At 41.1% G+C, this 69,186-nt stretch overlaps 7 protein-coding genes across 13 annotated transcripts in view; 3 read left to right on the forward strand and 4 right to left on the reverse strand.

Annotated features, from left to right (window-relative positions):
- rcc2 (regulator of chromosome condensation 2) overlaps positions 1–2,299 on the forward strand; it is a 9,903-nt gene extending 7,604 nt beyond the window's left edge. Inside the window, exons 11-13 of the mRNA XM_029507334.1 lie at positions 82–154; positions 369–446; positions 1,148–2,299. Of these exons, the coding sequence (XP_029363194.1) occupies positions 82–154; positions 369–446; positions 1,148–1,252 (256 nt within the window). The 3' untranslated portion in view covers positions 1,253–2,299. The remainder of the gene's footprint in view (positions 1–81; positions 155–368; positions 447–1,147) is intronic.
- A 3,149-nt stretch (positions 2,300–5,448) lies between these two features.
- Positions 5,449–8,975, reverse strand: LOC115046086 (60S ribosomal protein L22). 2 transcript variants are annotated; one of them, XM_029506210.1, is made up of 4 exons: positions 8,933–8,975; positions 8,224–8,331; positions 7,991–8,115; positions 5,449–5,649 (listed from the first exon to the last, which is right to left on the reverse strand). In XM_029506210.1, the coding sequence occupies exons 1-4, from the start codon at positions 8,942–8,944 to the stop codon at positions 5,505–5,507; spliced, it is 390 nt and encodes a 129-aa protein (XP_029362070.1). In that variant the 5' UTR covers positions 8,945–8,975; the 3' UTR covers positions 5,449–5,504. The 2 variants fall into 2 exon arrangements, with proteins under 2 accessions (XP_029362070.1, XP_029362072.1); XM_029506212.1 differs by having other exon boundaries at positions 8,224–8,328; positions 8,933–8,944.
- Positions 8,976–10,841: 1,866 nt separating this feature from the next.
- Positions 10,842–33,295, forward strand: plod1a (procollagen-lysine, 2-oxoglutarate 5-dioxygenase 1a). Of its 2 annotated transcripts, none has more exons than XM_029506687.1 (20): positions 10,842–11,030; positions 11,110–11,236; positions 13,850–13,941; positions 14,280–14,413; positions 15,432–15,595; positions 17,378–17,490; positions 17,983–18,046; positions 19,003–19,100; positions 21,902–22,003; positions 23,471–23,602; positions 25,131–25,252; positions 26,629–26,733; positions 26,920–27,045; positions 27,919–28,060; positions 28,213–28,326; positions 28,514–28,579; positions 28,812–28,916; positions 29,118–29,264; positions 30,341–30,466; positions 31,791–33,295. In XM_029506687.1, exons 2-20 carry the CDS (start codon positions 11,146–11,148, stop codon positions 31,944–31,946), a joined length of 2,199 nt encoding a protein of 732 aa, XP_029362547.1. In that variant the 5' UTR covers positions 10,842–11,030; positions 11,110–11,145; the 3' UTR covers positions 31,947–33,295. The 2 variants fall into 2 exon arrangements, with proteins under 2 accessions (XP_029362547.1, XP_029362546.1); XM_029506686.1 differs by lacking the exon at positions 30,341–30,466 and adding an exon at positions 29,969–30,094 and having other exon boundaries at positions 10,912–11,030.
- Positions 33,296–33,701: 406 nt separating this feature from the next.
- On the reverse strand, positions 33,702–40,491 carry tpx2 (TPX2 microtubule nucleation factor). 4 transcript variants are annotated; one of them, XM_029506596.1, is made up of 17 exons: positions 40,032–40,491; positions 39,417–39,549; positions 39,056–39,184; positions 38,759–38,882; positions 38,561–38,629; positions 38,313–38,420; positions 37,779–37,888; positions 37,565–37,689; positions 37,292–37,463; positions 37,041–37,179; positions 36,469–36,697; positions 36,265–36,360; positions 35,906–36,079; positions 35,683–35,829; positions 35,491–35,602; positions 34,676–34,842; positions 33,702–33,996 (listed from the first exon to the last, which is right to left on the reverse strand). In XM_029506596.1, the coding sequence occupies exons 2-17, from the start codon at positions 39,514–39,516 to the stop codon at positions 33,886–33,888; spliced, it is 2,112 nt and encodes a 703-aa protein (XP_029362456.1). In that variant the 5' UTR covers positions 39,517–39,549; positions 40,032–40,491; the 3' UTR covers positions 33,702–33,885. The 4 variants fall into 4 exon arrangements, with proteins under 4 accessions (XP_029362456.1, XP_029362455.1, XP_029362453.1 ...); XM_029506595.1 differs by having other exon boundaries at positions 34,676–34,860; positions 40,032–40,490; XM_029506593.1 differs by having other exon boundaries at positions 34,676–34,863; positions 40,032–40,490.
- Positions 40,492–42,168: 1,677 nt separating this feature from the next.
- Positions 42,169–47,676, reverse strand: tpk2 (thiamin pyrophosphokinase 2). The gene is made up of 8 exons (XM_029506819.1): positions 47,429–47,676; positions 47,110–47,351; positions 46,196–46,259; positions 45,998–46,128; positions 45,777–45,895; positions 44,691–44,823; positions 43,548–43,644; positions 42,169–43,469 (listed from the first exon to the last, which is right to left on the reverse strand). The coding sequence occupies exons 1-8, from the start codon at positions 47,496–47,498 to the stop codon at positions 43,420–43,422; spliced, it is 906 nt and encodes a 301-aa protein (XP_029362679.1). The 5' UTR covers positions 47,499–47,676; the 3' UTR covers positions 42,169–43,419.
- A 533-nt stretch (positions 47,677–48,209) lies between these two features.
- On the forward strand, positions 48,210–57,524 carry gmeb2 (glucocorticoid modulatory element binding protein 2). Of its 2 annotated transcripts, none has more exons than XM_029507199.1 (10): positions 48,210–48,821; positions 50,464–50,689; positions 50,782–50,867; positions 51,654–51,778; positions 51,867–51,970; positions 54,758–54,915; positions 55,448–55,516; positions 55,634–55,771; positions 56,335–56,457; positions 56,574–57,524. In XM_029507199.1, exons 2-10 carry the CDS (start codon positions 50,547–50,549, stop codon positions 57,209–57,211), a joined length of 1,584 nt encoding a protein of 527 aa, XP_029363059.1. In that variant the 5' UTR covers positions 48,210–48,821; positions 50,464–50,546; the 3' UTR covers positions 57,212–57,524. The 2 variants fall into 2 exon arrangements, with proteins under 2 accessions (XP_029363059.1, XP_029363058.1); XM_029507198.1 differs by having other exon boundaries at positions 50,516–50,689.
- Positions 57,525–58,453: 929 nt separating this feature from the next.
- pdyn (prodynorphin) lies at positions 58,454–60,205 on the reverse strand. Its single transcript, XM_029507003.1, has 3 exons — positions 60,143–60,205; positions 59,602–59,725; positions 58,454–59,183 (listed from the first exon to the last, which is right to left on the reverse strand). Exons 1-3 carry the CDS (start codon positions 60,199–60,201, stop codon positions 58,623–58,625), a joined length of 744 nt encoding a protein of 247 aa, XP_029362863.1. The 5' UTR covers positions 60,202–60,205; the 3' UTR covers positions 58,454–58,622.
- Between the last annotated feature and the right edge of the window lie 8,981 nt (positions 60,206–69,186).

Below are 69,186 nucleotides of genomic sequence, written 5' to 3' on the forward strand. Positions count from 1 at the left end.
GATTAGTACACATCCCCAGCTCTTTGCTCGTGTGCAGGAGTTTTTCTGGGTGTCTTTTGACTGTGTGCTTGTGTTTAACAGGAAGAGCAGCATCATCATTGCTGCAGATGAGAGCACAATCAGTTGGGGTCCTTCTCCCACATTTGGAGAGCTGGTAAGACCTGAGGCTTCACCTGTGCTGGGGTCATTGTTTTCATTCATTTTCATCGTCACATCTCGACAGTACGGTGGAAACACACATTTGTGTTGTTAATGTGAAACTAACTTCACAATAAAATGACGCTGCTCAAAGGTGCTTTGGAAAAAGACGAAATATTGAAAGTATTGACATGAGTGTGACATGGCTATCTTGTATTTCGCTGACTCAGGGGTATGGAGATAACAAACCTAAATCCTCCACCACTGCCCAGGAGGTCAAGACCTTGGATGGCATCTACATTGAACAGGTAAATGGAAATATTGACTAACCCCTCTCAGCGCCTAATGGGGAAAACTATTGATATGTTAGCCTCGATTTAAAAGACAAAACACAACCTATAGAATTTCTAATCATAGGTTTACCTATAGATAATGACCTCTCTAATAACATTATATTATAGGGAATTGGATTATAACTAAAATTATTGGGCCTTTGGAATTCCACATTAAATTTAATTTTGAAAATTGCATATTTGTTCCCATTAAAAATATCAGGAAACTGAGATTATGATTGTAGAACTGATTTTACGTTAAGTTGAATATATTCATTCAAGGTGGAGAAAACTTTGTAAACATGAGGACAGTTCTCCACAAATGGAGGACTTACTCTGCCGACTGTAACTAAACAAATTAACATGGGAAATACAGGAAAAGGAGTATTGGAACATGTATGTAACTGCAAATATGACCACAAGAGATGTTTGGAAGGCAGTCCATGCATTAAAAGGACAGTTATGGACTGGAAGTCACACAACCCAAAGGACGTTCAACAGGCTCATGTGAAATCACAAGAAATGGACATTTTAAAACAACTATGAATTACAACTTATTTACAATTTGGCATGAAAAGGTCTAACTGAGTATAACCAGATAAGTACAGTGAAAAACTGTCACCTTTGTGCCTTTGCTGAGGTTTGAGATGGTGCTAAGGAGTGTCTTGTTCTTGCAGGTGGTGATGGGCTACTCTCACTCCCTGATTATTGCCAGACAGGACACTCAACAGGAACAGGAGAAACTGAAGAAGCTGCCCGAGTACAACCCCAGAACAATTTGATTAGGTGGGCAACAGCAACACCTCAACCTTTTTCACTAGAACAGGGACTGGCGATGCTCAGCAGGAACACCTGACCTGTTAGTCAATGCTGGTCTCACAAGTGTGCTAGTGGGATGGTTGAGTTCAGGGGAAGACACTCAAAAGTCTGACAGCTATCCACCCATCTCAACTACCCACAAAGTGGTTCTGAACCAATTTGGACAAATAAGAGAAAATATGACTGGAGACAAATCCTCTGGATGGTTCCTCTCACATTCACTGGTCAAAGATACTTTCACTTCACACTTAAAGTGAACCTGCAAGTTTCTCCACGCACTTCACACCTGGCAGAGTTGTGCTTCCCAAAACTCTTTTCCATTTTGTAATACAGCCAAATGTTGATGTCTTCATGTCTCTTGTTCGGTTGTTGTTTTTTTGTTGCAGTATTTGAAATTATAATGTTGTTTGTCACATTTACGGGTGCTACAGCAGAACCCTCAGTCTTTTCCTACTAAGGGGTTTTCAAAGACTAATACTCCATACCTGTGCCTTTTTCTACATGTGTGTTCAGGTTATGGAAGTCTTGTTTATTTAGTTTAGAAGATCAGCTGATCAGTCCAATTTAATGTTTATGGCAGTGTGAGTTGGTGTGTGTGCAGCTGCCACAGGTTACAATCAGGATTTGGAACATGATGTTCTGAGTTAGTGCACTCCACTCGATGTTACATTCCTTTTGTCTTCTTCAGTCTTCTGTGTTTGCATCAAGGATGCACACCTCAGTCCTTTAAAGACCACTGTGTCTGCTAGTTCTTGTCTTTGCTAATTTGATTAATATTAACTATTCCAGTGCTTGAAGCGGTTTTAAAAGCAAATCTGAAAGTTCAGAACCAATAATGCACTGTCTAGATATGGTTCAATATGTCAAGGTGTCCTGGAAAAAACGGTTTGTTTTAAAAACAGCAGAGGTTCTGCAATCTGTACCGTATTCTTTTTTAATAGTGAAATTTTCTCTGGACTATATTGTTTTTCAATTAAATGGTAAAATAAAGATGAAAAGATACCATTGAGTTTTCTTCACCTAATCCAGTTTTTTTTCTCCTAGTTTTAATAGTCTCAAGTTTTGATGGTGCTGAACATCCACAAAAAAAGGATGAAGCCATTGGTACAAATGTGTAAAACATGGTGGCATAAAAGCATCAAAGAAGCAGGTACTCATTGTTCCAGGGTTCCACATTTTTAGTAAGGCCCATGAACAATGTGTACAAAAAAATTTTAAAAATACTGGCAGCAACAAAGGAGCTACTCAGTTTCAGCTGATTGCAGCAGAGCTCAACCTTTTCCTTCAGGCTCACACCTCACTGAGATCTCACCTTTTCTACTCAGTCTCCACCTCTTATTAATCTTTTCAATCACACCTAGCCCCTCCCCTCCCAGTAGCTTTAACATTTTTACATCTTCCATAATGACTGTTGACTCACAGGCTAAAAGAAATAAGCAATAAACTCAATAAATACTAAAACCAAACCTTCCCCCTCTAATCTCTGACTCAGCTTGACAAAGTGATTGACAGCTGCCAAAGTCCTGTGGTTGCATGTGTGCACTCCATGAAATAACCTTACCCACAGAAGTTAGCAGGGTTCCCAACATAAGGCCAAAACAAAAATGCATTTCCTGTATTAGTTTATGTTGTCAAAACAAATACACATTTTATTCCTTTTCAGTTTTTTTAACTTAAAGTGTGGCGATAAGAATGGAAAGCCATCCATATGGCTCACTGAGTTTCTATGGTTTTTGACTTCAAATCATAAATTTAAAAATTAGAAATACAAGACATTTTAAAAACTTCAAAATAAAGCCTCTAGGGGCATTTATCAAGGTAAAACCAGCTTTTGGAATCAAAATTACTAACCTCTATTAGTATTTGGCTTGAGACCAGAGGGACTTGGGTATACCTACTGATTGTACTTCTGGGCAACTATGTAGTTCACTGGCCTTCACATAAGTTACATCACATTTTTTTCCAGCTTGTGATTCTTGTGTATATGTGTGTATATGGTATACAACATTCTTGTATGTGCTGTGCAGCAACATGAGGAGGTAAGGTAAGGTGTGCCTGTGCAAAAGGTTTTCCAAAAGTAAAAATCTTGATTTATGAGTCAGTAAAATAAACCAACACAGGTTTAAAAATTCATAATTTCAAAATGGATTTGCAGATTGAAGTCCTTTTTGTCAGCCTTGTGTGTAGATAACCAGACTTGGTGAGAATCATATGAATATCCTTGGAATAGTTTGTTTTGGGTTTAAGTTCGATGTTTTTTCAAAATGCATGCAAAATTAAACATGTAAGCACAAGTCCAACACACTGACGTGCAACCACTCACACTCCTTGAATATACAAAAGGAGCATTCATCTTAAATTACATACAAACTATTTTTACAACATGGCGGTTTTGTCACTTGGACAAGCAAGGTAACCAATTCCAAAACACCTAGTTTCAACCAAATGATACATCAGGTGCAGTATTCCTTACAGATGCAAATGATATGTCCTGTACTCAAGCATTATTCAGTGTTGACCCCCACCCAAGAGAAAATAAATTTGTCCCCTCCACTCTCTCAAAATAGATGCGTGGGCAACTGGACTTGTATTTGTCTATTAAGATGTTTCGCCTCTTATGCAAGGGGCTTCATCAGTTCATGCCTGTTGGTTTACTAGTCTGCACTAGTCTGACCAAGACAGTGGAAAAAGACCCAGGTATTTAACCTCTGTGGGTGTGTTCACCAAAAAGTACCTGTGAAAGTACTGCTTTCATTTGACCATTGTTGTGAGTTGTCTATTTGAATTGAACAGGAAGATGTTCTTGCCTGCTAGGCTGTTGGCCTGCTGCACCTCCATTGGTGCCCATTATGCTAGCGGTCATCAGCCGGGGACCACCTTTCACCGATGTTTTGCCCCTTAACCTGGAATATCTCCTGGTGGACAGGGACATCTCCCAGTCACACCCGCAGCTAGCCTTTCTCAGGAGCTGCTCACTCCCCATGCCTCGTCCCGCCTCTTCAGCCAGAGTCAGTAGCTTGCTTTATCTGCCTCCTCTGCCAGCTCCTTGGTGGCTTTGTGCAGCTCCTTGCCCCTCAGCCCTTGCTCTTTCAGCAGGCAAGTTGTTTAGCCTCCCACAAACCCTCTGGTGCCCACCTCCAGTGGGAATAATCGTTTGCTCAAGCCATTCTCCCGGCATTCTGCGACCAGGTCAGTGTACTTCGCCCTCTTCCTCTCATAGGCTCCATCCATCCCCTCCTCCCATGGCACAGTCAGCTCCACAAGCAGCGCAGAACTCGCCACCCTGGTCCAAAGCACGATATCCGGCCATAGTGTGGTGCTGCAGATCTCTCCTGGGAAATGGAGCTGCCTACCCAGGTCGCAGACCTGCTCAGTGCCCAACCACTGTTGAAGGTTTTGGGGGGAGGGCAGAGTGTCATAGGTTGCCCTGAGGAGGAAGCTGAGTCGAGCCTGCGGCAGTTTCCAGAGGTCTGCACTCCCTCCCACGTCGTCCAGCGCCACTGCCTTGACCCTGTACTCTTCCTCAGCCGTCTTTGTCACTTCGGAGATTACAAGATCCTTTCTCTCCTTCCCTCACCGTCTCATCTGCAGAGTCCCTCAGCTCCATCACCAGCCTTGCCTTTTCCTGCCTGTACCCTAGGCTGATTGATTTCAGGGGAAGCTGGAGTATGTTGCTTCCATAAAGGCTGTTAATTCTCCTGGGTACAGATGAAAGGGCGACATTGTAAATGGGAGATAGGTGATGTCGCAGACCCCCTCCCCTGTTAAGGGATGGTTTTTCCATCACAAAAATGGCTTATTTTACTCCTCTTTCCAACCATCTGTCCTCTCTGTCCAAAATCTTGACATTGCTGTCTTCAAAGGAGTGTGCCTTTTCCTTTAGATGGGAATAGACAGCTGAGACTGGACCTGAGGAGTTTTCCCTTCTGTGTTGGGCCATGCATTTGTTTAAGGGTTGTTTAGTCTCCCCTCATCCCCTCCAGTCTCAAGAACCCTAGAACACACATGCTTGATGATTTAGCACAAGTAGAAAGTTTACAACTAAGCTGTGTCACTGTTATGAACATTATGCTGACATGTTGTGTTCTCTGTAACATCTACAGTTGATCTCAAACTTGGTGCATTTTTCCACTAAAAGAACAAAAGAAACAGAAAAATATGTCTGTATGGAAAACAGCATTTATTTAAATGTACAAAATCATATGAGTTTTTGATTTAATCTTCATCCTCCTCCTCCTCTTCATCCTGGTTGATCTGGAAGTAACGGAGCTCATAGCTTTCCTTAGTGTTGGCCACCACACGCAGCCAGTCACGGAGATTATTCTTCTTCAGGTACTTCTTGGTCAGATACTTCAAGTATCTGCAAAACACAAAAGTGTTTGTTTTAGAACAAAATTACTCTCCCATCAACCCTAACCATCTGACAATTGACAAAACCTCACACAACAACAAAGTCCCTAACAGTAGTAATTCTGACTTTGCTGATTGAGAAATTTGAGATTTATATCCACACTAAATGCAATTAAAACACATTCCTAAAAACACTGCAAAAATTCTTAATCATTGTTGTGGAAGAAAAATGCAATATGTTTTTTTGTCATGGCCAGACAGTGTAGTTTCAACTCAAACTCAGGAAGTAAGTTCAAGAAAGTAAACAAAGCAACCAGGGAAAATGCATGGGCATAGAAGGATGAATAATACCCAAACATTTAGTATACCTGAGACCTCTGGCACCAGCACTCCAACAGCAGTCCCCAAAGGCTGAAAGTCTTAAACATGCACAAATGCATTTTGATCGAAAGATCACAGATTTCCAAGCAAGCAGATCAAATGGTGAAAAGAATTGTCATAAGTATATGATCAAGACAATGCAGAAGTTCCTAGCTGTACAAGGGTTCTGGCAACCTCCAGTTCAAGAGAACTAGTTTCCATTTTCTCAAAATGGTCCCCTTTCCTTATACATACCTCCTCAGCTCAAAACTCCCCCTATCTGAACCTATATTCAAGAACACGTTGAGAAGCATGCTTTTAAATTTTGAGGCACAGGATTTTTTAGGTTAAGAGGGGTCATCTCACTTAGAGTTCTATTTACTGTAACACTTTCAGGTTTTTTGTTTTTTTTTAATGTTTAGCTTTCACCACTCTTTCATGTATCAGCATTCACCACTTACTTCCCCTTCACAGCCACCCAGCTCTATTTTAAACAGCCATTGGGATCATGTTACTCACATAATTTGGAACCCTGTAATTTGCTAAGGAATCAGTAGAGCAAAGTTTTCAAGACTGTGTCCAAATGAAGATTGGATGAAAACTTTATACAGGAAACAGTTTTCTTTAATTTGCTTACAACAGAATTCATTCATTCATCTTCTACCACTTATGCATTTCTGGGCCAGACGGGCTGCTGGAGCCAATCCCAGCTCGCACTGGGTGAGGGCGGGGTCACCCTGGACACATAGACACACAGAGACCAACAACCAACAACACTCAGACCTACAGACACGTTAGAGCAGTGCTTCTCAATTATTTTCTATTGCGCCCCCCCCGCCTAGAAAGAAGAAAATACCCCCTCCCCCGACTCTCTACCACGACTATAAATGGTTTAACTTGTCTATAAAATTGTTGTAAGTACACCTCTTTATAACATTGTTTTCTTATCATCATTAAAGAAAACAAGAAAATAAAGGAATATAGATAATACTTTATTCTTGTACAACATTTTTTTTTCCACCAGCTTTTGGAGGAATGAAACAGTGAGCCTTATAAATATTTACATTAAAAAAATATTTGCTCGCCTGAAAAACAGGACTAAGGAATAGCAGTCCATACAGCAACCATTTACAACTTATACTGGCAAAAATGGATTCTACCAACATTACAATTTTGTAAAAGTAACCTTATATTATAGTTTTTTTCCCCTATTTGGGCTGTTCCTGATTTTGGATCACAACAGCAAGTTAGCTCTCTGGCTTGCACGATTGATTTGGCAAAATTTTTTTTGCTAGATGCCCTTCCTGCTGAAACTCTCACCAATTCTCCATGCTTGGAACCAGCACAAGCCTACCAGTGGCTTGCGCTGTGGCTGGGGTTTGAACCCAGGGCTTTATTCTGTATAGTTCATAGCTTAACTTGTCAATCTATAACTAGGCATGGATGATATGGCCAAAATTCAAATCACGATATATTCCTACAAGATCCCCTACAACAGATGTCTGTACCTACAAACTTCAAAAGAATTAGTTCCTGGAGTCTATAAAACCTTCTCCTCCACAACTATATAATACTTTAGATATAAAAATGGTACGAGTAAATCAATGTTCACCTTTTATTTGTATTCAGGAATCACACACAATCGAAAAACAAGATCGCATTGTCAAACAGACAAAAAGCTCAACTTTGTCAATATGAATATATTTAAGGCAACTATAAAATAGGCAGATTATCTCATTCTTGTGTAACTAGACTAAATAAAATAAAAAAAATACAAAGGGGCTCTGAGTTATTACAGAATAAAGAAAAAAAGAGTGAACTACATTAAATGTGTGACAGTGGTGATTTTGTTTTTGAGAGGTGCCTAATTTTCAGGTCAATATGGATTCTGCTCCTCGCCTAATTTTAGCAGCATATTACACAGTCTCTGGTCTGAGGCTTATCAGTCTGCGTGAGTGATTTATAGCAGATACACTTGAACTGTTTCTTACCTTTTGGAGAAGGGCACCTCAGAGGACACAGTAATCTTGCTCTTGCTCCTCTCGATGGAAACCACACCACCACCCAGATTTCCAGCTTTCCCATTCACCTTTATGCGCTCCTGAAGAAACTGCTCCTAGAAACACCACATTTCCAGGAACATTTCATCCTTCTGATGTTCATTTCTCAGGCTAAAGTCTGCACCTTTCATGGTACAAGCATAGGTTGTTGTTAGTGGACTTACAAAGTTGGCAGCATCCATTATACCATCTTCAACAGGATGAGTGCAGTCCAGAGTGAACTTCAGGACCTGCTTCTTCTTCTTACCACCTTTACCGGTGTTCTGCTTCTTCTGCAAACACAAAACCGAACTCTCAGTTCAGAAACACCATTGGACATACACATTTAAAGATGGTGTTTGTAACACCCTCAAAACAGCGGCTGCTGAGAAAAAAAAATCATTCAGCATGGCTATAACCGTAGCTGATCTGGGCCAGTGACGATCAAAACTTTGGGAAAACATATTTTAGAATAAGACGATTTTACCCTCCAACATGAGACCGCTTTATCAGATGAAGTTAACACACATGGAAGAGCCGGACACAGCCGAGCCAACACAAACCTGTTTCAGTCAACAGTGAGGGTTTACATGTGATAAAACCGATAAAACAAAGCACTGTCACACAACCATCTGCTGGTGAGGACTGGCTGGGTTAACAACGTGGTGAGCTTCGGACCGACGCTACCAAGCTAGCAGCAGCGAGAAGGATCCACAGGCCTCCGAAAAAACCGCTACCAACGACTTTAGAGACGCTTCAAAGCAGAGCCCCAACCCGCCTCTGTCACCAAGGCTGTCACAACAAAACTGCTGTTTCACTACACCCGCTTTCTGCGTGTCTCAGAGCGGAGAACGTGTCATTTTGGTGGATTTATTAACACGCGATTTTACTTACAATAGGCGCCATGGCGGAGAAGCAAACAGAGAGGAGGAGCGGCTCGTGCGCATGCGCTAAAATGAACAACTCAAAAGCCGAATAATCGATCGAATCGGATCGAGAGAGAGCGTGTGAAAATGTGACACTACCAATATATGCGTATAATTTACTTTGCTGGTAGAGAAAAACTCACTGACTTTTCAAAAAAATGGCTTATATAGGCTTACCAAACACCCAAAGATGCTCTTGTATTTATTTATTTAAAAGGATCCCCATTAGCTGTCACCAAAGTGGGACAAGCTAATCTTCCTGGGGTCCGCAACCAACAAATCACTTAACAATGATAATATAAAAGCAGTAAAACATCGTAGACATCATTTTAAACATCATCATCAGAATGAGTTATGACAATCGTAACTATTACATTCATACAGTAAATACAGTATGTCCACTCCCTGCTCAGAATTCAAATAGTGCACTCTCAGATGGTACTTGAAAGATACTATTTAGTTAACATATATTCAGGAGACAGTTATTCCAATGATCGATAGCACCATAAATAACTGTTTTCTTTAAAGCATTTGATTTTTTTAACATGGTAACATCATCTGGCCATCATCAACTGACCTAATCACATGAGAATGAACCTGATCACATCCGACAATTTGGTTATCCAAGAAACCAGGTTGAGATGAAAAGACAGTGTTTGTGAAAAATGTAGTTGTATTGAAATCCAACCTGCTCTCTACTGTTAACCATGAGAGTTGGCGGTGCATACTGACAGTATTTGTTCTTATGGAACGATGTAATACTAACCTGGCTGCACTGTTCTGGGCAGTTTGTAATTTCTTTAGTTTACCTTTAGATGCAGAGGACCATACGGGGGCACAATGTTTGTATCAAATTTCTTATTGTGTCATAGAGAGAACACATCCTAAAAAGGCTGTAAATAGCCACATATTAGTTTAAGGGGGTTAGTGTTATGGTTAGGGGCTTTGTAAGTTTGTAAGTAAGGAATGGAGCGAGCAGTGTATATTTTGTTATCTGTTACAAACTGCCCGTTTTTTAAGCGTGTTGATAAGACGTCTGATAGAAGGAAGCAAATTAACATCAGAGGTGTGAGAATGTCTGAAGGCAAAGTGAAATTCAACTTACAGGTGACTACATAACAGTAGTATTGTTATTATACAGGCACAAATTTCAGGTTTCAAATTCAGCTGTTTTTAGACAGCTTTGAGGCATCAGAGGTCGTCCAACAGAGCCAAAGGGGGTCAGCTGATTCAATATTTACCCCTGGAGGCCAACTGAGCATCCCACTTGGTTCTGTTTGCCACTCAATGAAAGGCACCCTCCTCCTGTGAGAAGCAATTTGTTATCATTTGCTGTGATGCTGTCGCCTCAGCTCGGTGAGTCTAGAGAAGGCAAGCAGGCAGCAAATATAGGAGGTGTGGCATCCAGCAGTCTGTCAGAGTATTTCACCCTTACACTGTTTATTCAGTACTGGGGATGTCAGGCCACAATCACACTGGTCACATCTGTGCCGAATTAGATAGAATGAATTCATGACATTTGTTAGACCCACTTCACATCAGCAAAGTGCACTGTACAAAAAACAAGAAGCAAAATAATACAGAGAAAACATCAAATACATAAAAAGATATCGATAACAGCTGGCAAGGAAGTGATATTTAAATGAATGTTGTAAAAAAAAAAACTATTTTCTGTGGTTTTAGTTGATATGTTTGAGTTGTTTTCACACTGAAAAAAAACAAACAAAAAAAAAAACTGATTTCACATCCACAGTCTGTTTTAGTTGAACGACGTTAAATCAACTCTGTCTGCTCATGCTGGAGTTGGCAGCAATTTGCGACTTTGACGAAAACTTTCTAAAACTGGCGGTGGTTTGTTGGAGGGACTCCAGGCTACGTGCAGGTACTCATGTCCTCACAACAGCTGGCTCAACATCGCCTTTTTTCCAACATTTAGACGTGGGCGTTGTTCAGCGGGGAGATTTCTGCTGCGGCAGGCAAATGTGAAGAATAAAGCCCCAAACACAGCACACGCCGAGCTGACGTTTTCCTGCGCTGACTCCTCCATACCAAACCCAGAGCTTTGGGTAAGTTGGTGCTCGCTTTTATGGGAGGGGAGGAGGGCCGAGCAGAGGAATCACAGCCCTGCAAACTTCTCCTCCTCAGACACACCGCTGTCCGGACAGTTGGAGCTGGCTGAAGATGAGGTTTCAATCCTTGCTGCTGTTCTCAGGACTTTTTCTGTGCGCACTTCCCTCCCTGACAAACTGCGAAGAGCAGCGAATCCCCGAAGGTAAGGCAGGGATACAAACTTTGTCTTCACCACAGACAACACCGCTGCGACACGTTTATTAGCGCGTAGTTTCGAGGCTGTGGTCCGCGAGGACCCAGGCCCCCGGCACAGCCATCCACCTGGGAGAAAAGTCCGTCAAGAAGGGGAGACGAAGCAGCGCGCTTCTGCGTGTTTAGGCACAGCTTCCACGGCGCTGCACACGGCACGGTGCAGCAGACACACAGCCAGCCTTTCAGCATGCACGAGTGATCTGAAGTGATTTCACGGTGTAAAGAGCTGGCTGCGATAACGGAATGCTCTGAACATGAGCTGGGAAAGTGACGGCGCTGTGGAGGACCTCCATGCCGCTGACGTGGACAGGCTGTCGGCGCAGGAACACTGTACGCCATCGTTAACCAAACGCTAGGTGGCCACAGTGAAATGGTGTTAATGAAGCCTCTGGGCATGTTGAAAAACAAAAACGAGGCTACTGATTTGCGCACATGATGAGACTTATCCAAAACGCTTCACGAAGATAAAGCTGACATGTCTGCGAAGGTTCTCTCTCATTCAGGTCGTAGTCATCCAAAGAAAATTGAGTCCAATCGCACTCAACTCCATTTTCTTAAAGTTAAGATGCTTTTTTCCCTGTGAAATAATATGTACCATAAACCAAATCCTGTTCCCTGTTTGGTCAAACACACCCAAAGACTGGACCTTTGAAATGTTGTCCCTCCCTTAACAGAATCATCAGGACGATCTATGGAAAAATCAATGAAAAAAAAATATGAAACTCATCTAAAACCACATCAGAACCAACGTGTCCAGTCCTAGTAACATTTTCATTAGAAGTAAAAAGAAATAATTTTTCTATATACTGAAACAACACATTTTACACATAGCATCACTCAGCCTTAACAAACACTTTGCCCGTGATAGCTTGATTTCTTTTAAAGTCTTGGGAAATATGAAAAGTCTAGGTTTTTACCTCCGTCTTTTGATGCTTCTGATTTGATTTAGAGTTGCAGCTTGCAGTGGGGGAAAAGTGTTGAACACTCAACATTTTCATGTATATTAAAATAAAAGGAAGACTTTTGAATTAACTTCAAAAATCCACATACATAAATAAACTAACAAGACTATAATTAAAGTTGCGTGCTTATTTAATTTTTCTTCTTTCCACTTGATAACAAACAGAAACGTATTTACTTAGTGGTGAATAAGCCTCCTGCAGTGACAGCTTTAAGGCAGTCATTGTAGAGGGACACAACTGAATGCAGTGCTCTGCTGAAACCATTGTCTTTAAATCTTGAACATACTTTGAGGCCCTCTTTTCAAACCCTGATCTTCAGTTCCTTCTGCCAACGCTGAATTGTACTGAGGTCAGTGCTGTGTCCTCCAGACCAGGAGGGGTAGTCTATCGTTATCTGTTAGTCCCTGCACAGATGTGATGTATGTTGTTGAGAACGAACGTGCAGTAAAAGCAGTATAAAAAATTAGTCTGCCTAACTTCCACCCAGAACAGTCCGGTGATCATAGTTGATTCTGTCGCCTTGATTTTCTCTCTCTGAAATCCAATTGAGATTTTCCTTGGGTTTACGTTTTGGGTTATTATGCTGTTGGAAGGTCCATCTATGTGTCGTCCACGTTGGACGGACGGGTTAAACAATGATTCATCAATGTACTGTCAAATGAGCTGACCCAATTCAGTACTGAATCAGAAAATCCCTAAATCAACCATTTCTGCTGTAATAAAACCCCCCACCTGTGGGGCCCTTGTGGCTGCCGCTGTTGTGCGTGTTGTGTGATTTATGGTGTGTCAGGGCCACACAATAGATATGACAGAAACGGGTAGTGGTACTAGGTCATTATAATCAGCGCCAACAACTTTGAAAGCCGTCATTTGGATACATTTTAGAGTCAGGTGTCAAAGTGGCAGAGGAGGAAGTTGACCAAACTTATATCTTATGGCTTTGCAAGTCTCTATTAAAATACTGCAACAATACAATGAAACTGCGCAGCCATTTTAACAGTCACCATGCAGGTGTTATGCAACCTCTGGACAAAGCTAACACTTTTAATCATAAACAGATATGATGTAATTATAGCATTGTTGTGTTCTGCAAATATATTTGAGGCACTTTACTGTTAATGTTAAATTCTCTGCTAATATATAGTGATATTACAATATAATGAAATGGTAAAGTGCATTTAGGGGTCAGAATGTTAATACTAGACGATAAATCACCAATTACTTTTTTAGAAATGTTAGAAGTTATTCCAAGGAATTATTTGGGTATTGTTACTGAATCAATATTGAAACATAATGGATCAATGTTGAATTGATATCAATTTGAAATGAATTGTGAGGTCCATCTTTCTATCCGTAGAAAACTGTAAATGAGCTTCATCATGCCTTTTATAATGGAGTTTTCTGACAATTTTACCTGCTGCCTCCAAGTTTTTCTGGAGCAAGGAGCTCCTATGTGCGACTGGGTGATGCTGACGACTTCCACTGTAGACTAGCAAGCCATATTTGTTGATGGTGCTTGTGCTGTTGCCTTTTGTTGAAGACCAAAGAAAAAGGAATGCTTAACATTTTTCTGAATTCCTCTCCAATGTTGTTTCTCTCAGATAAACTTCTAGTTGTGACAGTTGCAACCAAAGAGACAGATGGCTTCAGGCGTTTCTTGAGGTCGGCTAAACACTTTAATTACAGTGTCAAGGTAAGAACCCCTATGTCAAGATTTGGATTAACATTCCTTTCATGATGTCTACCAATAATATTGTTGCTATCCATTCGTTAAAAGAAAACAAATTCCTGCCTCCACATATTTTTTCCTCAAAGTTAGTTTTTTTTTTTGTTTGTTTGTTTGTTTGTTTTACTTAATTCAATTTAAATGCAATTACAGCTTGTGTTAGGTGACCAGGTCAAGGCATTTTATTTTAGAACCAGAGGTATTTTCTTAGGCTTTCCATGCCATTAATGAGAGCAGCAGGAAACAGAGAAAGACGTGCAGCATAAATTCAGAATTGTACGAAATATATGCGTCTGTATTTTAAGGTTCTTGGTCGGAATCAGAAATGGAGAGGTGGGGACCACACGACAGCTCCAGGAGGAGGCCAGAATGTTCGACTCCTCAAAGAGGCTCTGGAGGAGATGAAGGACAGTGAAAAAATCATCCTTTTTATTGACAGGTAGCATTTCATATTTGACTCTCCATGTCACATACGATGAGCAGAGGGGCGCCCTGTTTTGTAAAGGTGCTACAGAAAGGTTTTCTCTGATCATGTGCTAAGAACTTAAGCCATTAGTGTGTTTACCAGACAGGAAGTTGTGCTTGCACATCCTCTCACAGGATGAATATGATAATGCAGTGTCATGAGACAGGTTAGTATGTAAACATCATGGATGCAGGATTCTTCCCTGTGGATGAGTAACCAGTCGTTTAATTTTATCAGAATCGTTAAACATACACTTAAAACATAACTATATACTTAAAACTGGATTTTAACGCCAAAGCTGTTGATGTGAAACTATAATGCTTTTGTACAACACTGTTTAGGATTTCCTGTCTTTCAGGCATTCTTGAACATGTCAATCTTAAGGTTGTGTGGTTAAACACTTAAATATAAGGGTGGGTTTTTTTGCATTCCCACGCAAGATAGTGAGTATCAAGAATCAGTGAAAGACAACACCACTGATGTATATTTAGTTACAAATTGAAAACTTCCAGCGTTCCTCTGTACATGCTTAACTTGGTGCAGCTGTTAGCTGATTTCTACTGAATGGTTTCCTTTTGATGTTTGATGACGTTTTCACAGTTCACTCTGGAAAACTGTATTTTTTATGCACCTTGGAGATGGAATTTCTTTTTCACTAAGCATAAAATGTTGCTATCAATCAATACTTTTGACCTTTTTTTCACAAAGCATGACCTTTTGAATGCTCCTTCATCCACATATTAGTCTTTTCATTTCAGGTCTGAGTTCAGTCTGCTGCAGGCCTGTATATGGCCACTTTTTAAGTGTAACATTTCAGCAGCCACCTGTCATTCAATAGTTTGGCTTATGATTGTTATTACTTTGTTTTGGTGTTTCAGTGAATAGAAAAGCGTGCTGTACATTTCAGCTTTACTGGCATCAGTGCTCTAAGTCACAACAGGGAGGCAGAGGGAAACAGTAAACCTTTCTACTCTCACTCTGTTTGACGCAGCTATGATGTGGTTTTCGCTTCGGGCCCCAAAGAACTGCTCAAGAAGTTCCAGCAGGCCAGACACAAGGTGGTCTTCTCCTCCGAGAGCCTGATCTGGCCTGAAAGACACCTCGAGGACAAACACCCCCATGTCAGGGAGGGCAACCGCTTCTTGGGTTCAGGAGGTAAGCCCACTGGTCCTGTCTGTCACACAGCTGGGTCTGGCCATATATCAGTGACGGTGTGGTTACATTTATTTTTTTGAGAATGTGACTTTTTTTTTTCCCTCAACTATCAATCTGTGTAGTTCTTGTGAAAAAGCCTACAGATCAAATGGCATGTGAGGTTTCTGGTCAGAGATGACCAGTGGTTAAATTGGGATTTGTTATGTGAGGGGAGTCTGCAGTCCTGGGATTGCCATGGGTGAACGTATTTATAGATAGCCAACCCTATGCTCTAACAATGAGGTGCTTATTGTGGTGTAATTTGAGTTGATGTCTCACTAATTTTAGCTTAACTCTGCCTCAAGCTTACTTAATGTCTAGCTATGTCAACAGCAAAAATCGCAACATCGTTTTAACCAAAATACTTGACCAGTTTGCATTCTGTTATTAATCCTGTCTGCTTCTGACCTACTTTTCTCTTACTTTGACATTCATGCTGTGACTGGCCGACAAACTGACAAGTGACTGAAGTTTGGTCTTGTTTGGTTTTGTTTTTTTGTTGGCGGCAATGAGCAGCAAAGAGTATTGTTGCTTCTTCTTCTTCTTCTTCCTCCTCTTGTTTCACTTCCCCCTGCTCCTCATTAACATTTATGGCAGCGGTGGCTTACATGTTATATTGGTTTCAAGGAGATCAGGGAAAAAGTAGAACCAGGTTGCGATTATGTGCTGTGGCTCAGCCCTGGCCTAATTTAACCCCCGGAGATAACTCACCCAACCCTAACCCGAACATTCTTGATGGGTCTTAATTCATCATTTATTAGATTTTTACAGCATAACCTTTGACATTTTTAGCGTTTTATTACTTAAAAGTTTGTATAGTCTGAAGGTAGATGCTGGGAGCTAAGACTTAAGTCTATATTAATACTGTGAAAATGTCAAGGTGTTCAGCTCAGAGCATAGCACGCAGCCTGTATTCAGAAAGCACTGATGTCATGAAAAAACAGGGATTGCGCTCCGTATTGCCTCAAGTCCAATCCACCTAAACCTACCATCAAACCTTGCAGGATTAGGTTTTCCCCAGTGCTCTACTATGTTGTGATATTTTGTAAGTCTTATGGCTACTGAAAAAAAAAAAAAAATACAGGGATTTTGTAGAGCATGGGCCTTATATACTATAATACCCACAAGCCATTGGCATGGCTTTGACTTTTTTGTAGGAAGGGATTTGTGACGAGGAGCAAGGTCTGGACCCAGAAGCAGACACAGGAAGCTCAGGCAATGAAGTAAAAATTTATTTAAAAGAAACAGAACAAAAACAAGAAACAAAACTAAACAAAGTAAGAAAAGAACACCAGGGCTGGACACAGCTGTGGTGACTGAGCTCTATGACACTAGCAAAGCTGGAACAATAGAAAACAAAAACTCAATTAACAAAAGGCGCTGCAAACTCCAGGTAGGTATGAGAACAAAGTACAAACAAAAGATCGTTAGCAGTGCTCAGAGGACGGAGCAAAGTATTAAACTCAAAATGGCTCAACGTGACGAAGGGACAAAGTAATGAACAGAAAATCTCTCGTAAAACCAGGACCAGGATGTACCGGGAAGGCAGTAGTGTAGTGTGTGCTGAGGCAATAAAAATTGAGCTTGGCTGTAGTCGTTAGCCCTCTCAACCTTTGACAGCATCATTTACTCTATCTATTACAATGTGGACATATACACGGAAATGAGAATCAATTTCAGAAACAGGCCAACCCTTGTACTATATTTTTTTACCTTCTGACTCATCCCTCTGGCTTTCCTCAGGTTTTATAGGCTACCTTCCTAACATCAAAGAAATGGTTTCTGATTGGCTGGGTGAAGATGCTGACAGTGACCAGCTCTACTTCACCAAGATTTACATCGATCCAGCGAAAAAAGTGAGATCTGTACTATTACATATTTTGTTTTCTTATTGATGCCATTCATGCCAACACCATATAAATACTAGTAACTAGCAGCTAGTTCTTAAGTAGTTCCAGAGAAAACCAGATGTTTGTTATATGATTCATCATATTTTGTCGATGCTGTCTGGCATGCTCTTTTTATTGTCATTATTTCCTGTCACTGCTGTGCTTTCAGTTTAGTGAGCTGCTGTTTAAATCTCTGAGACTCAACATTTGGTTCAGACTTGTTTCTCTTTCACTTGCTCAGTCAGCATAATCTCCTTTATTCCTGGTGGGCTAATAATTTGTAATGTCTCAGAGACGTGCAATGGTGTTTATTAAGGTCAGGTTAACAACAATATTAGGGTAAAGTGTTTTTGGTGAGTGATTGGAGTGAATGAATGTACCATTTGATCTAAATGCAGTTAAACAAACCCTGTAAATAATAATAATAATAATACAAAAAAACATAATTCCGTGTTTCAGAAATCCATAAATATCACACTGGACAGCAAATGCAGATTGTTCCAGAACCTCCATGGAGCCCTTGGTGAGTCCTACCTGTGAAGTTTGTGAAGTAGACATGAAGCATCCTGTAGCACAGTGGCCGGTGTACTGGAATCAGAGGTCTCTGATGCACTGCTAAAAAACTTCTATCAAAATCTGTCTATATGCAGGAGAAAATGTGAGGACTTCTAGGTCCCTAACCACCTTCCTCCTGCTGATTAACACTGTTAGTGCGCACAGCTGGCATGTACTGTACACACACATTGTCATTTGCAGTAGCTAAAATAGGCTTTTTGTAATGAGGGTTTACTGATTGTCAGCTTTCCCTTCATTTATTAGCAGATCAAAAACACAGTGTTTTACTGTAAGAGACAACATTGACTTTTTTTCCTCACACTGACTGGAGGGAAGAACAAGATATATTGTGTTTTTGTTCTTAGCATGAAACACTCATTGTCTGTCAGTCTGCTACAGTGACATATAACTACTGGAGCATGTATTATGATACTGATACTGCTCCTAGTATTACTATTACTATAGTCAAACAATAGTACATTGGGTGGAACAAAGACACCGGTTACAACTCTTTCAGGAAATGTGCTTGTGATCAGAGGCTAGTCTGTCTGATCAGTTATCTGGTTAATCTATAGCTGAGGGTTAGGGTTAGAGATGGAGGCTCCTACGGTATAGTGTTTCTGGGTGATGGGTTCCTGAATGTAGAAGTTAGCAAGCTGCCTGATTGTTAAAGACTGTGAGATGAAAAAAAAAAAAAATTCCTTAGTTGCTGAACAGTTTGTGCTTTACAGTTTGCTGAGCTCATGATTTGAGTTTTGAAGATCAACAGAGAAGTGACAGTTATTTTTTTGTTGAATAAAATGCTCACTGGCTGAGTGAAACTGTCACCATCTGATATTGCAGGTCTACATTAGTGAATTTTTAACTCATTAATGTTGAGCTTTATTATGTGGAGCTTCATTAGTAATGTTTTCTTTTCCCCAGATGAAGTGGTCCTTAAATTTGAGGATGGTCGGGTACGAGCCAGAAATGTACTGTATGACACTCTGCCTGTCATCATCCATGGAAATGGACCAACCAAGGTAATGATCTACCAGACCATAATGGCCGTAACATGATGAACACAATAGCCTGAAGTAGCTAACCATGTCTGAAGGACTTGGCTGAGACATGCCCCATAGGATCCACATGCTTAGAAGGTTAACAGATGAAAGTACCTCTGAGAAAAGCATTACCTAAAATCAGCTGCTGTGGTTTAAACGGCCTTCAGCTTTCTAGCTGGTGTCTCCTGTTTATCTGTCAATGTGCATATTTCTTAGATTTATACCTTAGTTCTGTGACTGACCAAACTGAAATGCTGAACTCAAGGATCCAAATGCAGAATACTCACTCAAGGCTAAGCTAGAACAAGTGGTCTCTTTATCTTTACACATAAAAGGAAACGTACTGAAAGGGGGAAGTAGACTTCCATAAACAGGAGCAATGACCTAATATGGAATCTGACACGGTGACCAGCAATGCAATCAGGCAGAAGGAAAAATGATTAGGGATCTGGAGTACAGGGAAAACAGGATCATCCAAAGGTAGTAAAAAATGCACAATATGTAGATTACTAAACACTTAGAGAGCAGACTGTGTGGATCCATACTAGTCCTAGGGAGGACCATGGGTCAAATACTGGAGAGTTGATGTGGATCAGGTGTGCAGGTGAGAGAGAGAGGAAGGGAGAGGGAGAGATAGGATAAGTGAGTGAGAGAGAGAGCGAGAGAAAGAAAGGGGCTGGGACCATGACTGGAACACTACAGCTACAAGTAACAGGTGGAAGACTACTATTATTTAAAGGCACATTGATACTGTTTAAGTACCAGTTCACAGAATATTACACATAGCCTGTGTTCAGAAACCGAAGCCCAATCTAATCTGAACTGATATTCACCAGCCCCACTGTCTGAAAGACAAAGACAGCTCTGTCTCTGAGCAAAGAGAGTGAGAGACAGAGTGGTTCCAAAAGAGGAGCAGTTTGAAGGCAGACAGAAAAGAGGGACAAGGCTTCATTTCTCTTTGACAGTTCAACAGCAAAGACCAGAAGAGCAGAACCACAGCAGTTTTTCTGCTGTTGGAGCTTCAGTTCTCTGCAGTGACTGGACAATATGTGTCCGCAGTCGTCACAGATGGAGAGGATGTCTACAGCAATCGACATAAATGTTACAGAACATCATGGTGGACAGACGATTGAAAGAGAAAACAACCTTAAATCAGATAGATTTCGTCTGACAGAGACATGTTCTCTGCTTTTAACCACAGATTCAGCTCAGGGAGGTCAGTCCATATCACAGTCTACAGTTCAGACCAAACCAACAGCATGAAGACAGTTTGGTTACTGTGTCTGTGAGCAGAAGAATGACTTTGTCCCTCCTCTTGGGATTTTTACTGGACATACAAGGCTAAAATTTAGAAAACATGCAGAGCCTGAATTTTTTCAGGGGGCGGGGGTTCAACAGTAAACAATTTTATTCTGATTCTAAATACAAAACAGGAAGTACTTTCTGTCAATATTCTCTATGAGCGATACAGATTCTCAGCTGAGGGAATACGTTACATATGCAATCTTGTTGAACCATATGGAAGTGATGCGACCAAACGAAGCCATGCGCTTACAGTAATAAGAACAAGTCATAGGTACACAATGTCAATCATACTCAAAACATTTTAAAGTAACATTTACTGCAGTACCTTTTTGCTGTACTCCAGTTGCTCGATCTCAAGTTTTAGTTTTTTGATTTCTAGCTCTGTTTTCTGATTATCCAGCTCTACATGGTTTTTATAAAGGCCCCTCACATCGTCTGCTCCAACATGTATTAATAGGACTGAAGCAACAGAGATGAGTGGGATAGCCTTTTCAGTTATGGTGGTGTACTGTGGTCAGTCACTTATGCGTTCTTGGACCGCATGGTGGAGGCCACAGGTTGGACAATGTCCTCTTGCTGTGACATTAATTAGCAAGAAGCGTCATTATTTCTAATTTTCAAAGATGAACTTAGATTTTACAATAAATTCTTTAGATTATTAAGATATCTACCCCCACAGGTCCCTCTGAATACTCCTCATTGTTGATCTCCACCTGTGGAATAGTTTGAGAAATAAACAAAGTGGATTAAACACAGCAAACAAAGATAAGAGTACATGACAGAGTTACCTCTGTGTGGGGGTCAGCAAGGGTGTGTCCTTCAACTGTAAATTACATACCTGTGTGTATATAACCGGTGCTCCCTTGTGTGTCAGTGCCGTATTTGCTTGTCTCATAGAGCAGCATCCAGCGTTTCAGTAAGACACTTCCCCCATGTCTGACTGTTTGGTTCTTGGTGCCTGCCGATTATGTACCTCTGCCTGTTTGACTGCCTTACTGGATTTGACCCCTGGACTGAATTAAAGACCCCGAGAACTGATTTCTGCCTGCCTGCATTTGTGTCGCCAGTCCCTGTGTTCTTCACACCCCCACCCCTCTCTACTGTCCTTGAATCCTAATGCACCACTCCACATCTAAGGTCACTCATTCACAATGCAGAGGTAAGCTTCCTCAAGTGGGATGGAGGAAGCACAACAAAGGGGAAATTTCGATTTGGGAGGACTGGTGATGGTCATAGACACTCACTGAACTAATGAAAGAAAGAAACTGATTTTTGGCACTTAAATCCACAAATATAGATTGTATAAATATGAAACACCAGAAAAGTGTACAACATGGAGTTAGTTACATGACAGTCAGGCTTTCAAGACCATTCATGTATTTTATTAAGATATTAAAAATCATTTTATCAGCCATTCTGAACTGTTGATGAAATTGAGATGTGAAAATGTAAAAGAACACTTGTTTGTTTTCCAGCTCCAAATCAACTACCTTGGTAATTACATCCCCAACACATGGACATTTGAGACTGGATGCACAGCGTGTCAAGAGGATCTCCGACCTCTCACAGGTCTTCAGGTATGTTTGCTAGCTCTTGGTCACAACATCCTGTAACTGGCAATTTGATTGTATACAATATTTCAAGCAACTAAATGTATTTAGTAATGAGAAAGTGCATTTCAACTGTTTAGTTTTTCCCCATGTTTATCTCCATGTTCCTGCAACGCCTGCTGCTCCCATATCTTCATGAACTCCATCATATGTTCCTGCTGCACTTGTATTGAATATCCCCTCCTCCTGCCCTCATTCTCTCCCTACTCTTCCCAACTTTGCCCCCATGCCTCTCTCAGCCTCTCTTTCTCTCTCTCTCTTCCACTCTCAAACCAACCGGTCGAGGCAGATGGCTGCCCCCCACTGAGCCTGGTACTGCCCGAGGTTTCTGCCATTGTTGCCAAGTGCTTGCTCATTAGGGGATCTGCTGGGTCTCTTTAAATCATTTCATAAAGAGTTTGGTCTAGACCGGCTCTATATCAGAATCAAAGATTCCTTCTTGATCCCGAGGGGAATTGCCTTCAGTTACAGATGCTCCTATTCAGTCTTAAAGAAGTAGGAAAGTATAAAGTAAAGTTTAAACATAAGTACTAAAATAAAATAAAATATATCTCAACACTAAAACATAAATGCACATTTGTTCCTGTATAAATAAAACAACATTTTCCAACATTTGAATATAGAATATTGCACATGGATGTAGTTATTGCACATTATTAAAAGTCCAGAGTAAACCAACTGACTCGGAGTGTCTGACAGTCAGAGTGAGGAGTTTCTGTCTGATGGCTTCAGGCAGGAATGATTTCCTGTGACGCTCCGTGGTGCATTTAGGTGTAATCAGCCATGTGCTGAATGTACTCCTGTAACTGGCTAGCACGTCGCGGAGTGGGTGGGACACATTGTCCAAGATGGCTCGCAGCTTGGACAGCATCCTCCTCTCAAGACACCTCCATCAGAGAGTCCAGCTTCACTCCCACAACGTCACTGGCTCTACGGATCAATCTGCTCAGTCTGTTGGTGTCAGCTGCCCTCAGCCTGCTGCCCCAGCACACCACACCATACAGGATAGCACTGGCTACAACAGACTCGTTTAACATCCTGAGCATAGTCCTGCAGATGTTAAAGGACCTCAGCCACCTGTAAAGGGCGTCAGTGTTTTTAGCCCAGTCCATTTTTTTGTCAATGTGTACTCCAAGATATTTGTGCCGATGACCCCTGTTGGATGGAAACAGGAGACCTTCTCAGGTCCACAACCAGCTCCTTGGTGTTTGCCACATTGAGCTGCAGGTGGTTCAGCTCACACCATGTAACAAAGTTGTCCACAGCAGCCCTGTACTCAGCCTCATCACCTCATCACCCCCGTGGATACATCCAACCACATATGTAAAGTGCCTTTAAAGTGCCTAAAGTTATGATTTGGTGCTATACAACTAAATCTTATTTGATTTGATTTTTCTCATGGCCCTCAGGTGATACTTGTGGTTTTTCCAACAGGAGAGTGAATATCCACTGGTGATGATTGGGATCTTCATTCAGCAGCCCACCCCGTTTGTCACAGTGTTTTTTGAAAGACTACTGAATCAGCAGTATCCCAAGAACAGGCTTCAGCTCTTCATCTACAACAAGGTAACAGGACTGCATTAGCAGGGTGATTTTGTTGGACATCGCTTAATCTTAAATTCAGCCTGTGTGAAAACCACACACCACCACAGCTGATGTGAAAATAATATTGTCAAGAAGGAATAAAGTGGCAAATGAGTGGCAAATGAGCAAATGAGCAAACTTTATTTGCTTCAGGAACGTGCAAATAATAAAAAAAAAATAATAAAAAAAAAGATATAGCAAATAATTTACATCTGATTCTAACTCAGCTTAATATGAACACCGACATCACACACCCAACACTGCTGATGGTAAATTATTTATGATTTGACTTTAGTGTAAATACGACTTTTGTAACTGTTTCTTTCCAGGCTAAGCAGAATTCATCTGCATTACTGGATCGCCACTTCCTTTATAACTGTAATGTGACGTTTGCTTTAAGGCACGAAAACCGGGGTGCCAGGCTCCTCTCTTTCATTACTTTCTTCTTCAGAAGAGCCACAGAATCAAGATTTGGACACAGTGAAGACTTAGTGCTATTCACAAGGTCATCAGTCCATGTGGGGGAGAAGTGCTTTATTGAATTTAGACATGGCAGTTTAGCAAATGATGTCTGAATATTCTCCTTAAATTTGGTCACAGCATTTTCAGATAAACATCTGATATAGATGAAATTATTCCTAGATGCTGAGCAGCTAATTATTGGAAACTAAAATGTAATTAAGAATGACTGGAGAGAAGAGGGTTGTCAGGAAACATTAGGTCAATTTCAGTGCCATATTATATGCTGTAGATTGACTCATCCTGCTGAAGCCAGGTGTCAGTGATACAGAATAAGTCCATGATATGATCAGTGATCAGATCATCAACTAACTGGAGTTTGGATGATAATAATCTAATATTCAATGTAATGCCATGATTCCTTGATATGAGCGGCCCCATCCACAGTGGGATGGATGCCATCGCTCCTAATCAGAACAGATCTCCCCCATAACAACCTGACTGGACTCCTGCAACTCCGTACATGGGTTTAGAGCAGGCTTGCAGCTAGAGCAGAAAACTGTCGCTTGCCACTTGATCACATCACACCTGTGCAGCTCTCCCTCCAATGGTTTCCTGTTAGTTACAGTATTGTTTTTAAAATGCTTTTGCTAACTTTGAAATCTTTACTGGACTGGAATTGTCCTACCTTTCTGAGCTTCTTCAACTCCACACTCCATTTAAGAAACGCAGGTTGACCAGTCATCTGCTCCTGGACGTCCTGAAAGCTATGTTCAAAACCAGGGGGAACCGAGCCTTTGTGGTGGCTCCCCTTAGCCTCTCCCCTGACTCTTGAACATGTTAAATTACTATCGAAAACGCCCCTCTTCTTTCTTGCCTTCCCTCTGCATTAACAATACCATCATTTCACTACCAAAAGATTAACTCAGTCCCTCATTAAAAGGATCAGTAAAAGCTTTGGCACCCGTCATATGCAGATTTAGTACTGCTCAATGTGCCGATGGAAATTTTGAGCTTATTTTCACATGCTTTTTTTCTCCTCTCCCACCAGGAGGCTCATCATGATCAGCAAGTCAGCTCCTTCCTGCAGGAACATAGACACCTTTATCACAATGTCAAGTTCATCGAGTCCACGGAGGACATGGATGGAACTGCATCCCGCAACCTTGGCTTGTGAGTTGTAACCAGCTGTTGACTGTAGTACTCCTCTTGAGTAAACATCATATGTGGGATACATGCTTTATAGGTCCCATATTATACAAAGTAAAATTCCTGTGTCTTCTATGATTATTAAGCAGGTCTAAGTTCTAAATCAGTACAATGAAAAGATCAAAGTGGTCAGTCTGCACATAATCTCTCTTCAGGAACTGAGCCTTCAATCAGGCATTGAGGATTTCTGTAACTTTGTGATGTCACAACAAATAGAATACTTCCACTATCACTCACCTGTTTTATTGCCCAAAGAGTTTCCATTAGTCAGGTCTATATGACTAGATATGGCAACGTTGCACATCTCTTGCTAAATTTGGAGATTGTTGTTACTTAAGAAAATTGCATGTAAACAACAGACATACCAGCTGCTCAGGAAGTGCAGATAAGAGCAAGAATGTGTTCTATACAACTACTTCCATTACATGTATCTATATTAAGAAAGGAAGCAAGGGATTAACTAAACATCCAACATTAAACGAGAAGGAAAGAGGAAGCAAAATCACCTGCAACTGCTTAGAAATATAGCAGATCTGAACAGAATGCAAATGCAAACAGAAATAGCAGAAAAAGAAAAAAGATAATGAGAAAACTGCATCACAGTCACTGACACATTGAACAGATAATTCTTTCCATTCTACAGTGGAAAAGACAGGAAGGAAGAAAGTTAGAAAGGCTTTGTAGCTCCAGGTGAACCTGAGGAACCCCAGTGCTTTTGATTTGAAATTATTATAGGAAGCATTGAGTTTATGTTATGTTGTATGTTATGTATGTTATGTTACAGGAACACAGAGTGACTTAAAACAAGGCTTCACACGGAAATAAAACCGTTTCAAATTTTACATTACACATTCAAATGAAAGGTATTAAGGTTAAACAAAAGTTCAAGTTATTGTGGGTTCCAAAAATAGGCTGTGAGGTGTATACGAGAAAAAAAAGATGGTCCATCTCTCCATGGTGGTTTGAAACTGACCCCAACTTCCAAGTCTCTCTCTCACACTATCACTTTAATAAAGACAGTCCCCTGTCATACAGCATATGAACATTACTCCATCAGAAGTACAGCTTGAACAAATGGGTAACAATGCTGGCCATGCTGAAGTTAAAGTTATATTCCCTGACTTTGCATTCAGTCAAACGCTGCACCAAACAAATTACAGCACAAAATAAACATTTCTTTTCGTCCCTTCTTACAATGTTAAAGAAGTAAGTAAACCAATTAAAACAAACAATAACAATTAATCAATCAGTGTAGCATCATAGTGATGGATCTCTGTCATGACTAAACATTCATGTTGCTTATGTGTCATTGTTGCTCATATGGTTCTGCTTCCTTTCAGTGATTTGTGCCGCAAAGACAAGGACTGTGACTACTTTTTAAGCTTGGACATTGAAGTGGTCTTAAAGAATGAGAACACGCTCAAAATTATCATTGAGCAGAACCTGTGAGTAGATTTATCAGCCACCTACCATCAACAAAAATATTCAATGATAATTTTGTTGATATGTGTAGTCATAAGAACAGCTTCAAGAAATTGTCTTCATTACAGTCATTTATTTACTCATGTCTACTCATTTGTGTATTTTTCAAGATGAGGACTCATGCTAAAGCTCTTGTTGTTGCTGTTTAGTCCTATTGTAGCACCGATGATAACTCGAACTGGAAGACTGTGGAGTAACTTTTGGGGAGCCCTGAGTGCAGATGGCTACTATGCCAGGTCTGAGGACTACGTGGACATAGTTCAAGGACGTAGAGTGTAAGTTCCCCAAGCCAGTGTTTTTTCAAGCCAGATAACAAATGCTCAGTCTTTGCCAGGCTACAGTGCATGGTGTACGATATGCATCAATAGATAGAAATGTGACATTTGAAATGAAATTTTGATGAAGTTTATAGTTAGACCTAAGACCGTGTCAACTAAAGGAGAACGGTGGACACAACAGGCAAGTGTTGATTTTACTGTGCTGATAGTCACCATAACTGAGCTCTGGCATTGTGAGCTCTGAGACATTGTGCCAAATGCTTTGTAGGGTTGTCTTTTCACAGACTAGAAAGACACCGTACAATCCCTTGCAGATGTGAAAAAGGTCCCATTAAACAACCAACTGCAATCTGATGAAATTGCCTATTGTGTGTTTCACCATATAAATATATGTCTTCATAGTTGTAAATGAATGCCTGTCCAACAGTCTGATGTGGCCATTTATATTTTGTAGAACTGTGTGCACCTCAGATTCTCTCAGCCCTTTCTTGCCCCTTCAGGACACTGGTCAGTCACAATATGTGAAAAAAAAAAACAACAACTAGACATAAATAGAATGTAATTCTTCAGATCATCAGATCAATAGTTATGCGCATTTGCTTTATTGACAATGTGGGTGCTGGATGGGTAAAGGACAAGTGCAGCTATCAAGGATACTCAGCTTTGCTTTGTGCTGAGTGTAAGACAGCCACGAGATGTGTATGAGTATGTGAACTTGATTAACAACAGGTAAAAACGGTGGTGGGTTGTTGACAGGACTGGATCAGGCTTCTCTCTGATTACATTAGAGCATAAAGTGTTTCACAGCCTGCTGATGACATCAGATTATGTTGTTGCTGTGTAAATGTCTAAAGCTGTACTGGTTTCCAGGGGTGTGTGGAATGTGCCGTACGTGTCCAGTGTGTACCTGATAAAGGCCGACCTTCTCCGTACAGAGCTTACTGAATACGATCTGTTTAACTCGAATAGTTTAGACTCTGACATGGCATTCTGTGACAACGTGCGCAACAAGGTGGGTGAGAGAGGAAGAGGGCTTTCCATGCTAACCTAGTGGAATTATATTAGTATTTTGTTGTTGTATAGTTTTTTCTTACATCTAATATTAAATATTAAATGTAAAATGTATCATTATAATAATTGACCTGTTATGTATCTTTCTCTCAGGGAATCTTCATGTATGTGAGCAACATGCACAATTTTGGTCGCATCCTATCAACAGAAAACTACAAGACTAGCCATCTTCACAATGACCTGTGGCAGATCTTTGAAAATCCAGTGGTGAGAAAACATAAGATGTTCATGTCTCCACCACAGAGCGAGTAGTGTATAGTGGTATACATTGGTACTAGTTGTATACAGCAGTAGCAGGTATTGAAAGTAGTGTATAGTACTAGTTATATGCACAACAACCACTCTGCCAATCTGCTTAGTGTTTCGCTTTGTTTTGTTTGTTTGTTTTTTTCAGGACTGGCAGGAGCGCTACATTCATAAAAATTACACTCTCATCATGAAGAACAAGCTGATTGAAACTGTGAGTTCAACATTCGTCATCCGACATACAGTTTACACTGCTGCAGAGTGTACACACAGGCTGATGTTCAGAACAGAATCGCATTTCCTTCAGTGGCACAGACTAAAGACGTGTTGATCTTAATTTAAAAAACACTGAAGATAGTAAGGGGATTTTCACAAATGGGTATAGATGAATTTGAAAATCTAACATCCTTAAGTGATGCAGATGTGTTGTGTCCTCTCTCCGTCAGCCTTGTCCAGATGTGTACTGGTTCCCCGTCTTCTCTGATGTTGCTTGTAACCACCTTATCGAGGAAATGGAGCACTTCGGGAGGTGGTCTGGAGGAAAAAATACGGTACGTTGTCATAAGGGTGCTTTTTTTATTTACTCATGTCAGTGATTTGACTCAAAAGGTTGACAGTACGACCACTATGATTATTAGCAGCTCTGATTTCAGTGCCAAAAGAACCAGTTTTGGTAATATTTAAAGACAGGGGTATTTTCTAAACTGGTTAATTTGTGGTTTTGTTTTGTTTTTGTTTTTTTTGGTTTTCAGGACACCCGAATCCAGGGCGGCTATGAGAACGTGCCCACCATTGACATCCACATGAATCAAATTAACTTTGAGAAGGAATGGCACAAGTTCTTACTTGAATACATTGCACCAATAACAGAAAAAATGTATCCTGGTTACTACACCAAGGTAAGTCTCTGGAACAAAATTGTCATCAGCATCATTAAAACAGATAAGAACTGCATTACTGTATAGTTAATACCTCATCACTACAGGAGCACTTCTTGGTTGTTACAATATTATCGCACCTTCTAAGAACACATTGGGAAGAAAAGCAGTCTTGGCTGTGGGGGATTTCAAACAATGATCCTCATCGAATCGCTGCTGCTCGCTGAAGGCATCGTGTCTTAATTTATTCTTTCTTACAGAGTGGACACTGCTGTAGTGCTCATACCGCATTTCTCAAATTTCACCTGTCAGTCCAGTACAGCAGTAAATTGGGCAGGTCCTGTTTGTTTTCTGCAGGTACAATGTCAGATATCTGGTCTTAGCTAGACATTAAACTTTCATTTGTCACAAAATAGCAACTGAGTAACCTTGCGATTTCATCTTGAGGACCTAAGGGGTAATTTATTAGAAGAAAGAGTTTTGACTTTGGGCATCATCTACTGATTTATCTAGTGTGTTAGAGGACTGATAACCCAAAGCCTAAATACAATAAAACCTGACCATACGCATGTTGTTGCTCTGTAAGGTCAAATTGTGGCAGCGCAATCTAATGCAAATGAGCTGACATCTTCTCAGGGGGCTTGTTAATCACTGTTTTAAAGGGGTCGGGGGCTGGGTGCTGTCAGTGTGTGTTTTTTCTGTCCAACAATGTTGTCTCTCATCAGTGTTCAACTCCCTTGAACTTTGTGGTGAGGTACAAACCTGACGAACAGCCGCTGCTCGTCCCTCACCATGATGCCTCCACATTCACTATTAATATAGCTCTCAACAGCAAAGACATTGACTACCAGGTAAATGAGGAGGAGCTGGCAGGTAATAGAAGCTGCAGGACATGATGATGCAGGTGATCTGTGGCTCTTTCTCTCTGCTTCTCTGCTCCATCTCTGGAAGTAAAGGCTGAATCGGAAGCAGGCTGATGCTTAAGCAGGAGCTCAATCGAGTGGTGTACATCTGTACACACACTCGGGTATCTCTGGCCAGACGAGCAGTTTCTGTGTGAATGCTTGCATGATTCTTTTCTGTCTGTGTGTTTACAGGCTCACTTTGACTTGGCCTTTGTAGTTAGATATAAACCAGATGAGCAGCCCTCTTTGAGGCCACACCATGACGCCTCCACATTCACTATAAACATTGCACTCAATCAAGTGGGCCTTGATTACCAGGTGAGTGTGTTTGGAGGTTGGTAGAAATGTGACATTTCCAGCAGGTGTAAAACACGAGAACAAGCTGTTCATTACTCAACACATCAGGTATGTAACGAAAAGCTCAGCTGCTTTAATAGAGAAATCTACTTAAAATCTTCATTTGCAATATGCTGTGCGTGTTATTTTGAGCAGCTGTATCACACAGACAGTTTCCATAAATTGGAATTAAGGGATCAGTAGCGCAGCTGTCAGTAGAATAAACAACTAAAGCTGCTCAGGACAGTTGTATGTTCAGATGGAGACGGCTATTACTGTGTTCCCTTAAAAGTGATTAAACAATCTGTTTAGACATTGCGTGCAGGTTCATGACGAGTAGCAAAGGGCCATGTGTCCCGTCACATCTGCAAATTAAAACCCTCATGTGCCTTTTGAAGGTCCAGCAGTGAAACAGTATAAATCCAATTTCAAGTCTGACAGTTTGTGGAATAGCTGTTTCATGTCCACTTATCCTGCACCTGCCGCACCACACAGAATTATTAAGTGTTGCCGTCTTCTAATTGAAGCTCTAAATAGAAAGGTAGTTAATAATAGAGACCTTGACATCGTGACACAACACACTCAGAGCAACTTATGACATACATACACAATGTATAGAGGGTGGGTGAAACATGGAGGTAGTAGGGGAACCAGGGCCAATTGGAGTGTTAATCCGCTGTGAGGACTGAGGTTGAAAATAATTTCATTTTCATTATCATAGTAGAGGATAAACAACACAAATGTTTCATAAAACATGATTCCACATCACATCAAATCATTCATCATATTTCTGGCATGCATATCTAACTGGACTGGTGTTTCACACTTTCCATTTGTGTTGTTCCTATTTGTGAGTTTGCCTTCTTTGCATGCCACCTAAAGCTGAGGCTAAGGACCTTGTTTTCATTAAAGCATCCATGTTATTTCCCTGCATCTTCAAATTGGATCAAAGAATCAATGAACTGGAGCTCATCGTGAGATGAGAGCATACCTATCAACATGTTTTCAACTTATCAGTAGTTATTACAACATTGTTATCTGAGCACTGAGTTATTGTTATTGAAAAATTATTACCACAGCTGTACATGAATACTCTATTGTGATTACCACATTATTGCTACATTATTATATGATAACACAAGAAGTAATTGCTATACTCATACAGGAGTACTTACTACTATATAGGTTATATAATTTTTAATGCAAAGTGATTGTAGAATTTGATCATTATGAAAATATAGCTAAGACAAGCAATACAAACATTTGGACAGTGTCTGGTGTTAAAGGTGTTGTGCTATGACTGCAGGGTGGAGGCTGCAGGTTCCTACGCTACAACTGCTCCATTCAGGCTCCTCGTAAGGGCTGGGCCCTTATGCACCCGGGCCGCCTTACTCACTACCATGAAGGCTTGCCAACAACAGCTGGTACCCGGTACATCGCAGTGTCCTTTGTTGACCCCTGAACTCCCAGTGATGTCAAACCCAACCAGCTAGTCCAGACGAAGCAGGATTGATGCTGTTCACATCCTTTAGCCTCACAGCTGTACATTATTCTCAGACCTAAAGTAGTTACTTGTTTCATTAACTACCTAATATTTTTTCTGTCTCACTTGCAGATTGACATTTTCTAATAGTCACTCCAATCAGCTGTTATCAATAAGAGAATTTCACTTTTCTGTGTCTGAAAACCACAGGTGCTAAGTGGAATGAGTATTAGTCGTACAACACTGGCCTCTGTGACAAACACCAGCTAGTGTCTGTATTATTGGCAATATAAACACTGAATGAAGTGGAAGGAATGGACGGTTAGTGGAGACTCTCCCTGCCTAGTGGATTATTTTGACACCAATGTAATAGCTTTATTTTGAAAATAGTCTGGCTACTTGGAGGACATGACACAAACATTCATACACATTGGTGTGAGACGTATTGCTTCAGTCCTCAGTGTAAATTAACCAATGCCATTTGATTTTGTTTTTGATAGTTTTGTTTTTTCTGAAGAACAAAGTGTCAGATCTTCATTATGTGTTCAGTATTTCACTTGGGTTAGTCTTCTTTGCTCAGCAGTAATCTCAGAGTTCAAAGGTTGATGAGCAGTTAATGTACATCCTGTCACCAAAACCATGAAGGTAACAAGAGACTGGAGTTGTCATCAAGAAAAGTTATATTACTGAATCCACCATGGCCATAAGAACGGCCCAGCCCGTCATCTCCTTCTCACTGGTCAGGGACGTGGGGGGGTGCTGGAGCAAATCCCAGCTTTGTACTCCATCCTAGTCTGCAGATCAATTACATCATTACAAACCACGTCTGATGTCAAATCCTATTTCTGCAAAGAAAAATGCCCCCCAAAAAATGCTGATTTAACATTTTGTTAAACATTATGAGTGTCATTCTACTGATTCATAACTTTCATATGTAACCATTGTGCAGCTGTTGGGTCTATATCTCAGGCCCCTGTTTGGTCTGGTCAGTTTGGTCTGATCTGATCTGGTCTCTCAGGAATCAACAAGCTTTGACTTCATTTAGATGCTTTTGTAAAAACTTTTTTGTTGTTTATTTTACTTAGAAGTTAAAAAAATGTATCCAAAAGAAGTTTTGCTTCTCTTGAAATGAGACACTCCAAAGCCTGTTACACCTGTTATTTATTTTCTGAATATTTTAATTGATAGCTCCCACTCTTTCTTTTGCAATATTGCTGCCTTTTGGAATCAGTTTTTTTTCCCCTCTGTACAGTCAGTCAAGTAACATAATTGACTCTTTTGTAACATTTCACTGATCTAAGACTGTTAATAAAAACAATGAATCCATATTCAGTCCAAAGTCCTCTTTTGAAAATCATGGTGCATCATGGTTATAACACCAAACTTAATGACCCTGTCCATCAGGACATGCTCACAGTGCCATGAGCTGAAGACTACCAAAGCTACCTCAGTGCTTTGCTGCATTGATGCAATCATTTGTATCACAAAAGGACCACAGCCAAAGAATTTCATGAAGAAATGAACTTTCACCACTTAATTGCTTTATTGTGTACGATTATGATTGATCTTTTGAGAGTAAAATATCAGCAGAGGTCATATGTATTGAAGTTAGAGCGAAGATGCTTCTGTAATTCCTCCAACTGGCATCAGCCTTTGGACCACCCAAGTATTAAGTCCCTCATTATGTTCAACCTAACCGTGTAACATCAGGAATTCACACTAAAGGCCCAGAAGGAGAACTTGTGTTATACCTTTAATATCAAGAGACAATATAGAAAGATACACAGTGAAGGCAAAGGGCAACAACAGAACAGAACAGAACAAAACTGCACTATATTTAAAAGTCTTTTTACATTGGAAGCTGCCTTCCACCCAGAAATATTAAATCAGTCATGAAGGAGTGAGTTTGGCAGATTCCTCACAGCCGGAAGCGATCGGAGAAGTTTGGTGATTGGGGTATAGTGAGAAGAACATCACTCTGCTTTACTTCCACAGGTTTGTAGCGTCTGATCGGCTGAGCCTTGTGAACCTGCAAAGAAGGTAAAGAAACTGTCAGAGTAATGTGTGTTTTCAGCCACAGCCAACCAACGGTGGCCATGGTGACAATCAGTAAGACTTTGCTGTCATTTCAATACATATTGGCATATATGAAGAAATGAAAAGAAGAATTTATTTTCTGCACGAGCAAGACAACAATAGTGATAATAACAAAAAAAGGACCAAATAACTAAATAAAAATCATTCAGGCATCCTTTCTCAGGCAAGTTTTGTTTAATGTAGCTTACCATGTTTGGTGTGAAAACCCTTACACCTAATTTTTATACTTCTAGAGTTAAAAGAGGAACTGCAAATAAAATGTTTGATTTATAAGTGACAAATAAGGACTGATTGTTCAACACTGAGGCTTTTGCTTGTAAATGTAAATTGTGAACCATAAAGCAAAGTATGAGCTGTGGCTGCAGCATTTACTCAATATGAGTAATATCAGTAACCCTGAGCCTGGTTCTGCTCGAGGTTTCTGCCTCTTAAAGGAAGTTTTTCCTTGCCACTGTTGCCAAGTGCTTGCTCATCGAGGGATCTGTTGGCTCTCTTTAAATAATTTTATAAAGAGTTTGGTCTAGACCTGCTCTATATGTAAAGTGCCTTGATGTAACTTTGTTATGATTTGGCGCTATACAAATAAATCTGATTTGATTTGTTGTAGTGACCTGTTGTTGCCGTAGCATGGCAATTTCTTCCTTCTCCCTTTGCTCCTTCTCTCGTCTCTGCTCCTCCTCCATGTGTGCCCTGAGAGCCTCCTTCTCATTGGCCATTCGCTCGAACTCCTGCCGCTCCCGTGCCCGTCGCTCTGTTGAAAGCTCGAAGGCCTCGACAACTGTAGAAGAGTGACTGCCTTCTTAGGAGCGCAGTAGCAGATGACAGGCAACAAGAAGTGAAAGTTCATGGTATGGAGGAACGTTTCAGCACATAGATAAAGCACTCCTTAGGCTTCTATAGAATCACTATAACAGGTACAGCTTCACTAAGATACTCTGATTAAGTGCTACAGTAGCTTACACAAGCAATTTGCACAACAGAATGTTGTCTTGTAATTAAAGCTCATCAAAGAGCATGATCAAGTGTCAAATATTTGCAGAATTTTGGGACAAGCATGATGGTAGTTATTAGAAATAGTAATCCAGTTCATAATATTCCTACAATAAATCTTAATGATAAATATGCCACACATCCCCCTACAGCACAGTGTGAAGTAATAATTGTGAATCGTGAATTCCACACATTGCTAAGGCAAGAAACTAAAGAGTTGGTGTGGTTGGTGCAACATTATAATGTGCTTTTGCAATTTTTATTCAATGTCATTCAATACTGAACTCAAGAAGTCTGTGTGAAGTTGATTTCAAAGGATGGGGGGGGCTGATGCACATCTGCAGAACTTAGCACCTAGCACATTTACAAACTCAAAACAAATCAATACATCCTCTTATTGTCTACTTGAAGAATGTGTGTCTGTTGATAGTCTTACCTACTGCAGTGCGGCACTCCTTTCTGGGTTGGAAAGGCTCTTTGTGGGTGACTGTGTTGGGTCTGGCTTTAAATGATGCTGCTTCCTCTTGTCGTTTCTGCTCTTCTTTAATCTACACAGGGACAGCACACGTGTTTGAATTTTGCAATTGTTCAGTAAAAATTGATTGTATGCAGTGGCTAGTCCATCTACCATCTGTTCCCAGCGACTGTTCTTGGCAGCACCACGCTCATCCAGGAGCAATTTAAAGGGCTCAGGCTTTGTAGGCTCTAACATCTTCTTTTCAGGTAGCACCACAGCATCAAAGTCAGGTAGCGGCTGGGCCTTGAACTGCAGCACCTGGAGATTTTCACAGGATAATTAATAAAACTGCTGCATCTGCAATCCTGAACAGCAGTGAGGACAGAGACTCCACCTCTCCATGACGCTGCTCCTCCAGCCTCTTCTCTTTCAGTACCCTCCTCTCTCGGTCCCTCTCATCAAAGGAGAAAGGACGGACCTCAACCTGGTGATTCTCAGGAAGCCGGGGCTGAAAGGGAAGGCCGAAGTGAGGCACTTGGGAGGACTTCACTGGTGACGGGGGTTTTTCCTGACAAGAGATAAGATCAGTTATGAGTATGGCTATAACGGAGGTTGTTGTCATTGGTGATCCAACTATTAATTATTTATAAGTGTTTTCTTGACACAAAACAAGCACAAAGAACACCCTAAAATTAGGTTTTGTTATATAAGAGAAGGGAAAGCTGAGTAGCTCAAGACCAGATTTATCCTTACTTCGTCAACCTTACGATCCACACGAACTCTATTCTTCAGGGCAAAAGCTGGAGACTCTGGGACAGTTGGGTGTAGAGGTTTCTTGCATGGCAGTCCCTATTGAACAGAGTGCAACCTTACTATTAGATATAATAAGCCTTAACATTGCTTTTTCAAAATAAGCCAGTTGCACAAGCTGTTGGTTAACTTGGCAGCAAAACTCACCACTACCCCTTCCAATATCTTTTTGGAGACAGGTTGTGCTTTAAAGCTGTGCGGCTTCTCTTCATCTTCCTGTCTGTTTGACTTTTTGACAGCCTGTTTCTCCTGCAGCCTCTTCTCAATCTGCAGCTCAAAGCTTTCAGGAACAGTGGACTCCTTCACTGGGGGCTTCTTTAAGGCTTCTGCATTCTGTAGTATTTTCCTATTTAGCTCCAATGCCTTGAATTTAAAACTGATCAGAAAACATACAGCCCGTGAAACCCAAGATTTAAATCCATGACAGAGAAAATGCAGAGGACAAAGTCATTTCCTGGCAGAGGAAGAAATGCAAATACAGAATGTGCACATTCAGAGAATCAGATTCAATTCAAAGGTTTAGGCAAGTCCTGATGATTCAGGGTCAGATACATGTATATTCTGCAAACTCACCGGGAAGGACAAAATCTTAGACAGCCATATCTGAAGTCATGGCAATAACTCAGCAGATGCAGATAGTTAAGATATGTTTTGGAATATGCTGGGGGGGATGGGGGGTTGCAGGCTTTATTAAAAAAAGGGGTAGGGAACACTCTTACTTCTGAAGTTTGTCGACTTCTTCAGCCTCGAGTTCTGCACTGCTTTTAACAGTAGCTAGTCTGTTCCTCTGGCGGGTCATCAGTTTTGGGGTATGAGGCATGGTGAGTGTCGGATGGTCAGCCTTGACTGGTAATGGCCCTGACAACATTTTCAAACAAATGCTAATGAGTTAAAACTTTCATCCCCACAACGCATGAAAACACTAACTGCCACTGAAAACTGTGAAGATAATCCTTTTAGTCTGTGCAACCTGTCTCTTGACTCCGACGGCTTCGCAGATGGTAGCGGTCAGGTGTTCGTTTCTGAAACCGCTCAATCTGCTGAGCCATGGGCACGTAGGTTTCTCGCTCATCCATCTTCCGCTTGCTGCCTGTGGACAGGTTGAAAGGTTTTGGAACTGTTGCCCCTTTCCTAGGCTTTGCCTGTTAAAGAGGGGGAAAGTTTAGGTGCATTAATTAATTATCGGCAACTTTGCAGTCATTTATGCTTTACACATTGTGGTGTTTTGTGGAGTCACAATTACCTTTTTAAGGCAAATGTCTTTTTCAACCGTACTGGATATACTTGACGTCTTCACACGGGCATCTGTGCTGAAATGGAATTCTTTGGGCACAGTTGTGGACAGGACTGTCTTCTTTGGCAGTGGTGCTAAAATAAGCAACACTGAAAGTGAACTTTCCATTCTTTAGCAGCACACTACATTTACCAGTGGTTTTTAATCAATTGCATCTACTCACCTCCAACTAGCGCAGCTTTGTAGCTGGCCTCATTCTTCTTGCGATGCAGAGCCACTTCCCGCTGGAGGCTCCTGATGCGTGCCAACTCCTGTTCCTCAGAACTAGCAGGCCTGCCATCAGAAAAAGGCTTTACCTTGTTTTGCTACAACAGTGTTACGAAAACTGAAAAATTACTTTAAAGTCCCAGGCTAATAGTAAATATCCGGTATAATAAGAGCCAGGTTCAACCCAAAAAAATTGTAGTCATTTAATTTCAAATGGGTAGCAGCTGACACGCCACACCTCCTCTGAAGGATTCAAAAGGTACATTGTTTTATATAATAACTGGATAATTCACAGGGGGGACTTTTAATGTGGCCGTTCAGGACATGACAAATACAGCAAAGAGGTATCTGCACCTCATTGAAATGGAATGATCAGGTGAATTTTTGCCCTTGTTATGCCTGCAGACAGGAACTGTTGATTCCCTTACCCTCCATTTTCAGAAAAAATACATTGAGGAACATGTTTTACCAGTACTAGAAGTGTTCTTACTCTGTGTTTGCAGTGTTAGAAGCTGTTGCATGGGTGGCTGTGGCCCTCAGTTGTGCACCCCTATGAAGGATCCTGGTGGATTTTCGAACTGATCGAGCTGAAGCACTCCTACAAGAAAAGGTAAGCATTGAACAGGTGATGAAAAAGAGGAGCGGTTGGTTGAATTCTAGGTCTAAGCTGTCTATTCAGTGGCTTTTTAGTTCAAATGCAGTTTTTGTTATGATAGTTATGACCGTTATGATACTTACAGTCTGTGTTTCTTTGATGGCGGTGCGGCTGATGCTTCAGTAGCTGAACCGCTGGTTCGTTTTGAAACCCTGAAATTTTAAAATCATCGGTAAAGATCAAGTCCTATTTAAACTTGATTGTGCATTTCCAATTTCCATTGTACAAGACTCAACTTTTTGTTTATTTTACTTAAAAAGCGGCCATTACAGGAACTGTACCTGCTTTGCCGGGCAGGGGGTTGATTCCCTGTTGTCTTCCTCCTTGACTGAGCATTAGTCTTCATAACTTTCGCACCCCAACATGTGACAATGTTTGAAGGTGACGTTGTGGAGCTGCTAGGATCTGGAATATTAATCAGGCCACATGAGTTGTCATAAAGGATACTCTGTGAAATTTCAGTAGACTGAGGGACTACAGACAAAGGGAAAGCTGTCATGACATTAACACCGTCAAAACTACAGTGGTGAATGATTTATACTTTATTATTGTTTGGCTATAACACAGGGAAAACTAACCAGTGTCCACATCTCTCTTGACTTGAGATTCGGCAGCACTGGGCATGCTGGGTGAGCCACATCTCACAATAGGACAGTCAGGGCTTGATAGCAATGGATGGGGACCATCTGCTCCCCCAGCCTGTTGTTCTGGAGTCAAAACAGAGAGAATAGAGAATACCAGAGAAAAAGTTATTTGGTTGAAATTGGTTTCAGAGCTCCCTGAGGTACACACCGTGAAAGCCACTGTGAGATGTATTAACTTAGCATGAGATTATATAACATGGAAAGGTCAACCAAGTGAGCTTCTCAGAATGGTTTGTTTTCATCGTTTCCATGCAGCTTCCAAATCCAGAGTAAGCCAGGGAATGAGGGGACTCACCAAACCACTTATCATCGCTGAACTCCGAGTTCTGCAGCTCTTTGAGGTCGACGACATGAGACGGAGCGTCAAACTCGTAGCGTTCAGAGAATCCGTCCATGATCTCAAACGATCAGGTTGTTCCTCAACTCGCCTGAGCAAGACGACAATAGAGACGAACTCTTACACCAAAGCCCCCTTTAGCACAGCCCTTCGCTAGCAAACCGAGCTCTGTAACTGGTGGAATAACGGCCCGAGCCGAGTCACGAAAGCAGCTACACCGAAAAGAAACGGCCCGTTCCGGTCAGGACGGAGCCTTCTGGGCGGCTGCCCCCACCCACGTCCAAACCTGTCTCCATTTATTGACATTCCTCCACCATTTTCCTGTTTGCCTGCTTTAAAAACGTCTATGAGCACTGTTATTACGCATTTAGCATTCCTGTTGCTACTTCTGTGGATTCTTACATTAACCCCATAACCTGAAGCCGACCATAAGGAAACGCTATCGAGGAGAAACAATAGAAGCTCACCTTTAACCGGTTAGATTACCAGATGCCACTTAGCACTGCGAGATTCGTGTGGACAGGACGTTTAGGTGGTATGAACTCAGAGAAGAGGAGAATTAAATCCACTCACCTACAGTCCGCTCTCAGCAACTCAGCGCAGCGGCCAAACGTTGGCGTTCAAAAGGCTCTGCTTTTGAACGAGCCAATGGCTGGCCTCATGTTCGCCAGCTCGGCGCTGATTGGCTCACACCTAACCACGTGACCATCACAGACCTTATATGAGGAAATGTTTTTGCAGCCCACATTCCGAAATAAAGATCCACAGTCAATGGGCAGTTTCTGATAAAATGCTGTTGGATCTGGGTCTGCACAACAATGCTTGAACTCAGTCATTTAGCGGTATGCGGTTCTTTAATGTGATCTCCAGTCCCAAGCCTCTCGGTCCAAAGTGTCGCCGTCAGTGGAATCAGAGCCGAGCCGTCCCTCTCAGTCCCGAAGAATCTTTCAAGAACCTTTTTCTTGAGAGATCACCTCATCTCCTAAATCTACACCTCAACACGGTGTGATTGCGATCCCACTTAATTCTTTACATGCCCGAGGCCACATGGTTAAAAACAAACAAACAAAACTCAGGAGACGTGTGTTTTATTTTTTTCTGTTTTCGTGTTTGAGTAATTTATGCTTTGTTCTATTGGCTGGAAGTGCACGGAAGTAGGCGGGGCACTATCGGGGGCGTAAAGGAAATCGAAGGAAAAGCGATTATCTATTTTGCCTATTTTATACCTAAGGGAATCAACAACGACCTATCAGTGTATACCGGAGAGATGGTGGCGTTGTTAGTGGCAGTCCAGTGGGCTGAAGAGGTCAAACCATAGAAAACGGTAGTCTTCTCTGTCTCCATTTCATCTTCGATGAGAATAAAATACGGACAATCAGACAGCAGAAAAGATATCTGACTGGAAATTCAACAAACAAACAGTATTCAAAATTCAAATTACGGGACTGGGCATGACATTAGTTTGGATACCAGCTCATGTACGAATAAGTGGGAATGAAACAGCTGACAGGTGGGAACAAGGAGCAAGACACAACCACATTGACATCCAAGTTCCATTTAGTAAAATTGAAATGCACAAGTTAAAAGAAATGTGGCAAAAGAAAGGAAGGAGGAAGGAAGAACAGGCAGATGGTAATACATAATTCAAAGAAGAGTTGGAGTCACAAGAAAGACAGCAAGATCCTGCAGAGAGGAAACAGTAATATTAAGATTACAATTTGCTCACTCAGGACTTAACAGCACACTGTATAAAATAAAGAAAAAATTCTGAGAAAACCATGACTCTTGTGATCAACAGGAAACATCAGAACATGTTATACTGTACTATCCAAAATATAAGGAAGAACGGAAAGAGCTGGTTTTAGGCCTCACAAGACTGAAGCTGAGGATTAGATTTAGATTTAAAAGACATATTGCAGACGTTTGAGTGAAAAATGTTATGACAATGTCTTAGAAGAACTGGTTTGCTAAAAATATATAATTTAGTTTTATTTAATTGTCTAAATTTTCCTTAGTACGATGAAGACTCTCGATCCACATTTGATACCAGTCAGTGGCAGTAATGCACTATAACGTTTTTTGCCAACCGCCATGATGAAGAAGTCGTCTCGAAATGCTATCTAAAACTGTAAAAAAAGTTAGTAAGTTAGTTAAGCCTCTTTAAAGGGAATCAAACGCGCTGCTAGCTAGAACTTAGCTGCCCCCCCATCGGATGCACACAGACCCAAATATAAATAGGACAGTTGCTTACTTTAGCATGGCAAGTTATCTAACATAAAGCAGTTGGGTAGAGCTTTAATTGACAGATAATGTAGCTCTGTAGGAGATAAAGAGCAGTGAAGTGAAGTAATACAAAGTGAGCCTGCTGAGTAGTCCAGATCTGCCAGCCAGCTGCAGCCAGTGGTTGTAAACAATGTGTAACAGCGTGTTGTGTTAAGGTGCTCACTCTTTGAAGCCGTTGATAGACAATATAAGTGGCTATAGACATATAAACTGATTTTACATGATATAATTTGAGTAACACATTCACTGTATTTTAGTGTAATGTTTAAGACATCAATAAAGTCTTGATTTTGTTCATCCCTGTACCTGGTAGACATTATAGTAGTAACTATCCTAAACACAGATTGCAGATGTTATCCACAAGCTCTACGTCAAACTAACTGAATTTGATTAAAAAAAAAGAAAAGAAAAAAAAAGCCTTGAGTCATTTTATTTTTCAACAACCAATACATGGTAATGGCACATTCCCTTATTTAATTATAAGAAAGCGAGCACACATCAACACTGGACAGCTCAGGTGGTGGTATATCTTTAAGGCCTTAACAAATATGATGCCAGTGAACCCTCAGCTATGTGTGCTGATGTCAGATGTCAACTTTAACTACTCAGTTCACACTTTATCTGAGATTTAGCCAATGTTCAGATTGACCATATGTCTGCATGACATATGCAGCCCCGGCATTTCCCTGAATTTCATAAATGATGACATTTGTGTTGGTCCTTGTGGTAAACACATAAGTTCATTTACTGAGAGAATATGATTTATGGGCCGCTGCATCTTTGCAGTGCCACAGTAACACTGTTGTTTTTTGACCTTAACAGGATGTTTTTGTATCTTAAGAGCAATGAACAAAACAATGCATTGCTATGGAAAAACAACAACTTTCTATTCGTTTGGATGTCATATTGACTGTGTGATAGTCTACGGGCTTATGTTGGGTTATTCGCATTAAAATAAAAACAAGAAGTGGAGAATATAGACGTCAGATTATAAAATAAAAGTGACTCCTTGATGACGGATTCTCTGTAAGAAGAAGGTTGTTTTGTACACAGATTGTATTCTCACATTTCATCACTTTTTGAATGTATTCTAAAGAAACTAAACTAACGGATAATGTCCGTGCTCTGCCCCTGGAGTCTTTTTTATTAGCAGGACACATAAGGCTTTAGTGTTATGACTGAGTCTAAAGATCGTGGTTTGAAGCTTGTAGCCCTCAGATGGCAGAATCAAAGAGCACACACTCATCATCACAGATCATGATCATGAGTGGAGAAATTTGATAATGTGCAGCAGATCTTTGAGGTCACGTGTACTATCACAAAGATTCAGATGGTCGAAGCATTTTCTGTGGTACGACATAGCCATCCAAAATGAATGTCCATGTTGTCAAAAACTACATGGTGGTGCTTTATCTGGGGCCTACCTGGCAGATAACATTATGATAAAGGAGTTGTAAATAGAAAATATTCATAAAAGGGGGCATAGACTCCTAATCTCAAACCAATGTCCAACAGTCCAAGAAGAATGATGCAAATGACAGGATTTCTTACTCAGATCAACCACCTTCAGCAACCTGCCTCAGCCGCAAATATACGAGGTTCAGTCCACATAGTATGAGGTGGCCTCTTGTGCTGGGATAAACAAAACACACTGTGTCGACAGGCTCCGGCCTCAGCTTCACTCTAACTCATGATGGAGTCCTGCCACAAAGTCCTGATAGAATGGCTCTGAAATGGAAAAAAGACAATCACCAAAGCGGTCTGCAGTTCTCAACAGATTGTATTATTGATAGCATAATCTCACACCTGTGTCAGGCTCAATATAGGAGTGTCTAATGAGGAAGTCCAAGACAACCATGGAAGAGTTTGGTTTAAAGTCATCAGTGGACAGCAGCTCCTTCACCTGAGATCAGGACAAGAATCAGAAAACGTTCCTATTGCATGTATGTGGTATTAAAACGTAGGTACTTCTGTTCAGTCCAGTTCTTTTTAACAGCACAATGAACACAGGGCCTTCAGAAACAGACCTGCAACATAAATTAATAAACAACACCTAATGTTAATACACCACAACAGCTCCATGCAGCTACTCATGCGGTTGATATGTAACGATTTGACAGGGAGAACAAATTCTTTGATACAGTCAGCAAAGCCATTTTGTTCTTCACCGCAATGATGTAACAACAGACCACAGTTTGAATCCTAATCTCATCACACCTTCATCACCAGTACAATGTTTTTACTTTTCTCACCAAAAAAATCTACTGATAATGTGAGAGGACCAACTTACCAACCAACAACCAGCGTCTTTAACCAGAACAAAGAGACATCACATCTCTTTTAATTTCTTTACACGAGTCGCCACAATTTTTTGTTTAGTGGTTATTGCTTTTTCTTTTTCTCTTTTTGTTCCTTATATGCAACTACACACACAGGGAGCCAACTGAAAACTGAGGGTGACGGCGTGTCTGCTGTCAGCACCATGGGGATCTGGAATGATCTTCCCCAAGAAATTAGGTCAGTAGGATCTGTGACCGCCGTTAAGGATATAAGTGATTTTTTTTCTATTAAAACAACTTCATATTGGTTTGAATTGTTTGTACTTCATTTCATTTGAAGTCTATTAATTTCAGGGCACCCACATACCATACAGACTTAATGCTAACTAGCAGCAGGGGTTCTTGCTGCCTGTTATTACTTATCATGCTACACCTGACTTTCCTGATCCCCCTCGATGGGGAGGGGGGCAGGAAATAATCATAATAATTAAAGAAAAGTAGTATTTCTACTGACTGTTTCTGCTGCCCTGCAGTTTGAAAGTGTGAGCCAATTATGTCTTATTACTTTTTAACAAACTGCTGCATCGAAATGCTGTTGGCATTCTGAAGAGGCTTTCAGTAATCACTGTGCAGAAGTGGAGCACATGGTTTCATCTTATGGAAAACTGACCTTATCAATGGACAGGAGGTAGAAATCCTGCACCTCTCCATCCCCAACTCTTGGCTTGAACTCAAGAGGAAGCTCCAAGTCAAAGACAAACTGACATTCAGCAAACACTTCGCCGTCATCCTGGTAGGTGTAGCTACAAAACATATTGAAGTGGTTAGTTGTGGAATCCATGCAAGTTTGTTTTTTACATATTTGATGTAAAAAGCAAACTTTTTGCACTATCAACGTTTCAATAGTCTGTTCTAATCTCTCAGAAAGCAAAGCAAAGCATATTTATTTATATAACATAGACACATCAAGGTACATTACATAGAGTAAGTTTAGACCAAAGCAATCCCACAGACCACCACTCGTGCTGCTGTTTCATTTATACCAGCGCTCCTTTAGTGTACCCTGTGGTGCTTTCATGTAATTAACTAAAGTTTACTTTAATTTCAGTGTTTTGCACCAGAATGCTTCATGGAGAATCATAAGCTTCAATCTGGTTCATCCTTTTAACACGTTACTTGAGGTGCTATAGTACCATCCTTCATGATATTGATATTTGTATTTTCTTAATCCATTTTCAGATTTTTCTGTCAGGTTAGTTGCATTATTTTCAACTTGTTTGATTATTTATGTATCTATTTATTTATTTATTCATGTAGGTTTGTTTCAATTCAGTATGTTGCTCTTTTTCTTTTTTTGTAAATAGAGAATTCAATTATTATAACTGTAAAAACAGCTTTACCTGTTTCCCAACTCTCAGTGATGACTGGAGATCCTTTATCTTTAGGAAGTAAGCTTGCTTAATGAAACCAACAAATTCTGGATCTTTGAATGGGGATGTTGAGGCATGTGAAGTTGTGAAAACTAGCATGCGATGACAGTGGCTGTGGACAGTTTAAGTTGCTTGTTAATTGATTTTTGACTACATTTTCAGGGATGCCTACTTTGTTCTAATGTGGTGGAATTGCTGATGTCAAAACAGGAAAATGTATTTTTAATTGAGGTATGTTGTTCTGTGCAGCAGGATGATCTCAAAGATGATCAAAAGGTTGACTGACAAAGCCCTCGCCTGGTGAAACATGGCAGCATCACACGCACCTTATAGTGGTAACTGGACGAGCCTTCTCAGCAATGGCTGCTGGGATACATGCTTCCTCCTGACATTCTTTTACCAGCGTTTGTTTGATCCCAATACCAGCAGCCAGACCACCTCCAACCTTTAGAGATGCAACACAATGGTTTATTTCATATAAAGTGTTGAGGTACTCTTTGGCCTCCACTGATTATCACTGTTTCCTTAAGGTCTGATCCATACTCACCACATTGTCAAGTAGTCCAGGGTAAGTCTGTTTGTGTGGGGAGCGCCGTGCCAGCCACATGCTAACTTCCCCACTGTCACTGACAACATATCCATTTATATGGACTCCATATCGCTTCACCCCAAACAGACCTGTAGTACAATATCACAGTCAGCTCATACAAAACTATTAATTATGATGCCAGATAGAACAACTTACTTGTAGCTGCTCTTTCCATCCACATCAAAGGAGGGACAGAGAATTTAGGCATCACGTCATATTTCTGAAAGAAAAGACCCCCTCAGATTTACTCTCAGAAATGTGACATTAATAAGCTATAGGATACGGATAGGTTTTGCTTTTCTGATTTTTACAGACTAATCCAATATATAATGTATAAATCTAATGGCAACAAAATAGGAACCCTCTTGTCACACATGAACCAGCATGTTGTGCACGGCTGTACCAAGATGCATTTCCAGTTTCTTATTTGTATTTATATTGTGCTCACAATGTGAATATTTCTAAACTTACAATTTCCCAGTCGTCAAACACATCCAATGTTATTTAGAAGTGAGGGACATCATTAAAGCTATAGTATGGACAATACGGCCAAACACAATCTGCGAAAATTCAAATCCATTCACTGAAGTGAGATAATGTAGTTGAAGAGTAATTATTATAATTTCACTCTTAGATAAAATTGCAGTTTTTCCAGAGATTAATTCTTAAATACTAGTTTGTCCAGGAAGTTGCACTCGGCTGCAAGAATTTATTTCTAGTCAATAGTGTAACATTATTCCTAGGCAAACCTTTGTAGTTCTAAACGGTAACATGCTAAAGAGATAAGATAACATATACTGCATTAAGTTACATTTTGTTATGCAGTGGTATCAAATCAGGATTCTTGGCTGATACACAAGTTTAGGAAGCCTTTTGGAATTACTGTGGGGAAGATAAAATGCTATCAGAATACATTTATCCCACATCTATTCAGTAAAACCAAGTGTAAAGAGATCAGGTAAAGAAGTGCACCTCAACTTTATACTGAGTGCTGGTCAGGGTGTTAGGAGTGGAGGTGGTCCCAGGGGATCTAGATCACCCCAACAGTAACACCTGTAGGGTTGCCTCACCTCATCTCTCCACCCCCTCAGGCGACTAAGGGAGCCTTCCTGTCGCAGAGCTTGCAGGACAGCCTCCACAGCCTCAGACCTCTTTTTGTCCGAGTCCAGGTGGTGACACAAAGACACAGCGCCTCCGTGCGGCGCATTAAATACCTCCGGATAGCGAGTCAACAGCGAGGCTACGCGAGGAGGTATCCAGCCGACCTGCACCCCTTCTATCTCAAATCTGAAGCAGGCAGCACGGCAGGAGTCTGTTGGATCAATGGAAAAGGTCAACGTAAAAGCTCCTGTCTACAATCTGTACTTTACCACAACCTGACTGTTCTACCTGGGGAATAAAAGCTGTTCATTCGGCGGAGGAGTCTGAGTATTTTATCTGACCACACAGAGTTCGCCATTTTAAATTCAAACTTCTTCTCAAACGCTTCAGCAGTCAATTCTGGTCTTTGTCAAGCGACTCCAGCTAAAGGACTGGTGTTATGGATGTGGTATTGGAACAGGATACCGGATATAAAAATTGTGCCCGCTCTGTCCAAGACGCTCTATCTGACGCACATGAAAAGAGACACCAATGACTGTGCCGACCCGCAGCTGTGATACGTCAATGTGTCCGCCATATTGGAAGTGGCGAGTCCGGCTAATATGGGACTGTTATGAATAAAAAGCACCAACGTTTGCATTTAACAGATGTTTATATTGAATTTTTTGTTTTAATTTAGGTACAAGTGAAAAATCATTTATTAAAAAAAAAAAAAAAAAAAAAATATATATAATATATATATATATATATATATATATATATATATATATATATATATATACAATATATATAAAATATATATATTATATATACAATATATACAAAAATATATACAATTAAGTACTGTGTAATAAACAAACAGGAACAGAAAACCCATAAGCTAGCTTTATGTTTAAAACAAACAAGTTTATTCCATTGTAATTGCTTTGTGCACTTTTTTTCTTCAAAGTCAAAGAAGTGTAAATAACGTGGGAAATTGTTTTATTTTTATATAGTTATTTCTGAAAGAAAACTTCAGAGTTAAGGGAAGGGTTGGGGTTAGTGTAGACTTTTTATTTTGCAGATTCTAAATATATTTTTTATTTACTTAACTTTGCTTAAAAGGCAACGATGGGCAAAGAAAGCAAAACTCACAGTCATTATGTGGTCAGAAAATGTATTCAGATCGAACATATGATGGCACACTGCATGCTCCTACATGAAGGCACATGGGCTGCCTCTTTAAGGACAAAGTAACTGGCCCTGTGCTCACTCGGATCGGTTCAAAATTACAGTGTAGATGAGCCTTCGTCGTTGGCGGTCGTGCAGCACTGGTTGCCAACCACCAATGAAGAAGAAAAGGAGTCGTCGCTGTCAGTTGAGGGCGGCATTACGTCTGTCAGCTGTGGTCGCCGAAGAAGAAAAATGAAGTCCCTTTTTAATCCTCCAAAAATGAGATGAGGTGCTCCCCCTTCGACTCCAGCGTTTTAAAGTCGGAGCTGGACAGAGACGTGTTTTCGTGGATAGAAGCGGAAACGTGCTAGATGCGAATGTGCTGCATCTCTCAGCCTTAAGCTAGTGCTAACAAAAGTTAGCTAGCAACCACCGTGCCTCGCCGAGGGTCTCATAGCGTCGTTGTTTGACCACACCACGAAACTACATCAACCAAATAGGACTGATTGCACTTCGGAGAGTTAAACAGGTAAGACTTATTCAGCATCTCGTATGCCACATAAACTCTTTCTGTTCTGTTTTAGCTCAATTACAGGACACATTAACATCCCCCCGAAAGTCTGAAGTCTAAATCGGCCGTTCAAACTTTCATCGTCTTTTGATGCGGGGTGACAATTGTTGTTGTTGTTGTTGTTGTTGTTGTTGTTAGTTCTCAGGACTGAAGTGGAATAATAGGCCTTATATTTTCTGCGTCACCTCTCCTTTTTTTATTTGCCCCTTTATCTCCTGCTTATCAATCAACCCCAGACCAAAACCTGGTTATAGGTCTAATGGAAGCCTAATTCTCAGTGTCTCCCACTCAAATTGGAGCATTGAAAAAGCTGGTCTGTTTGTTACAGTTAGGGTTGCCGACTCCCTGAAGGCAATAAGGGACACCTAGTTGGCAGGGCCGGCCGACTCGATTGCACGGGGGGGGCGAAGTCATGTTTAACAGACTATACGGGACAAAGTGCGTCAAATGTAAGATCAATGTGCGACGCGTATTTTTGTTTCTGCATGTTTGGGTTAACTATGGACTCCAAATTGTCCGTAGGTCTGAGTGTGAGTGGTTGTTGGTCTCTGTCTGTCTCTGTGTGTTGGCCCTGTGATGGACTGGTGACCTGTCCAGGGTGTACACCGCCCCTCACCCAGTGTGAGCTGGGATTGGCTCCAGCATCCCTCTGACCCAGAAATACATACGCGGTGGATGAATGGAAATTGTAACTAACAGAGACAAAATTCATCAGCCCTTACCTACAATTGTCATTAACTTACTATCAAACACGGCATCTTTTAACACCTGCCTTATTTTTGGAATCTTTCTCACCTTTAAAATCTCTGAGCTAGCTTCTGTAGAAACCCAATACCTATCAGGTTTGTGTGAACATCAGCATAGGAAGTTACCAAAAGTTACCAATGATCTTCTGATGGCTTCACACAACAGATGGGGCTCCATATTTTTCCTGTAAGATCTAAGTTCTGCATTTGACACCCTTGACAATAATATTTTATTACAAGGAGTTCTCGAGTTTTCAAATTATATGAACTTCACTACGCTGGTTTAAATCTCATTTATCAGATAGATAAAAATGCACCTAAAAGAAGCATTATCTAACCACTCTGGATGACATTATCTTGATCTCCAGTTCCACTTTTAGGAATCTTGAAATTATTTTTGACCAAGACATGTTCTTTGTCCTTAACAGAAAACGAATATGGAGGACAGCCTTCTTTCACCTACATAATATTGCGAACATCAGAAACATTCTCTCTCAAGAGGATGCAGAAAAACTAGTGCATGCATTCATTACCCCAAGATTGAACTACTGTAATTCATTCCTTGCCAGATGTCCCAACAAATCAATGAAAAGCCTTCAGCAGATCCGGAATGATGGTGCATGGAGTATTAACAGCAACTAGAAACCCCAGTTTTAATCTAAATGAAATTTGCTCTAAGAGATAAAGTGTTATTCCTTTTATTAAAAATCCATGATTTGAGTGTAGTATTGCAACCAAGAGGAGACTATTGAGGTGTTCAGTGATTTTTGTGACACTATAATTTATTATAAGGTTAGGATAAAGGATAAAGGTTAGGATAAAGAATATTTTTGTTGTTGATTTATTGTTTTCAGTGCTGCACTTCTCTGTGCATATCTGCCAAAAGCGTTGTTCCTCTTCTACCAGACAGTAGGCTGTAAAGCACCACTTGTCCTCCATGGCTTCATCAGAGGTCAGCATGCATGAGATGAGTGAGGTCGTGATTGTGACTATACCAGAGGGTGTGGATGAAGACCTGCCTTCTGTAGTGGAGGAGGACAAAGCAGTGCTGATGACTGCAGAGCTGACCCCTCAGCCAGGGTAAGTTGTACACACTACACACAGGGCAGTCTACACAGAAACTCAGTGAGCTGTGAAAGTGAAACTTAACAAATTTCCATCTATTTTCCCAGGGAGGATATTCTCACAGTTGCACAAGTAGAAACACAAGTGGAGGCTAGCAGCTCAGACTCGCTGTCAAAGGAAGAGGCAGTCATTGGTAATGTAACCTTCAGGGCTTTATTAGATTTTGTGGTTGTGGTAGTTTAGGAGATATTTTCTTTTTCATTTTTCTTCTTATCTTGTAAAATGATAATTTCCAAGATTAGGGTGAAGTTTTTGTGAAATACATTAAATAAACAAGTAACTCTGAATCTGTGAGTGATAATGTGCGGGTTAGACAGATGCCCCGCTTCTCCTGCACAGTGTCTTCGGCAAGACAGTGAAACTTTAAATAATCTGTGATAGTTAGATAGTTTGTAAATGTGTGTGTGTGTGTGTGTGTGTGTGTGTGTGTGTGTGTGTGTGTGTGAAAATTGTTAAAAAAAAAACAAAAACAACACACAAAACATGTGGATGCTATAAAGTTTCCAGTACAACATAGATAAGAGTCATGGTATACAAATTTTTAGAGTTAAGATGCTTTTTAAATTCATCCACACAATCAAAGTGCTTTAAGAGCACTTGAATGATTAACTGATTTAGATCAGTTAATTATGCAGTGGATACATTGCACAAGAGTGAAAACTTTTAACTGGGCTTTGTTCATAACAACAATAGAGTTCTGGGCTACTTGCAGATTTCCTTTGGACAAAAGGGCATGACATTGAAATGAGGAAGACATGAAAGCATGTATGAGAATCTGTTCTTAAGTAACTACTGGGCTCAGTCTGTCAGGCTTTATGACTTAAATAACGCAACAATGTTTATTATGCAGTTAACAGCTTCGGTTTGCAAAAGAGTTAACTAAATGGTTGTGTTAATGCGTCTCTGTTTGTCCCTGCAGTGAAGTTAACAGAGGAGGTAGACGTAGAAGCTGATGTCTTCTATCCCATCACCTGTGGAGATGCCAAAGCAACACTTGTCTGGAAGAAATTTGTCTGTCCTGGGATCAATGTAAAGTGTGTCCAGGTAGCACTGATACAAGATATTGCAGGTGATATTTGTTAAGTTTAGGATGAAGTGGAATATTAATGACAACTTTTACCCTCTCTGGAAGTTTAAAGAGCAGCTCATCAGCCCAAAGGAGTTTGTGTGTTTAGCAGGGAAATCCACTTTGAAGGACTGGAAGAGAGCCATCCGTCTCAACGGCACCATGCTCAGGTCTGGATTTATACAATACACTGACAGCCATACTACCCTCAACATACTCAACTTTGTCTAATTCTTTCACTACATCAGGGTTCCCGAGGGTCCTTAAAAAGTTTTAAAATGTTGAAAATTAAGATCCTTAAATTGTCTTAAATTTACCATAAATTTGCTGTAGGTATTAAATTTCCATACAGTGTGTTTAATGCCGATGGGCGAGCACAGTGGTTGACCGTAAAATATACCGTGCAGGCCACTTGTTTGGTTAACTTAGTACAAAGCCCGTGTAGTAAATGAGAGACTCTGCAATTAATGGCCGCTCTATGGTACACCAGCGACAGGCTGACGTCAGGCTGCGTGCAGCCTTTGCGCATCGTGGTTGTAGTTGAAGTCATAGACATATGTTTATATGTTTATGATCGAAGTGCTCAGGCCTGGGACTCATTGCCTTCTTGACCAGCGCGTGTGCGTCGCGGAACCTGTTGCTTTTCATTTCGGCACCCATGTTAACGGATCACAGCAGACACTCTGCGTGAGCTGTGAGGCTGCAGCGGCACGCCAATTATAGATTCGAACTCTCGGCCATTGAAAATGACCTGTTCAGAGTCATATAAACATCATACCATCAACAATCCATAGTGTATAGCGATGTTGCAGTCATATAACTTCCAGTGTGTTTCACTAGCACACATTAAAAAAATAATTAGTTTTTTAACTGTTGTGACATATTGACAGGGCTGTGTATTGTGCCTTGAACTGCTCCATAGTGGAAACCTGCTTGTTTTTGCTGGCTTTTGTTTTAGGAAATTGTCATGCGTAATCAGTAGTGTAGTTTACGTCTTTATAGTGGGTATACCTTACTTCAACATGCAAAGGTGGGGCAGTGCAAATTTAACGACAAATGTATTGAAGAGGATGCATTTAGGATGTGACAACAATGACAACAATGAGCACGTTTACATGCACAGTTATGTCGAGCTACAGTTATAGCTCGATAAAGGACTTATGTTTGTCCCAGTATACATGCATGGGAGTGAAATCGAGCTATTTGTTGAAATCATGTCACCTCTGGTACGATAGGTGGCGGTATGCACTCTTTCGGCTTGTGGGTAATGGGCCACTAACGATTGACCTATGACGTCACAGACAACAATAAAGGTGGAAGGTGGAAAAACAGGCCGGTGAGCTTCAGTTACTGGCTCAGAGGTAAACTGGAACGATGTTATATGCATTAGCAGTTAGCTGGCTTCTTTTATCTGTCCTCCTACGTTTATGTTTACATTTTATATGTCGCTTGACTTCCGGTTCATAGTTTGGCATGAAACTTTAACATGTGCAGATCAGCAACTCCTGCTCCAGTCCTGACTCCAGTCCGATTATCTGTATACATGCAACAGTAGCTTGGCTTCATACGCATTATCTAGGGGTGTTAGCTCGATAATGATAACTTTGAGTTCAGGCAAGCTAACACGTTTACATGCACTTTAAAAGTCCAGTTTCAGCCGAGCTAACGCAATAAATCGAATTTTTAAAATGTCATGTAAACCCACTCAATGAGGCAATGGGCAAATTATGCAAAAAGACTTTTTGATTAGGGACCTCAAAGGAGTCTCAAAGCCGTTGAGTCGCATATGAAAGGAGGAAAACACCAGCTGTATGTGACATCGGCTAGCTACAGCTGGGCCAGGCTTAAATAATCTTAAAGTAAAAGGGGGAAATTTTTTTTTTTTTTTAATGAGTCTTAAATTTTATTTGTTGAGGTCTTAAAATGCATTAAATTTGACTCTTAAAATGGTGCAAGAACCCTTTACATTTTTTCAATAAAACCTTGATTTCATGTCTCATGACACATTGAGCGTCTTGTAGACAGGAAGGGTTTATCATTAGTTTAAAGTATTGGGCTCCAGGACTTCAACTGGCCCTTGGACCTTTTTTTGCTCTTCTAATCGTCCATCAGTCCATTATCTGTCTGGGTTGTGAGAGGGCTGGGGCCAATCCCACTTGACATTGGGTGAGGGCAGGTTGCCGGTCTATCACCAGGGCAACATATAGAGACAAACAGCCATTCATACTCCTATGAGCAATTTAGTTACCAATCAATCTAAATGTGTGTCCCATTGGACTGAGGAAGCCAGGTTCCTGGAGGGAACCCACACTGGCAGATGGAGAACATACAAACTCAACACTGACATTGTCAGTAACTTTTAAATGTTTCCACATACTGTTTTTATTTTAAAGTCACCAGCCAAGAATTGGCTCAAGACAAAACCAGACTCTTCAAGTTAAAAAAATTTCATTGGTATGGATTAGAAATCAATGGGCACGCCTGTCAAGCAAAGCTAAAGTCAATAGGCTGATAAAAGTTTGCATTAGTAATTTAGAACCTATTAGATGATTGGCTGAGGCACATACCATATGGCCACAAGCAGCACGTCATTCCCCTGCTCTATATCCTGTCATCTTCTTGAACAAGAGCATATAAATGTTACAAAACAGACAAAGAAAACTAAAATCACATAGATCTGCTTTCTACAGTTGTAACCTGAAAGTTTCTTCTCAGAGCAGCAGCACAGAGTTGCATGAGAGAGTACTGGAGCCTGATGGAAACACAAACATCATTTGGGGTGTGTGGATGAGACAGATTATGTCGCTTATTCCACGAGTCCAGGTCTTGCCTGGTCTTAATGGCTCATGTGCAGTAAATAGGCAGCCTCTGGGTGGCACTGCTCTATCACTGTTGTCAGTAAACAGATGTTGCATCCAGATGTTGTGTATCACACCTCTTCGTATTTAATTTCACAGAAAGATCATGGACTCAGGTGAATTGGACTTCTACCAGCACACAAAGGTCTGCTCCAACACCTGCCGCAGCACTAAGATAGACCTTGTCGGAACTAAGGTATCCATCGGCAGTGATCAGTCAGCTGACCTGGTCCCTGCCACCCCCTCATCTGCTGACTGTAAGTTACACAGCCTTAGTCATTGCACAAGTTCAGTTGCTTTAATGATGGTAACACTAATGTGTTTGTTGATACACAGGTGTGGTAGTAGAGCTTAACTAAACACTGAATATTATTGACTTAGACCACTAGCAGAGGGCTTCTGTACTGCTGCCAATAAATATAAAGGGTAGATGTAACGTGTAGGTACTGGATGGGATGTTCTTCAAGCAGACAGAGAGGCAGATGTATGTAGTCAAAATGTATTAACAAAGATATTGCAGAAGAAAAATAAACCCTGGAAAATGTAATCAAATTAACTTATGCCATATCATTAAAGAAGTGAAATGTTCTCCCACTTGGATCAAACAGACAAACGGAAAGAAAGATTCTCAAAGAGCCAAGCCTTTTCTCATATAATATCACAATATAGTAGTCTGGGTCAGTTGAGAGCAAGATCAGAGAGGGTGGAGGATGGAGCTTCTGCACTAACATCAGATTCAAATTCTGAAACAGATTGTAGTGATGTGGTTTGCTGCTCTTTGTCTTGCAGCAAACGGAGCCACAACCTTGTTTCCTGAGGTTATAGAAGAAACTTCAGAGTGGGTCACAGCCATTGGAGGTGATCAGCTTGCATGCACATGTTCGCTGTGTAATGAACTGATTCCATGAAAAGAGTTTCTCGTTTTTTCTGTTTGTTCACGTGTGTGTGTGTGTGTGTGTGTGTGTGTGCTCTCAGAGGACTCTGTATTGTTCTGGCGTGCAGTGAAAGAGGCTGGGCTGCTGGATGAGGTGGTGGAGGACTTCCAGAAGCAGCTGCAGGAGGTGCTGAAGGGGCTGCAGGAGAGAGTGTGTGACCCTCCTCTACAGGTCAAAGGTTTGAGCTGCACACATTCTGAGTCGATCAGGTACAGAAAAAACATTCAGAACAAAAATTATGACCCTCTCTTCACTCTGTAATCTGAGCATCTGAGAATCTGAGCCTTCTATACCACACTCTATATATGTCCGATGTCAAGGCTTGAGGAAGTTGCACATTCAAGCCAACTCCTCACTTCCACTACCTCACATGGTCGGGAGTTACACTACCCTCACAATCCACCACAGTCACAATAAGTTGCCAGTCACTAGGTTAGTCAATGAAGATCTTCAATTTATGTGTTTTCCTGTTTTAGTCCACAACTTAAATTCTATGTGATAATATCTTCCATGAGGAATTTCCTTTCATGAAAGAACATGTATGTGGAGAGGACTGTAAAGCTGAATTTGAAGTTAAGTACTTGATCTATCTCAAGAGCTTGGAATGTACCATACTTCCAGCAGCTAATGTAGCCATTGGCCCGATTACTAGTAAATAACAGGTCCAAATAATGGCTATATCCCATTGAACATAAAGTTTTGTTTGTGTCTTGTTTTTGTTTTTTGTTGTTGTTTGTTTAGATGCAGTTTTGCTCAACAATATTGTGCAGAACTTTGGGATGTTAGACCTTGTGAAGAAGGTTCTAGCCAGTCATAAGAGTCAGATGGACCGTTACAGAGAACAGTACACCCGCAGCCTTGCTGGTTAGTATGAGAGTCTTCATTAGAGGTTCCAGACTGACGATAAAATCACACCCTCATTCACAGTATTGAACATCATGGCGTATGTCTGTACATACTGAACATGTCTTCTTCTGTAGCTCTAGAGCAGCAGTGTGATGAGCACAGGAAACGAGCCAAGGAGCTGAAGAGCAAATCTCAGCACCTCAACAATGTCTTGATGACCCTCACTCCGGTTCCTGCACCCCTCCCATCCAAACGCCCCCGTCTAACACGCACCATCTCTGGCCCTGCCACAGTCACCAGTGCTCCCACCCAAATTACTTTGCCTCTCAACCAGCTGAGTGGTTTGCCACTGGGAAAGGTACTGACAGTGGCAGGAACCCCGGCCAGCGGTAACCTGGGTGCCTACACTCTTTTAACCTCTGCGCTTTCTGGCTCAGAGCTGTTGGCCGACTCCTCTAACCTCACTGTGCTGTCAACAGCAGCAGGTCAGGAGGGCGCAGCTACTACTGGAGCCTCTGCAGCCTCCACAGCATTTGTTAAGGTGGTTGGCTCTCAGTTCCAGCTGGTGACACTGCCATCCACACTGCAGGGCTTAGCTACCACACAGAGTACCTCCATTCAACATCAAGTTGGTAGCATTAACGTTGTGGATACCACGGCAACCATTGATGAGTCCAACGAGAAAGACCAGAGTAATGATGAGGAGGAGGCTGAAGGTCAGCCAGAGAAGACTAAAGAGGTTGATGGGCAGCAATCACCTGAAAAGCAGTGACAAAGACAGCAGGACTCCCCCACCCTCCCTTTTGCCATTTCACCTCTTCACCATTTGAACGCTTGTTGTGACTGCAGAGGCCTTGTCCACGTTTTGACTTTTACTCATTTCATCATGTAGGAGCCCTTGTCATGGGCATTTCACACTGCAGATGCCTACATTTCTGTTAGAGTGGGACCTGGTGTAAGGATGTTTCAGTGGTGCTTTGTTGTAAATATGTATTTGTATGTAATATATTTAATACAGTGGTTTGGAAACAGAAACCTGTCTGTAAATCTCAATTTTTGAGAATAAAGTTTGACTTATTACATATTGTAAATGTGAATGTCTTATTTACTGTTCAACTCCACTGAGAAATTGATAAAAGGACTCAAAATGTTGCTTATTTGATCTCAGCCTTGTAAGTGAAAATACAAAGAAAACATTTTAATATGAAGTCCACTTCAGTGTTTTCAGTTGCAGCTCACTGTCTTCATCAGTCTTTACTCAGCTGTCGTGGTGGTTGTTGGCTGTGAGCAGCACATGTCGCTGCAGCAGTAGTTCATATGAATTGGAAAACCTTGAAGATGCAATACTGAAGTTTCTGCTTTGCTTCAATCCCGTTTACCATTAAGAACCAAACAGATTAGCCGTGCATCGCATTGACACTGAGGGGTGTGTATGGGAAGGAGGGAGGGCGGGGGATGAGACCAACATAGGAGCAAACGTGACTTCATTTGACCACACGATGGCGCAATGATATTGATGTTCAGTGACTCATTGGTTTGCCTTCACCCGTTCAGAAAACGCTTCAGTAGCATCTCTTGAGTTTGGATCGTGGAGGAATAAGACACCAAACGTATCCATAACAAAGGGTGATTCGGGTGTTGTGGGAAGAAAAACTGTTGGATTACAATGTTTTTTTTTTTTTTTTTTTTTTTTTGACAAGCTGAAATATTACTGAACACAAGAATTATTCTGCTGTAGAATAACTGGATAATCTGGGCACAGACGTCTATCTGCTGAACTCAACTCGCTTTGTCCAGGACCGGCAGGTGAAATCAAATGTCAGAACCAGATTATGGAACATATTGGAGAGATGTTAAATTTATGCAAAGAGCCACACAGTGACAAAATGATGATCAAATGTAGCTTTGTTGTGCTAGTCAGTGAGTAAGAAAATGTAAACATGCCAAGTTTTTGAATAGTTTGGTGCAAAGGAACGGGACACACTGAGGCTAAAATCTTTCATTTTCCGTTTAAATCTGGGACGTACTGTTTTTATTAAACAAGCGAACCGTGACGCCATTAACACAGACAGGCAACCGAGAAGGCTACAAGCAGATCAGCAGGCATATGTTACTTCGTGGATAAATGTTGGCATTTGAAGTGAACCAGTTCCCTCGGATTTCTCTGTCTCCGCGGGGTTCCTCTATAAACTCGGCTCATCATAGGAGTAATACGGCTCCTCCGCCGAGCGCACGGAGATTTTAAAGTGGCGGCGCAGGAAACCTCCGTACCTCTTGTCCCAATTCAGGTTGTTCAACTTGGGTCGAACCCTCCTCATAAAGCCTCCGTAGCGCTTTTGCAGCTCTTCGGGCACCTGGCTCTCCTGCTCCTCCGAACTACTCCTCTTTGACTTGGGGCCAAACTTACGTAAAAAGCCGCCGTAACGTTTACCGTAACTGCGGAGCATCTGGTCGTCCGCGGCCCCGCGTGCGTCCTCCGGCGCGTCCGCCTCCCTCTCCTCCAGCATTTTCAGCAAGTCCTTATATTTCTTAGGCAGCGCTCCGGCTTTCAGGATGTAGTTTTCGCTGGAGGAGAAGAATTTGTTTTTGTTGTTGTCGATCCTTTTGATGAAGTCTCCGTAGCGTTTGACCAGGTCTGCCCGCTGGAGGTCCTCCTCCGCCGCGGCTTCATCCTGGCTGAGGCGCGCCAGCCCCGGAGCCTGGCCGCAGCCATGCAGCTGAGCCTCACACTCCGCCCTGCAGGACTGGAAAACACACAGAGAGTGACACAAGCCTACTTATTGTTTGTTGATTTATTTTTCTACTACGGCGAAATTTTGAGCCATTTAACCATTACTCCTTAAACTTCAGCCTCATATGGAAGAAATCTGAATTATAATAAAATAAATAAAACGTCACCTTATCAAATATATTATTATGATCAGCGTTTGGGTAGAAGTAAGAGACCACCCAACAACAACAACAACAATAATAATAACAATAATAATAATACACGTTGTATATAATATATGACAACACACCCTTTCATCGAGGTTTCTGCTCTCTGGTTTCACTATAAAGTAGTTAATGTGCAGCAAAGACACAACAACCTATCCAGCCAGCAGCAGTTCATCCTTCCATCTCCAGCCCTCCCTGCTGCTGGACCAGGGCTCAGGGACTTACCAGACTCCTGAAGGTGGCATCGCTGCTGAGGATCTGCTGCGCGCATTTCTGACACTGTGAAGGACAATCTGTGTACATGGAAGGCGGCAAGCTCAGCATCAGCACCAGGACATACCACTCCATTCTTCACCAGATCCGTGATACACAAAAGTGCACACATACACAGACAGAAAGAAAAACAACATAAATATAACCAGTGAGTCTGAAAGAGATGGGACTCGCAATTGGATCGCCTCCTTTAAGTATTCAGTCAAATAATGAAAAGACTCGACCTGCGCTGTTAATCACCTGATGAAAATAGTTTTTAAATTAGCTGTAGAATAATGAAATTACTGATCAGAGTACACGTCTGTTTTCCCTTTCGGAGCCATGCGCTTTGAGCAGTGGTGCCAAGTCTTTCTATTATCACTGCGCTTTTTGGATCAAGCAGAGAAACACCACAAACAAACAAACGCGAAATAAAAGAAAACAGAACAATCCAAGGTAGGCTACAGCTCATACTTTCAGAAAGACAATGACGGGTGAAGTGTAGAGTCGGTACCTGAAGGGTCGGACAGATACTTCCAGCCGTGTTAAGACTTGGAGAGGCGCATCTACCATAAAACGGAAAGTTCAACAGGTTCTCCCGCTGGGTTCCTCGCTCTTTTATTGTCTGTGTCAGCCAGGCGCATCACGGCGGACCAATGGGAGGGAAACACACTGCGTAAATAACACACCGCCTCCCGCTCCAGGAGCTGGCACAACGCCCACACAAAGCTTGCGAATGGGGAGGCGGTGAACATAATAGACATCAACCTCAACTCATGTCTTGGGGGGCTGGACCAGTAAACAAAGCGTTATCATTTCCAACAGAGAAAAAAAAAAAAAAAAAAAGATTCCCACCCCCCCAAAAGGACAAGAAAACCTTGGTGCCATCTAATATTATAATTTATTATTTGAATTTGGGACTGGAAATGGTCATTTCTAAAACTGATGTTTTTGACTACCTAAATCAGGGGGCAACCGGATAATATGAATAAATAATAGCTATTTATTCATTCGTTCATCTTCAACCTTGGACCGCTTACCTTTTCCCGGGGTGCTGGAGCCATTCCCATCCAACGTTCCCGGTGAGTGGCGGGGTACACCCTGGACAGATCACCAGTCCATCACAGAGACAGACAGAGACCAACAACCACTCACACTCAGACCTAAGAGTCACCAAATAACCTAGGGTGACCAAACGTCCTCTTTTCCCCGGACATGTCCACTTTTTATGTCCAGTCTTCTTAATGTGGCGGGACAGCAGTAACCACTATGCCGCTGTGCTGTCTAACAGCTATTTAATGTAAATAAATTGTATTCTATTTTGTTATTTATGATTCTAGAGGTTCGGGTTATCTTGCAACAGCAAAATAAAACGTGTTTTTTTTTTTATTATTTTTAATTAATTTTTATTTTTTTTATATTTTGTCAAAATATGTGTCCCACCTTGTTTGTGTCACCTGGTGGTGACAGGCTGGTGAGCTCTCAACCCCTGGTAAGCTAAGGTAGGCTTTGTGGCTCCAGGTGGGTTTTATTTGGTCGGAACAATGCCCAAATGGCTCTTTTAATGTTGAAGGTTGCCGACCCTTGACCTGAACAGAACAAACTGTGAACATGACACTGCCATTTTCACCCCATAAACCTTCATGGCTAATATGGTAGAAGATCTTCAGATGTTCGTGTGGACTGGAGTGTATATTCACTACTTCCTTTTGTTGTCTCATCCAGAACCAGGGCCAAAACCTTTTGATATTTTTTAGCAGTCTTAGCATTGCTTTTGAAAAGGGGCCAATACAAGAACTGAGGGTGATCCAGAGCAGTGACGTTTTGGGCTGCAACACAAAAACAATCAGTCTGCACGGAGCAACGTTTGAATAATAACATTTTATTTTTCAAGTCACTCACTGACAATATCTGTACATGCAACATATCCTACACCAGGTCTAACCCCCTCAACCCACCCACCCAGTATCTCATGGACCCACATGAAGCCATGCTTGCATTCATATGGTCCCAGTTGGTGGGCCTACATGCCTTCAGGTTGCTTTGTGTATGAGCCAGTGCTCTGTGCTGACAGTGGGAGGACCTGATAAAATGATACACACATAGCATTTCAGCCTCAACTCATTTCAAGGTTGAAACCTTTTGAGTCTCAAGGACAGACTAAGGCTATGCAGCGGATCTCCTTCCCCTTGTGTTCAGCTCAGTGAAGCAATAATATACCACACAATGGAACATGCCCGAGGTGTGCAGGCCTGTGTTGTCACAGTCCCCGGCTTTCTGGGAGGACAAAAAAAGGAGAGGACTACATATAACTTTTAACCAGAGATTTAATTGACAGATGCAATCATCAATCAAGTGTGTAAATCATGAAAAACATGAAAATAAACTCAAGGAAAGATCAGTCCAAACCACAAACCTTTTGCCCAGGTGGAGAAAGAACTTGACTCACTCCTTGGCTATCTAAGCCATTGGGGCATCTATAGCTGAGGAGCAGCAGGCTCATGTGACACTGATGCACGTCCTGCTTCAGTCTTGAAAGGGGAAGGCAGCTTCAACAGGAAGTCAAGTGGGATGTCACGCTGTTCAGTACATACAACTCCAGATTAGCTTTTTCACACATTAGGGATGTGGCTTTAACATCAGAGTTTAGTCAAAAGTAGAGTCAGTCTCTCAGTTAAGTACTCTTCTTTCGCAGGACAGTCCCATGATTTTTGCCCAGAGATCTGCTCTAGATATTCTTGGTCACTGCAAAGTGAATCTAAGGTTTTTGAAACCGCTGACATTACACTTTCCACCACGAAAAAGACAAAATTCTACTTCTTAAAGTAATGTTTGTTACAGGCTGCATCAAAATGTGATGGAAAAATATTCCAAAGGAGTACTTTGTAGTAATTTTTTCAGACCGACAGGTCTGGAAACAGAGCTGCTCTAGCTCTATAGCAATAATCTGTCTCAAACGTCTTTTTCCATTCAGGTATTGCACAGAGATGAATAATCATCATAATTTTCTCCTTTAGTCCTGCTGACTCTGACATTTATAATAATAACTTGCCCAAGGAAAATGTCTGAAAAATCTATGTCCCTCTGTGACAGTCTGCCATGCACTCACTTTTATTACTTTTGCCTTCCCTTTGTATTTAAGTCTCTGTAATTGACTTTTTATTAATCAGTTGGTTTCTGGTTAGATTCTAACAGTTGTTAAAGAAAAGCTAAGGACAGATGGACCCAAAGTGCAGAGAAACAGAAGCTAGAGGCTCTTTGGAGCAGGGTTTGGTTCAGATTTATTATTTACAAGGTAGAAACAGGCACACAGGGCACACAGAGGTGAATTGGCAGAGTGTAAGAGACAGTCAAGCAGAGGGGTACTCCATCAATGTGGCTAAATAAAGACTGGCTAATCGTAACCCAGTCTGGGTTTAATCAAAACTGATTTAGGCCAGGCTGACATAGCACCTATCTGCACTATATAAGAAGCCTTGGTGAATGAGATGATGAAACACGAATGAAATTATGCAGAGAGACGAAACTTTTATCTGGCAGAGCAGTGTTTTTATCTGCGGCAACATGGATGCTCCTGATGGAGCTTTATGGAGAATATATAGAGCTACTCAGTGCTCTTTTATCTTCCACAAAGGTCTTTCTATAGCCTTTGAATTACATTTTCTGCACAAATACTCTGTACTCTGTAGCTCTGTACTCTTCAATAAGCGCCACACTCTCAGTAATGCTCTGTCTCGCTCTGTCCCCCTTTATGCCGGTCTAACACTGTCTTGGATACTTAAATAGTGCAGGCTGCTGTGGATTGACCTTGATTGAATGCTTATTTCTCCAGCCAATCAGACACAAAGGTCATATTGGTGTGCGGGTGATAACTATATTTTAGCTTTTTTATGGCACCATTTTCTTTTTATTTCATTTCGTGTAAAGCCCTGGAGCTGCATCTCATGTGAATTTGCAAACAAAGTGGTGTGATATGATTTTTTAAAAAGCTTTTCACCTAGTAGATCTGCTGTTACAGAATTTTTTTCCACATGTAAAAATATCGTGAGCTGAATCTGTTGCATCTGTTGAATCTGTACACATGATGTCGCAGGCAATGAGTGTGTGTGTGGGATATAAACACCAGGGTTTACCTGTGGTGTCAGGTGTTTGACCAGGAAGGGCAAATGGTTTTTGACAACATATGTACAAGTGTGCTCTACTGTAATATAGCAAAGCGAATTGCTGCTTTCAAAGTAAAGTCTGTTACTTACCTATTCCCAAACAAACCAATAAACACATCAAAAGACAGCAACTTACCTCCTTAACTGACAAACACAGGCGAAAAGATTAGATTTCCTTTGTAAATGAAAACAGTAATAACACAACTAGTGGTTTACTGTTACTATCACAATAAAAGTAGAACCAGGACAAGACTATGGGATCACAAACACAGGACTGCTGGCTGGGGAGGATGGGTGTCGGCTATCCTTTCCCCCAACTGGGCAGCCAATTTTGGATAGAGCTGATCATAGCACACACCTGTACAACCTGGTAAAATGACAGAAAACTCAAACTTACAGCTGACCCAGTTCAGGTCCAGCACAAATGGTCCACAGCAGGTTTTTTTTTTTTTTTTTTCGTTTCCTTGTCTGATTTAAAGTGACGTTTACACACTTCAGTGGTGAGGACAAGAAATGCATGCAAACCAACATCTTTATGAAAGTGAAATAGTGATGAATCACCCTCTTGCGCAAATCATACACTGAGAATAGTCTAATTTTACACGATTCATGATTATGACAACACAAAAAAAAAATGCATGGGGAAACAACAGCAACCAGTGATCCCCTTAGCTCTAAGCAGTGATGATTTTATTAACTTTTTTAAAATTCTCACAATCAGAGAAAGAATTTATCAGCTCTTGCCTACGTTAGATAAAAATCCCCTACTGAATACGGCAACTCCTGAATCAGCTGCGACGCCTCTTTTACATCTGGAATCATTCTCACCTCTGAATCTCTCAGAGCTAGCTTCTATAGTTTCATCATCCAGACCGTCAACCTGTCTATTAGACCCAGTACCAACTGGCCTCTTTAAAGAGATCTTTTACTTCATTGAGCCGTTTATTCTAGATTTGATTAATCTGACTTTCATTCATTCAACACCATAGATCATAATATTTTACTACAGAGACTGGAACATGAAATTGGAATTAAAGAAACTGCACTAAGGTGGTTCAAATCCAATTTATCAGATAGACATCAGTTTGTTCATGTTAACAACAGCTCCATGTCCTTTGGAAGGACTGAGCTTCTCTCTCTCTCTCTCTCTCTCTCCCTCCCTGTCACCCTCTCTCCCCCTCTCGCACTTTCTCTCTCCCTCCCTCCTTGCACGCGCTGATAAGAACCATCCTTCTTAAAAAACACATTTTCACCCAGTTCTAAGCAATTATACTGCATTTACTAACCATGTTCTGCCAAAGTCTCTGTCTCTCCCAGTTCCTCTCCTCTCTGTCCCTGTCCTCATCCTGCAGGTGGTGACTCATCTCCATCCCATGTTCCTGCAACAGCTGCATGAACTTCATGCAGCAACATGTTCCTCCCTACACCCCCCCCCCCAATACCTGTCTCACTCTCTCTCTCTCTCTCTCTCTCTCTCTCTCTCCCACTCTCAACCCAACCGGTCGAGGCAGATGGCCGCCCCCCCTGAGCCTGGTTCTGCTCGAGGTTTCTGCCTCTTAAAGGAAGTTTTTCCTTGCCACTGCCGCAAAGTGCGTGCTCATCTGGGATCTGTTGGGTCTCTTTAAATAAATGTATAAAGAGTTTGGTCTAGACCTGCTCTATATATAAAGTGCCTCGATGTAACTTTGTTATGATTTGGTGCTATACAAATAAATCTGATTTGATTTTATTTGATTTGAAATCTGATTTAGTGAAGTAACAGGAAAAGCACAGGATCCTTCACTCCACTAGTTCCTACCACCACCACCTGCTTCCCTTCCCCTTTCCATCCTTCCACACCTTCTCTGTCCTTTATTGAGTGAAATGACCACCTGAAGGTCAAGGTTGCATTTGTTCCTGAATTTTCTCAATCAATGATTTGGTTTTTCAAAAACGCTCACACACACACACACACACACACAGACACACACACTCACTCACAGACATACACACTTGAAACTGACTGATGCAGTGTTAAAGGCAATGCTGATGTTTTTCTATTGACCCTGCCAAGCATGGGTATTTGCATTGAAACTGAATTTCCTTTATTTGTCATGTCCTCCTTAACATTTACAACATATTCAGGTGAAGAGAGAAAAGGCAGTTGGAAATAAAGTGATATACTGTTTGTGTACCAGAGCAAAAAGATTAGAGAGCAGCAAAACATGGTGTAGTAGGTCTGTTAAGGTTTGAGTTTCTGTCAGCGGTTTAGTTATTATGTTTGTGTTGGTCACTTCCTGTTTTATTTTGAAAGTCTTGCCACCCCTTTGTGTTAACTACTTACTTCCTGCTCTTGTTCTGTTTCCCTCCTGTTGATTGCGTTCCCTGCCCTACTGTGTATTTAAGTCCTGGTTTCTGTTTAGTCCGTGTCAGATCCTCGTTTTCTTTTGTCTCCTGGTCATTTGTCCTCTGTTGCATGTACTCAGCCTCTGAAATGTTTTGGGGTTTTTTCAATAAAAAATATTAATTTCTCACCTCAACCTGGTTCTGCGTGCTCCTGCATTTGGGTCCTCACTCCTGCACCCTGTGACAGTAGGATCTGACCAAGCATGGACCCAGCAGAGCAATGCCTTTTTGAACAGAAGGTCTCTGACTTTGAAGTAGTGGCAAAAGGTCTCATTTCCTCTCCCCCTCATCTGCAACCATAATATATGGACCAGATCAGCAACCAACAGAAATTTTTGAAGCAAAAGCCGTGGGTGAGCCATTTCGTCCCACACTTGGACATCATACGCACAAGACTCATGAACTATCTCCAGCACCATTTCCACCAACATGTTTTTGAGGTTAGTGAGAGGCAAGTGAAATCACTCATACTGTACTGTATATTAACTCTGTTACACTTAGTCCTGAGCTGAGGTGATATGAGAAGAACTCTCCTGCAGGAAGCTCTTGCTCTGGAACAACAACAGAGTCTACTTGCATTGAGAGATGAAAACAATGCAAAGTCTGATGACTCAGACGAAAGCTTTGTCATTTTTGACAATACCAAATCTCCATCAGACAAGAAGGCTCACAATGAAATAATTCCGACATCAATGTGAAATCTTATCAGGCATTTCCGTCTATAAAGAAGAATAATACCACCTTGCCTTCCAGTGCTCCAGTGGAGCGTCTGTTTAGTCGTGGAGACAATCTTTTGATGGCATCTCCAAACAGAATGGGGAATGATCACATGGAGCAGGTCCTCCTTCTCCATTACAACAAGCAACACTAATCAAATGATTTATTTCCCAATAACTGTTGGATGGTGTATGGACACCTGCAGTGACTTTAGCCGTCACTCTTTTGTCTGGTTGGATTTTGATTGATACTGAGCAGCACACACTTCATTTTGACCACTACTCTTAATTAACATTGGTCCTTGTTAAATGTTTGATGGAAATGTGCGTGTGATTTTTCTTTTTCTTGACACTAACCTAGGGTGTTGATGGGGAGCAAATAGTGATTTTTCTTTTTTTTTTTTTTTACCCCCAGTTCCGGTGGGCAGCAAACCCTTCTGTTTATTATTTTACCTATTTTCATTGATCGCTGATGTTTTAGATGGAGATGTTTTATGATTTTTCTTTGACTTAACACCAAGCTACAAGTTCACAAATGTTGTATCTGAATGTGTCGGAATGACTTCATAATGATATAACAGTAAAAAGAGGCACTGGAGTTAAAGCTTGTTGGTGGTTGTTTTATAGTCTTTGTGTTTAGTACTGCTGGAAGAGTCATCTTGCTGCATCTGCAGGTCAGGTCTAAACATGCTAAAAAAAAAAAAAGAACAGTAGATAACTTTGATTCAAAGGAAGAAGACGGGAATGCGTTTAGAGAAGTAATCAAATGTAATTAGTTACATTACTTTGATAAAGTAATTGAAATAGTTACTCAACATTTTAACTTGTGATTGTTACCAATTACATTTACAAAGTAATCTTCCCAACACTAACGAGGAGACACTTCAGTACTTAAAACTTTCAAATCTTTCTTGCCAACTACCCACCTGGCACTATGGGCAGAAAAGCCTTAGAGTTAAAGGCAGCTCTGGTTAAACAGCAGATTTTTTTCATAAGGCCAGTAAACAATCACAAAAACATCCGAAGCTTCATTTAGAGCTTCCAATGTATTGATTAATGCACAAAATAGCCTGGGATAGATTTCGGAGGAAGCCATGATGGCAATTATAAATGAATTTGAATGTTCAGCAGGGGATGAGTTTTTCAGGGTTTTTTGCCACTTTTAGTAAATCAAAGATTTTGTGCGTTCTAAAGGGAAGGAAGCCTTGCTGCTAGAGGGCGCTGAGTGGATACTTGACCTTGTATTTTTATGGGCATCACTGAGAACTGGTGGACTGGTGACCTGTACAGGGTGATGCTGCCCTCACTCACTGTCAGCTAGGATTGGCTCTATTACAACAAAGGACCCTGAACTGGATAAGCAGTAGAAGATGAATGAACATATAATCTTTTTGTTATTATTAAAGGTAAACTGTGCAGTATCATGTTATTCTGGAAATTTGTATCAAACAAGTAACCCTTGATCTTCAACTCAGTATGGTGAAACTCTGAGTTTCAGAACAATTTCTTTTTAAATTTGATAATCTCTGATTAAGACAATTGCCTGAAGTTCAAACCAGCATCTACTGAGAATGTGATGCATAGTGTTGGCAGAGAATGGCAAATAAATCTAAACTATTCAGTGGGTGTGAGTACTGTAATTAAAATGCCTTATTGATGCCAAAGGTCAAAGGAGAATGCCCAGACTGGTTGAACTGATACAAAGGAAGCAGTATCTCATATGAGCCCTCATGACAACAGAGATATGCAGAAATGATTCTTTGATGGCGTGACTGAGTTTGAGTCCTGATTTCTGATGTGGCATCCAGGTGGAAGGGTGCGTCATATCAGACCTGATGGAATCTTTTGACATCCGTTGTTCTGGGGGCCAAACTGTTCTGATGCTGGTTGTTCAGTTGTATTTTGGTGTGTAGCCAGTGTCCATTCCACTTTCTTCTTCTTTTGTCATGCTCCAGCATCCCTACTTCTCCAAGTGAAATCTTTTTCCAAAAAGAGCCATCCCAGATCCTGCCAAACCCCTATAGCTGCAGCTGCTGACAATTTGGGCGATGGCTCCAAAACACCATGCCAACCAAGATGTGTCTCTCAGCGGGTTCCTGTCCTTTGACCCAAAACCCCAGCGATTGGGCCATGAAGGATCCAGTTACTAGTCTGTCCCTGCAGGATTTCACAGATTGTGATTGAGAGTTTTTTTTGGGAAAATTATGGAAATTGGCGAAAAAAAAAATAATACAGCTTTCTACTTCTTCCTCCACTTTCTTCATCTATGTTTTTCTTGATTTCATTTGTGTGCA

Source organism: Echeneis naucrates, chromosome 7, assembly GCF_900963305.1.
Source record: "Echeneis naucrates chromosome 7, fEcheNa1.1, whole genome shotgun sequence".
Taxonomy (NCBI): domain Eukaryota; kingdom Metazoa; phylum Chordata; class Actinopteri; order Carangiformes; family Echeneidae; genus Echeneis; species Echeneis naucrates.

Excerpts from the sequence above, each read along its gene's own strand:
- LOC115046086 (XM_029506210.1), bottom strand. Across the intron at positions 8,116-8,223 it reads TAATGGATGCTGCCAACTTT|GAGCAGTTTCTTCAGGAGCG; the intron begins GTAAGTCCACTA and ends TGGTGTTTCTAG. Across the intron at positions 5,650-7,990 it reads GAGGTGCCCTTCTCCAAAAG|ATACTTGAAGTATCTGACCA; the intron begins GTAAGAAACAGT and ends TGTGTTTTGCAG.
- tpk2 (XM_029506819.1), bottom strand. The coding sequence starts at position 47,498 with ATGGCGAACTCTGTGTGGTCAGATAAAATACTCAGACTCCTCCGCCGA. Across the intron at positions 45,896-45,997 it reads CTGGACTACTTGACAATGTG|GTTGGAGGTGGTCTGGCTGC; the intron begins GTGAGTATGGAT and ends GCATCTCTAAAG. Across the intron at positions 43,470-43,547 it reads CTATATTGAGCCTGACACAG|AGCCATTCTATCAGGACTTT; the intron begins GTGTGAGATTAT and ends TTTCCATTTCAG.
- tpx2 (XM_029506593.1), bottom strand. The coding sequence starts at position 39,516 with ATGGACGGATTCTCTGAACGCTACGAGTTTGACGCTCCGTCTCATGTC. Across the intron at positions 37,889-38,312 it reads TCTAACACTGCAAACACAGA|GCCTGCTAGTTCTGAGGAAC; the intron begins GTAAGAACACTT and ends TTCTGATGGCAG. Across the intron at positions 37,464-37,564 it reads AAGACATTTGCCTTAAAAAG|GCAAAGCCTAGGAAAGGGGC; the intron begins GTAATTGTGACT and ends CCTCTTTAACAG.
- plod1a (XM_029506687.1), top strand. The coding sequence starts at position 11,146 with ATGAGGTTTCAATCCTTGCTGCTGTTCTCAGGACTTTTTCTGTGCGCA. Across the intron at positions 15,596-17,377 it reads CCGCTTCTTGGGTTCAGGAG|GTTTTATAGGCTACCTTCCT; the intron begins GTAAGCCCACTG and ends GGCTTTCCTCAG. Across the intron at positions 23,603-25,130 it reads AGCTCTTCATCTACAACAAG|GAGGCTCATCATGATCAGCA; the intron begins GTAACAGGACTG and ends CTCTCCCACCAG.
- pdyn (XM_029507003.1), bottom strand. The coding sequence starts at position 60,201 with ATGGTAGATGCGCCTCTCCAAGTCTTAACACGGCTGGAAGTATCTGTC. Across the intron at positions 59,726-60,142 it reads GTATCTGTCCGACCCTTCAG|AATGGAGTGGTATGTCCTGG; the intron begins GTACCGACTCTA and ends GATCTGGTGAAG. Across the intron at positions 59,184-59,601 it reads ATGCCACCTTCAGGAGTCTG|TCCTGCAGGGCGGAGTGTGA; the intron begins GTAAGTCCCTGA and ends TGTGTTTTCCAG.
- gmeb2 (XM_029507199.1), top strand. The coding sequence starts at position 50,547 with ATGGCTTCATCAGAGGTCAGCATGCATGAGATGAGTGAGGTCGTGATT. Across the intron at positions 54,916-55,447 it reads CACCCCCTCATCTGCTGACT|CAAACGGAGCCACAACCTTG; the intron begins GTAAGTTACACA and ends TTTGTCTTGCAG. Across the intron at positions 55,772-56,334 it reads CCCTCCTCTACAGGTCAAAG|ATGCAGTTTTGCTCAACAAT; the intron begins GTTTGAGCTGCA and ends TTGTTTGTTTAG.